The sequence below is a fragment of the Aethalodelphis obliquidens genome, unplaced genomic scaffold, assembly GCF_003676395.1.
Source record: "Aethalodelphis obliquidens isolate GAN/ISIS:26980383/991018 unplaced genomic scaffold, ASM367639v1 scaffold75, whole genome shotgun sequence".
Lineage (NCBI taxonomy): Eukaryota > Metazoa > Chordata > Mammalia > Artiodactyla > Delphinidae > Aethalodelphis > Aethalodelphis obliquidens.
Window position 1 is genome coordinate 2337035 of NW_020838019.1, and position 66584 is coordinate 2403618.

The following is a 66584-nucleotide window of genomic DNA, read 5'->3' on the forward strand; positions in this document are numbered from 1 at the left end:
ACAAACTGCGATTTGTATTTTGTGATTCTTGAAACAGCTTTCGTGTCCTTGGGACACTCTAGGAGTCACGGTCCCCACCCCACCCTGCCGCCAGCCTGCCTGTTGGGAGGCCAGCTAACCCTTGTACTGTGTCCTGCCAAGACGGTGCTCATGCAGACATGACTGAACTCTACAGACCAGCCTGGGAGGGAGGACGGCGGAGTGCTCTGAGAACGCTGCGGGCTCTGGGCACGAATGAAACTACATGGCAGGGGGTTGTTGGGGGCACTGCATCAGGGACTGACTGGGGGTTAGTCAAGGCAGCGCAGAACTCAGCCCCTCTTTCATCTGGGGCCCAGCGCCCTCCACCTAACTCTGCTTTTGTAGGACCCCTTTGTTCCTCCCTCCGCAAATGCTGGCGCTTGCTTGGCTCACAAGCCACTCTGTTCAGCTACTTGAGAGTCTCCCCGTCTCCTGGTCTCTGGCCCGCAGAAGTGCTGGTGAATTTGCTCTTCCTGGAGGCCCCTTGGTGCCCGTTGTTAGTGGTGACTCAGGGCCGCGCTGCCCATTTCCCTGGAGGAGCGTCTTCTTAGAAAGGGATGGGCTGGCACTTCCCAGGTAGCTTTCTGCACCAACCCCGCCCTGGCAACTTCTAACACCTGTCTTGGTGGAATGGCTTCCCAGCCTTCTCAGATGGGGCTTCCGGGCAGCTGCAGCTTGCCTGAGCTTGCAGCCCAGCAGCAGCGTGGGCGTGGGAGGCGCCAGAGGGCCACGGGATCCCTGGCCTGCGGTGTGTCCCTCTCCAGGGAACCTCAGAACGTGGGCACAGAAGGGACTTAGCACCTTGGTGGGCAGCAGAGGCGTCGAGGCACGGAGATGTGCCTTTCTGATGTGTCAGTCACGGCATCTGTATGATCCAGTGCCCCTCCTGTGGCCCCACTGGGAGGTGGCAGTGGCTGGCCGTGCTCAGGGGAGGAAACTGAACTAGGGTGGGCACTGAGCCAGGACTGTGCATCCATAGGTTGTTCAGCCAACGATGAAGGGGCCTGGGGCAAAGAACTCTGACCTGTTGGGGTGGCGTTAGCCAAACCAATCAGATTTGGACCAGATTAGAGAATACCGAAGGACTGGGCAGTTGAGAGCCAGAGGAGACCAGAGACGCCGCCAGGGAGATCCCAGGGTCGAAGCTGCTGCTGTTCCCATGCCACCTTGGGCAGCTCTGGACCTCGAGTCCAAATGGGTCACAACTGTGCTTCCCTCCAACACTGCCTCCGCCCTGCCCCATGGCTCCTACCTTGGCCACTGTCTGACCAAATACACCTGTGTTCAGTGTTTTTGTTTTTTTCTCTAAGTTTTGTGGTTTCACACTGAGACCTATGGTCCACTTTGGGTTAACTTCTTTTGTATATGATGTGAGATATAGGTAGAGGTTTTATTTTTTGGCGAATGGATTTTCTACGTTGCATCATAAATTATCACAACCTTAGCGGCTTAAAATGAAACACATTTATTATCTCACAGTTTCCGTGGGTCAGGAGTCTGAGCACAGCTTAGCTGGGTCATCTTAGGGTCTCACTGGGCTTCAATCAGCGTGTTGGCTGGGCTGTCTTCTCATCTGGAGGCTTGACTGGAAAGAATCTGCTTCCACGCTCATCCAAATTGTTGGTGGAATTCATTTCTTTGCAGCTGGAGGACTGAGGGCCTTGGCTTCTTGCTGGTGACTTTCAGCTCCTAGAGGCCACCCAGTTCCTAGAGGTCTCCTGCAGTTCCTTGTCATGTGGGCTTTCTAAACACAGCTACTTGCTCCAACAAGCCAGCAGGGAGAGGCTGTGGAGCAAGTTGCCACAGGATGGAGTCTCATGCAACATAATGTAATCAGGGGAATGACATCCCTTGTCACTTTGCCATATTCCGTCAGTTAGAAGCAAGTCACAAGTCCCACCCACACTCAAGAGGACAGGTTTACACCAAGGTGTGAACAGCAGGAGGCAAGGGTCATGCGGGACCACCTAAGAGTCCTTCTGTCACACAGACATACCAGTTAATGAAAAGAACATCATTTCTTCATCGACTTGTCTTTGCACTTTTGTGAAAAATCAATTGACTATATTTGTGTGGTTCTATTTTTGGACACTCTTATGTTCCATTGATCTATGTGTCTATCCTTTGCCAGAAACATAATGTCCTGATTCTGTAGCTTTCTACTAAATCTGGAAATCTGGTAGTACGATTCCTCCAACTTTGTTGCTCTTTTTCAAGATTGTTTTTGGATATTCTAGGTTCTTTAGCTTTTCAACATAGGTTTTAGAATCAGTTTGCAAATTTTTACCAAAAAATCCTGCTGGAATTTTGATTGGAACTGCTCTGAATCTATACAAGTGATTTAAAAATTTGAAGGTTTGAGGGCTTCCCTGGTGACGCAGTGGTTGAGAGTCCGCCTGCCGATGCAGGGGACACGGGTTCGTGCCCCGGTCTGGGAAGATCCCACATGCCGCGGAGCGGCTGGGCCCGTGAGCCACAGCTACTGAGCCTGCGCGTCTGGAGCCTGTGCTCCGCAACAAGAGAGGCCGCGTTAGTGAGAGGCCCGCGCACCGCGAAGAGTGGCCCCGCTTGCCACGACTAGAGAAAGCCCTCGCACAGAAACGAAGACCCAACACAGCAAAAATAAATAAATTAATTAACTCCTACCTCCAACATCTTTTAAAAAAAAAACAACAAAAAACAAGATATAAGACAAGTTCTATCGTCCCACATAGTTCCCTCTGGGCCTCCCCTTGCCACCACTTTCTGATTGCTGTTCCCATAGGGTAGTTTTGTCTGTGCTAGAACTTCCCATACACGATCCATGCAGCGTGCACTTTTCGTCTGGCTTTTCTCACTCCATGTAACGACTGTGGGATTCATCCATACTGTTGCGTGCATCACCTGTACAGCCAGAATAGTATTGTCTGAGTATCTGCTGAGTAATATTCCACCATATGGATGTTCCACAATTAGTTTGGACACTTGGGCTGCTTCCTGTTTTGGCGATTAGAATAAGGCTGCTATAGATGTTCTTGTACAAGTCTTTGTGTGGACATATGTTTTCATTTTCTTCAGTAAATACCTAGGAAGAGAACTGCTAGGCCATAGGGTAGATGCTCATCTAACTTTATAAGAAATTTCTGCTTGTTTTCTAAGGAAGCCTCAGTTTGTTCTTCCTGGTCTTGACCTCCTTTTCTCTGGATGAGAAAAAGAGATTCCAAGAATCAGCAAAGATTGGAGCTGTACAAGTCTTCAGAGGTCAGCCTCCGACCCCTCATCCTGAGGTGGGGATCCAGGCCTGGGGAGGGGTGAAGTTTGTTCAAGGAACTCCTGTGAGACCTGGAAGAGCCAGAACTGGGACTGGTGGCTCCCGATAAACTTGCTCCTGGCTTCAGCCAGGTTGAGAGGGTGTCTGTTCTTGCAACCAAGTTTCTTGACAGAAACATATAAGAGAAGTGCAATCTCAGCCCCTGTGTACTACCCACATAGACTCACCCCAGACGGAATGGGAGATGCCAGCTGGGTAAGGGACCCAGGCCACGGCTCCCTGAGGGCAGAGGCTACGCCACCTTGTTCACAGACGGTACAAGCTGCCAGAGGCTGACGCGCTGAGGGGCAGGGGGCCTTCCTGGGAGACTTCCTGGAGGAGTGGCCTTGGAGCTGCCTGGAGAACTATCCCTCCCAAATCTCTCAGTGCTCTTATGTCCATGGGTCTGTCTCACAGGGGGCCAGACCAGTAGCAGTGTGGGCATTCACTGGTTTTACATACTGGGACACTGACACCCCGACAGGGGAAGGAACGGGCCTGAGGGAGGTCACAGCAGAGCTGGGACCAGAACTGGCGGGGGGCAGTCCTTGACCTGAGAGGAGATGGGCTTGGAGGCGGGAGAGATGGGGACTTCTGCCCTTACAGCCACCCAGATAGCAGGCTGCATGGGCCTGGAAGCGTGAGTTTCCGCTCTGGACAGCTGGTTGCAATTACCAAGTGCAGGAGGACAGGCAGGCAAGGGGGGTGCTGCCTCCAGAGAGGGGCTAGGGAAGGCAGGGCACTGAAAAAAGGCCCTGGAATGCAGGCCAGCTGGACGGCTCTTCCTTGAATGTTCCAGCTTAAAAAAAATGAAACTTCGCTACTTTTCTCTGGTCCACCAATTGGGCATGTGATTCTGAAGACCTCATACAATTTTTAAAGATAAGAAAAAAGTGTTCTTTTTCTTGGAAAGTGATGGACAAGTGCTCCTCTGTAGATTTGCTCTCTGGAGGTGTCTCCTGGGTTCCCCTGGGCAGGGCTGGCTGGTAAAGCCCCGGGGCACACAGGGTCCCACCCAGCTCCAGGGCTCAGGTGTGCACAGGAGTCCTGGAAACCGGCCCTTCTGATCTCTCTTTCTCTCCCCCACCCCCTTTTTTTTTTTTTTTGCGGTGCGCGGGCCTCTCACTGCTGTAGCCTCTCCCGTTGCGGAGCACAGGCTCCGGACGCACAGGCTCAGCGGCCATGGCTCACGGGCCCAGCCGCTCCGCGGCATGTGGGATCTTCCTGGACCGGGGCACGAACCCGTGTCCCCTGAATCGGCAGGCGGACTGTCAACCACTGCGCCACCAGCGAAGCCAGCAGGCGGATTCTTAACCATTGCGCCACCAGGGAAGCCCATCCCCCACCCCCTTTTTTGAAGGGTCCTGGTCTGCTCTGTACAGAAGGAGGAGGGTGAAGCCTTCTTAAAGCCCATGGGAAGTCAAGCTCGTGGTTACCTTGGTGGTGTGTGGGGGGGCACAGGGGGCTCCCGGAAGCTCACGTGCTCCGTTCCTTTGTCTGGGTGCTGGTGACATGGTATGATGGGTTTGGGAACACTCAGTGAGCCGTCTATTTATGATGTGTGTGCTCTTCCCAAAAAGTTGAAAAAAGGACAAAGGAACTAAGCCCGCTTAATTAATAAGGGGCAGACAGCAGGCATTATCTTGCCAAACGGGGGTGACCGAGTGTATGATAGGGGAAACTGAGGCGCAGAGGAGTTAAGGAGTTCATACGCTGTCATGATTGGGAACGAATCTCTGCCCCTAGAAAAGCCACCTCGCCCCTTTCCCAAAGAGGAGCCAGTGGGTCTCCCTGATACCAGGGAAAGCCCTGGAACTCTGCGGTCACAGGCGGCAGGACGGAATCACTCCTTGGTCCTGGCTCTTCAGGGAGGAGACAAATGCAGGGCCAGAGGTGTTGCCGCAGAGGAGACCCAGCTCAGTCTTGGGGAAGATCTAGTTGTGACCATTTGGTGACAGACCACCACATGCTGCTGACTGGTGGGCCTCCCAGGAGACACCCTGGGGAGCCCAGCAGGGATTCCTCAGGCAGTGCCCTCCCTCCGCCACTCCCTTTACCCACTGCAGGAATGGAGCTGGGTTAGCCAGAAACTTAGGCCACGTTCCCGTTCCAAGAGCCAGGGAGGGCTGGAGCGAGGGTTGTCTGCAAGGTGCAGGAACAGGCTTGGAAAGGGCTTTTCCAAAGAGCAGAGCGTGCACCCCGGCTGGCCCCCCGCGGGCCCCCAGTTCAGGGAAAGAAGGCAGAACACATCCCTTAGGACGCAGCAAACCCTCTTCCCTGACCTCTCCAGCCTCCGCTGTGGCCTTCCTCTCCATGTGCTGTTCCTCTGCCAGGAACGCTCTTCCATTCACAGCCCCACCCTCTCTTCGTGGCTGATCCCATTTACCCCATTCGCACTTCTGTCTCTGGTCTCCTCGCCCAAATAGGCTGTCGGTCCCCCACCGTTGCCCATCCCAGCAGAAATGCAGTACTCAGAAGGGACTAGAGGTTGACATCAATGAATGCATGCATGGACACCCAGCTGTGGCTTCCTGAGTCATTCAGTGGAGGGACGGAGTGTGGACGCCTGGGTTCAAGTCTTGGCTCTGCAGGTCACAGGGCGGGCCTGCCTCAGCTTCCACATCTGTAGAGTGGGGGAATCATTCTTGCCTGTCCCACTGGGCAGCTGCAGACTCATCCAAGGAGGAAGATGGTGGGGCGCTGTGGCTGGGACTGTGACGGACGCCTGGAAAGACCAAACAGATGAGGTCTGGGTTCAGTCTGGAGGGGGCTGTGGAGAAGGGAGGGGGTCGAGGCTCGTGTTGTCAAGTCACTTCCTGTTGCGAGGGTTCTCAGGGCCAGCCCCAGGCCGCAGACTTTCCTGGGGCTCACCACGACCCTGACGGGGGCTGCAGAGCCCCAGGGGTGGTTTAGGCTGGGACGATCATTCCGCTAAGCCTCAGATGGCAGCAGCAGATGGCCCCAAGCTGGTGGCAGGGGGCGGGGGGGTTGGGACGTCTGAGGTAGGCAGCCCCTCTGCGGCCGCCAGCTCTGTGGCAGACGAGGGCCTCCTCCCACCAGCTGTGCCAGCAGTCACCCTCCAGTGTCCCCACTCAGCACGACCTCCATCTGCGCGCGATGCTCAGGCTGGTCCTCAATGCCCACGTTCCTGGTTGGGGGTGAGAAAGCTGGAGGTGTCAGGCGGCTGGAAACGCTCTGAGAGGAGACCCCGCGTCTCCCAGGGGGGCAGTGTATGAGATCTGGACGCAAGGCTTGCCTCACCTAACGGCTGAAGGTCCCCGGAGCCCAAGCCTGCCGGCCTCTGCCCTGTGAAACAGGAGGTCTCCGCGTGGCGGACTCTTCCAGTCCTGAACGGCGTGCGCCGATCCTGCTGGGCTCCCAGGGCCCACCAGTGCCATGCAGGGCAGTGACTGGGGTCTGCGGGGCAAGCGACGGGCTGCGGGAAGACCCTGGTTTGGTGGAAAGAGGCCCGTGTGCCTGGTGGGCGGCGGGCGCTCCCTTCCCTCTGTCCTTGTTCAGAAGTGTCCCAGGTAATTAGAGCCAGCTACTGCCCGGCAGTGGGGACGCACAGCTGGGCTGGGGGTGGGGAGACCAAGCCAGTCCCAGCCGCTTGTCCCAGGAGGGAGGGGCCCCCTGGCTGCCCAGCTCTGCACTCTTCCGCCTCTGTGGGGCTTGGGATTTGGAAAACACTGAAGGTCAGATGAAGCCTGGAGGACAAGCCCTTCCTGGAGCCACTGAAGGGGGGTGTCAGGAAAGGGAGGGACTCGCAGGTGCCAGGCCCTTGTCTTAGGATTTTATCCTGGTGGCAACAACTCTTCATAGGGTGTCGGTGTGTTGAGGGCACCCCGGGATCCCCGGGGGTTCCAGACGCTGATCTCCCTAGTCTGGGGTGCGGCCTGGGCACAAGCATGTTTACAGCCCTTCCTCCAGATGACTCTGATGTGCCTCAGGATTGAAAGCCGCCAGCTGTGAGGGCAACATCCTCACTTCATTCACAGATGAGGGGACCAGCCTCATCTGAGAGGTTGCGTAACTTCCTCAAGGTCACACAGCAGGAAGTGCCAGAGAAGGGCCCACGCCCTCATCGCCAGGGCGGGAGGAGCATGGGCGCTTTGCAAAGGCCCCTTAGGGCTGTTTCTCGCCTCCCCCAGCACTGTCCCAGGCCCACAGCGGCGGCTTAGGGACAGGGGAGAGGGAGGCATCACAGAGGGGCTGGCAAGAGAGCACGCAGAGGATGCGGGTACTGGGGCTCCAGCTCTACTCCCGCCACTCACCACTGGGCCTCAGGTTCCTCAGCCTTAAAATGGGAAGAAGCGCCAGTGCCCTGCCCACCTTGGTGGGAAGGGGGCACGTGTTGTACCCTCAGGAGGGGCTGGCAAGGGGAGAGGGACCCGCTGTCGTTGAGAGACCCTCTAGTCTGGGGAGGTCATGTGAGCAAAGCAGCTTCTGCAGCTCCTCGAGGCCAGCTGCGGGAGGCCCTCTCCTTCCTGCAGCCTTTTTTGGTGGCTGAAACCCTAGACTGATCCCGGAGCCAGACAGGCGGGCAGACAAGCGCATTCTTTTCAGGGGAGGCCCCCTCCTTCTCTCTCTGGAAGCCGGGAGCGGGGAGGGCAGGCCTGCCCAGGCCTGACCCTAGACTGGGTTTCAGACTGTGGGGCGAGTAGGGCTCCCTGGGGACTTGTGGGGCGAGCGGTGGGAGGGAAAGGCCCAAAGGCCCTAGTCTGCGGCTGGGAGTCGTGTGGGAAGAGGTGGCAGGGGGCTGATTCCAGGAGCCCTGGGGCTCCTGGGCTGCAGCTCCAGCACTGGCTGTGGGCACTGATGCCCAGTTTCTGGGCAAATCCCTGCGTGCCCAGCCTCAGTTTCCCCAATGACTGTCACCAGCCCTGGAACTACAGATGTCACAAGACTGGAAACTGAGCTGTAAAAAAGGCTGCTTTCAGTTTTCAAAATCCATCAAAGGTCACTTTACTGCTGTGCATCCCCCTAAATGAAGAGGAAGGCGGGTATGACGTGCACACAGGCATACTCTGGACGGCGCTTCTGCAGTGCTGGTCAACTTAAAAAAAATAACGTGTTCCTGGCGTCCTCCCACAGGAACAGGGCTGGACACGGGCCCCACTACTCAGGAAGGTGGGAGGTGGGAGGCAGCTTCCTTCCACAGCCTCCCTCTGCCCAGCAGGCTGACAACCTTGACCCGGGTCACGAGCCCTCCATTCTGCTCCCTGGGTGGGGAAGGGGGTCCATCTCGGGCGCCATTCTGGCTGCTAAGTCGCCCTGGCACAGCCTGCCTCTCGGGGAGGTGGAATGGCTGCGGGAATTCAAACCCTGCCTCCTGGACACACGGGCTTTGAGCAGTGCGAGTCTCAGCATCGCCGGGCCTTGTCTCGTCTCCTGCAATATGGAGACCTCAAAGCAGCGGCGTAAGGAGCAGATGAGGCAAGACCCGGCCTGGCGGGTGCTGTGTCAGCCAGGGATCAGCTTTCCCGCGCATCCTGTGGCCAAGCAGCGGCTCCGCTGGTGTCCCTCTGGTTCCCTCTCTGCTGCGACACCAACGGGCTCTCCAGGGAGCCGAGCCTGTTAAGGGGAGCGATGTCCTCTCCAGGTCACAGCAGGACCTCTCTGCAGCCCTGCCGAGGCTCTGAGGAGGGTCTGGACCACACTCTGGGTGAGCCAGCAGGGACAGAGAAGAACATTCAGAATCCAGAAGACGAGATCGCTGAGCTGTTGGAGACACAAGATCTCTACCTTTGGGATGATGTGTAAGGGTGTGAACAGTTCCGTAAGTGCCCACAGCGCTGCTGGGCAGAGCCAGTCACCACAGTCACTGAGCGGGCTCTGTGTCAGGCAGTTCCTGGCCCATTTCCTCCTCACGACAGCCCTGGGCTAGGAAAGAGGATCCCATCACCGATCTCTTACCGGTGAGCACGCGGAAGGGTACGGAAGGTCTAACTCTGACGAAGCAGGCCTGGTCTCTGCCCAGCTAGGCAACGGAGCAAGGAAATTCACATCGGGGCATTCGTTAAGGCACAACCTCAAGAGGACGGAGGATGGGCTTCCCTGGTGGCGCAGCGGTTGAGAGTCCGCCTGCCGATGCAGGGGACACGGGTTTGTGCCCCGGTCCGGGAGGGTCCCACATGCCGCGGAGCGTTTGGGCCGCTGAGCCTGCGCGTCCGCAACGGAAGAGGCCCCAATAGTGAGAGGCCCGTGTACTGCAAAAAAAAAAAAAAAAAAGAGGACGGAGGATTCCAGGGAGGAGCCACCCTGCGTGAGGGTGTGGGTGGAGCCTCCTGAGGTTACTTGGAAACTGACTGGGGGGACGCTCCTGCAGTGCTGATGCTCTGGTCTTTGGGATCTTCCTAACGATACAATGAGATTCCCTCATTTGATCTGCCAAGTGTAAGGACAGTGATATGTATGTCACTCAAGACTCTTGGTAAACCCAACTTAAGGAAAAAGTGAAGTGTGTCAGGATAACAGGCACCTCAACATCTGAGGAAAGGCATGAGAGCCCTCAGGTTTCCATGACAACAGGAACCTGGAACTCATGCCACCAGGAATCATGCTGTCATGCTTCTGCTTCTCTCCCACTATAGACCAGCTCCTCCCCTGACCCAGGGCAGGAAGCAGCCTCCAACAGACCTGGGTGTGACACTCTGTAGCCTCCCCCACCACTACCAGAGGAGACAATTCCAAGGAGTGGTCCTGACTGGCCTTAGCTTGGCCAGGTGTCTGTCCCGGCCACCTGTGGGCAGGACGACAGAGCACACTGCTTGGCTCAGCCTGGGGCAGGTGCCCATCCCTGGACCAGGTGGTGTTAGAGCCTTGACGTGAAGGGAAAATGGAGAGTAGTGGGTTCCAGGAGTGACTGCTGAGAGTCTGATTTCCGAAGGCCTTGCTGGCTGCTAGAGCCGCTGTCAAGAAGGCACCATCCTCCAGTTCAATTGAGCAGACTTTATTCAGCACCTATTAAGTGCAAGGCACTGTGCTAGGTACTGTGGGAAATACAGAGAGTGAACACAGACAGCCCTGCCCACGAGGAGCTCACAGTCTAGAAAAGGAGGTAAGACACGGTACACAATCAGCTGCGGTGACACCAGCCAGCGTGGCAAGCGCTGAAAGCAAGACATAAATGCTATGGGGTCACAGAACACCACGAGGCTGCTTCTGTCGGAAGCTTTAGGCGAGGGTACAGAGGACGCAGGGCTGGGCCTTTGAGCGGGGAAGCCATTTGGGAGAAAGGGCATTTCTAGCAGAGGAGAGATGCACTCAGAGGTGGGAGCTCACAGGTAACAGAGGAAATTGGGTGGCTGCAGTGAGTGGGCAGGTGGGCTATACAAAGTGGGCAGTCAGGTACAACTGGGAGGTGGACAGCCAAGGATACTAAGCTCAAGGAGGTCTGAACTTGACGCTCTGGTCAAGAGAGCCACTGATCACTGAACAAGAAGAGGGGTGTGCAGAAATGTGTTCTTAGAAGATAAATCTAGTGGTTGTGGAGTCTGGGAGGGAGAGGGGGAAAGCTGAGAGGCGGGCTGACTGGTCAGAGGCTGACGCCCACACGGAGGCCATGAGAGCGTGACTGGGGGGCAGTGGTCAAAAAGGGACAAGAGTGGGCAAGGAGATCTTGTGGCGGGGGGGCGGGAAAGGAGAGCAAGGAACAGACGCAGGCCCAGTGTCTGGGGGACAGTGGGTCTGAAGATGTCCCAGGGCTTCTAGGTAGAGCTAGAAATGAACTCGTGAAGGGCAGGGCTGGAGCTGGGACTGGAAGCCATTGCAAAGAGGGGCGGTGGGAGTCAGGGAAGTGTGCTGGCCCCTAAGGGTGAGGGCTTCTCAAAATGTGGTCCCTGGGCCACCCGCATGGGAACCATCCAGGGAGCTTGCTGAAGCTGCAGATTCCCAGGCTTTACTCCAGAGCTACTGCATAAACATCTCTGGGGGTAGTGCCCAGCAATCTGCATTTTTACTAATAGCTGCCCTCCCTGCTGTGAGTCCCATAGCTGGTCCAAGGTTTGAGAACCACCTGTTGAACTGGCCTTTAGGTAAAAGAAGGAAGAGGAATGAAGACGTTTAGGAGTGAGGGAAATCTCAGAAAATAGGGAAATAAGGTCAACGATGTCATGCTACGGTCACTGAATGTGGACACGGAGATTAAGGATTGGGAAAAGGCCTCTGAATTTGGCAACTGGGCGGTCTCCGATGACTTTCCTAGACTATTCCCACGTGGTGGGGTGCAGGCCAAGTTTGCAGACAGGGGAGTGAAGAGTGGCAAGCGTGTGGGGGGGAAGTAGCGACAAACAGAGTTCCTTTCAGGTTATTTTAATCTCAAGGATCTGGAGGACATGGGGAATGATGGAGAGGTAGATAATGCAGAAATGGAGTCTGAGTAACTAACCAAACAAACTACCGTTGGGAGATGAGAGGAGATGGGCCCAGGGATGGATGGACGGACGGACGGAAGGAAGGACAGGTGGGGACGTGGAAGGGCTGGTGGGGAGGCGGAACTGGGGAGGGACCTCCAAAGGACGCGGTGTCTCAGAGGTGTGTGGGAGGCAGGCTGGGCCTGAGAGGGGGTGGTGCCCGGGCCCAGGGCCTGGGGGGAGGGGCACGGACCTGGCGTTGGCGGGGTGCGCTCAGAGCCTCAGGGGCTTCTATGCGTGGATCATATTCCCCACGTGCCACAATAAGCCCGGGCAATAAAGCAAAACCACCCCTCCTCTCACGGACACCAAAAGCTGCAACAGGCCCCCAGAGTCCCTGGAGACACAGCCATGGCCCGCTACGCCTGCCAGAACAATGCTGACCCTTCATCCAGGATGGCTGAGAGGCCTTCTTACTGTTCTTCCAGCTGGCAGCCTACAGGGTCTCAAACACCGGCTACTTGACAGAAAGGTCAAACCAGTCTTTCTTCTCCCAGAGGCGGCAGCCTGGGGCCTGGGGAAGAATGCAGGCCCAGGAATCACTCCGCATCACCACCTACTTATTCTTTAACCCTGGACAACCTCTCTGAGCAGCAGACACCAGTCTGCTGAATGAGGGTGGCATCCTCTGCCCTGCCGCCTACTTCATTCATTCCATGGAATGCCATGGAATACGGGATGCAGAGCCACCGCACACGACAGCCCCCTACAGCCCCAAGGCGTTACAGGAAGCACTGCTGCTGACACTCCCAAGGTGGTTTAGAACTCTTCCATGGGAGGCAGACCATCAAGAAATAGTTTACAGCATCAACACTGAGCCTAGTATTAAGAGGAGCCTGGGAACAAGTACGGACTTCTTTTAATAATCGTTTGAAAATTGAATTGTAAAATATTAAATTTAACTAAATTTGATAGATTTAAGAACGAACCATGAATTGTTTCATTTACCAAGGTAAGTAAGTAATGCTTTTCTGACACTCCTCCCACTTGGTCTTCTATGTTCTTCCTTCCTGCAGCCGAGAAAGTGGAAAGGGGCAGGTAGAGCTCTCAGAAACAATACTAAGACCACAGAGGCTTACACAATTCATAGGTCAAAGGTCAAGTCACTTCTAGAGCCCAGAAAACTCCTGACCTCTAGGCCTAGCCAGCTCTACCTGGCATCAGCGGAGGCTCAGTCCCCTTCCAGGAAGACCTGTGGCTAAGTCCTGGCAATCAAGGTATGCCCTCTAGGTCCTTCTCTGAAACAGGAGAAGTGCTGGATTGGCAAGGCTGCTGGACAAAACCCTGACCCCAAAGGTCAGAGTCACTGCAAGACCCAACCCTCACACCTCTGCTGTTATTTTTAAAAACCACCAGTTGTGAAGCTGAGGCACAGGGGCTGGGACTAATGTCGCCTTCCGGCCTGCCTCGAGTCTTCCACCTCCACGTGCATAGCTGGGTGACTCGGGCAACCTGCCCCCTTGCTGACAAGCAGCTCCACAGTAGGATGCATCTTAAAGGCATCCAAGAGAAAACATGATTGAAGTACGACTTTGGCCACCTGGAGGACTCTGGACTCACCCCTCGAGGGATGCGGGGGTCAGACACGCCTGGAGGGAGCACTGGGGGGAGACACCTAGGTGTGCTCATGGCCAGCTAAGTCCCTTCACCGTGAAGAACGAACCAGCACCGAGTCCTCGGCAGCTGTTTCTGGGGACCGGGAGAGATGTGATCTACAAGGCAGACGTGAGACTGACCACGAGCAGCCTACGGAGAGAACAGGTATAAAATACGAAGCCCTTTGAAGGTCCAGAGAACAATAAAGATGTTAGGAATTAATTAGCCAGAAAAAGTATTTCACTGACACAGAATTTAGGCAACACTGAAAACACAATACTAAGATATCAGTTCTGAGAAAGACTCACAGACAGGAAGGGCAGCTTAGGAGGACACTAGAGAGACAAACACAAGAAAAATAAATATGGGGCTCTGGGTCCCCACAGAAGCTACTAATGCTGTTTACTGGCTTGGGTCATTCTTGAGAATAGAAAACCATTTTTTTGGCAAAGCTGCACAAACTTCACATGGCGGGTGGTCTCCGAAGGCTGTGGACACAAAATTACTCTAATGATGGGGCTCTTCACTAAACTTTCTCACATCCCACTAGTATCCTCAGAAGCTAATATGTGACTTCTAGAGTCAGTCAGGGACTGGCTGGTGAGTGTGTCTGAGCCCAGGACGAGGAATCCGGTCCACGGCTGCGGACTTGGGCGCGTCCAGACAGAGGGCACTCTGAGCCTCAGTTCCCTCTTCTGCAGGGTGGGAGGGGAGGAAGGGCTAGACTAAGTGAGCTCTCAAGTTTCTTCGGCTTGGATGTTCTGTGCGTCTAACTTTGCCCTGGTCATTAACAGCGGCTAGGCACAAGGTGCCATCTAGCGGCGCCACTTTTCACTCTCACAAATGGCTCCAATGAAAGACTCCAGAGGAGCAAAATTAACTCCTCGGGACTCTAATGCCAGGGCTGAGGGCAGAGGAGCTGGGAGGGGTGAGCACACTTCATGCTAGCGGATGTGACATAGTCATCTCAAGAAAATATAAGAGGTCTTGCCTTCCCTAAGAAAGCAACTCTTTTTTTATTTAGAAAGGCTAATCATATCCATTTGTCAATATTTTCAGCGTTAAGGAAAATAGTTTAAAAAACATAAAAATGTAAGTACACTCAAGAGTAACTGCTATTAAACAGTTCTGAACAGGCAGAAAATGTAGACTTTCCTTTTACAGAAAATGTTAAATCTGTAATAGCAGCATAATTTATATATAGAAAAAAGCTGGTTTTGAAAACCCAGATTTTTTTATACACAAAACATCTGTTTTTTTCCTATACACTACAACAGCATTTCCACTGGGAAATTGGTTTCTTCACATTTTGTCACTTCCTGCTGCCATGTGCAGATACTAGACTGAGTGCATCTTCAGCCCGGAGCCCCAGTTCCCGACGGCCTTCAGTCCAACACCATGGCGGAAAGCGCATTCAGGTCTTTCATGTACGGATGAGCTGCCAAGATCTGGTCGATTTTCAGTCTTTGCTCTGAGTCAGGGAAGATCTTCAGAAGGGCTTCCCTTAGCTCGTTGGTTTCCGCAGAAGATCTCTGTGCTGGCATGGGCAGATTCTGCTGGATGTTGGGAAGGTTTGGCAAAAGTGGGAAGCGGGGCTGCTGAGGAAGCCAGTGGCTGGGTGGGGTGCCCTGAATCCGGGCTGGAGGCTGGTGGCCAGTGCTGGCTGCCTGGGTGCCAGGGACTCTGAAGTTGGGGTCAAACATGCCCACAGTTGGCAGGGCATTGAGTAGGGGCTGCATATCTCTGTGAACGGAAGCAAGTCCTGGTGAGCTGGGTTATGAGATAAACAAGAAATCTGTCTAAACATCTGCTGCTGACACCAAGGCTCAAGGAGCTGCTTGCTCTCTGGCCTCTGAAGGCAAGATAGAAGACTGCAGCCAAGGCAGGGATGGCAGCTGTCCACAGTGGGGCCCATGAGGATGCCAATGACACCAATTCCCCATCAGTCATGACAGGGAATGCTAGCTCTTCATGAGCGACTCCACCTCCCTGGCCTGCTGCTGTGAGGACTAACCAGCTGCTTGGCTCTAAACCAGGGTGTACCAGAATCACCTGGAAGCTTTCAAAAGAACTGGAAACAGGGCCCTCCTCTCCTGCAGATTCTGATTCTCTGTGGAGCCTGGTTGACAGGGCTGAGAAAAAGGAAACCACTTTGGGCAGAGAGGCTGCCTCCCCAGCCCCCCAAGTCTGAGTGAGACATTGGTGCCCACAACTTGAATGCACGTGAGTGTGTATACAGCGTCCGTACTGTGAAAAAGCCTCCCTCTTGACTCTGCCTTGCAGCTGAGAAATGGGGCTGCCTGAACACTTCTCCCAACTTCAAAAGCTCAGTCCCTCTGTGGGGGGGGCTATTACTAACTTCTTATTCAATTAGTTAACACTTTTGTGAAGAGCCATTAGGTGAGCAGGCAGGACTGACCCTGCTGCCAGGCTGCTGAGGCTGTAGAAGGAGCCGGAACTCTCCTTCCACTGTTTGACCCATGGGCCTTGATGCTTGCACACAGGCCTCAGGTCTTAAAGCCTAGCAGAGGATTTCCAAGTTCAGACTTCTGAAAGAAAATGAGACATGTGGACATTCAACAGGTGTTAAAAACGGCTGCCGTTCTCTTGGTGTCGGTAGAGAAGCAGGACCTTTGGAAACTAAGTCCTCATCTGTGTAATGAAACCCAAAGGCTCAAAAGAGAAATGATTCACAAGACCTGGGAGCTGAAATCATGCTGGTCTTGTGTGCAGAAGACAGCTCTGTGTGAACCACCCGTCCCCCCAAAGGATCCTGTTATAAATGGAAAGGATCAGCTATAGTCTCACTGCCTTAAAAAGCTGGGGGAGCTGTGCGTCTGATTCCTTTCAGTTTAGACCTCCATAGCATCCCTGTGTAAACATCTGCTGAGAAATACACAGAAATGTAGCCTGTTTTACTTTAAAAAAGGGAAAAGGTCTATCACTGGGGAATATGATCTGCCTGCCACTCAGGCACACAGGACACTTTAGTTAACAGCGTCCATTACTTGAGAATTCTGAAAACAGAAACAACCACTAGCAACGTGTCTTTAAACACAAACAAACAAAAAACCCAAATCCACAACAAAGAAAACCTAAGCTATCAAATCAATTTCGGATAAATAGAGAATACTGGCTTCTCTATTAAGTGAGGTAGAAAGTAACACTTCCCCAGGCAGTGATTCCTGAAGAGTAAATAAATTAATATAAGCATAAAATATTCAAAGCAAATGATTTGGGAAAATGAACTTAAAAAAGATATTCAGACACACACCATGAACCCAAGCAGCATTCACTAATAAGTGACCACTAGCAAAATCTGCTTTGTCTTCTTAGACCTACAGAAAATCTGGCTCCCCATCCTCTCCTGGGATTAAAACCAAAAGGACCACAAATGAAGATTTGGTCTTTGGGAGACATTCCACATATATTTCACCAGCACTAAATCTAAGGCTATTTTAAAAAAGAAAACACCATTTTTAATCTTTAGAGAGAGAGTACTCACCCTGAAGCACAAAGAACTGAAACAAACTTGTAAATGCAAGACAATCTGGAAAAGGAAATACCTAAGGAAGACTTCCTTCCGAAGAAATTCTTCTAATCGAGGTCCACTTCTTCCCAGAGGATCATCAGGGACCATAAATATGTCCCCCACAAAGGTATACTGGAGCAATCTACAACATGGAGAACAATTACAGTGCTGGAGGAAAAAAATTAAAGGCTGCTTAACTGCCTAAAGCAAAAAACAAATACACCCCAGTTAAACCTTTTTAATTTCTCTTTTGGATACAAATATTGGTCAATACAATAGAGTAAGAAACTTTTACCCTATTGGCTCTCACATTTCTTAGCAAGACTTTCAGATTTTTATCTGGGCCTGGGAAGCAGTTCCTTCTCCTGACTTTCAATGTAACTTTGAAAAATAAGACTGAAAGACTGTCTTAGGATACAACAGGTGCTTAGGATACAACAGGTGCTCAACCAAGGTTTAATTTTTGAATAAATGAGTCCATAAGCAAACCCACTGATGTTCTTTTAAAAAAGGGAAACAGTGTATGAAGAAAGAATATCGAAGGTCAGTTGAGCATGATTTATCAAGTCTACAAAAATGTTTAAAAAAGAAAAAAGTCCAAATGGCTGGTTTGCTGCTTGGACTTTGGTTTCTGCCTTGTTTTATGAATTCTGAAGGCAATGGGTTGGTGTGTGACTGAGTCTTGACTCATTTAAACCTTCCATGCATACACAGATGAGTGTCCAATACTGACAATGAGCCCAGGGCACAGATCCAACAGAAGCACATACTGCACCCAGGTCAAAGGCCAATTCTGAGTTCAGCCATCAACAACAGTTTTTTCAGTCAAAATGCACATAGTAATTAACTTTCACCTGGGCATCATTTTCTAGAATGATGAACCAAAGAATCATTTTCTAAAATCCTCCAATGATTCAACAAAATATAAATATCAGACAAGTGGCAACTGTGAAACCCCTAAAGAGGTAAGTAGGTAGTTACACTAGTTATAGAATAGTAATACTAGATATACACAGCCTTGAGGTATGTTTTTTAGATTTGTGGCATTTATGACTCATCCCTGGCACTACCATAAGAATATTGCTTTTTGTTAAGTAACTTGTCAGACGATGCTTGCTAATGGAAAGTCCTGGAAGCTTGTGTTCACTGATCTTAATGCAGCTGAACACATTCAGAGTGTCATTACAAACAAAAAACTTACAGTAGTGACTGCAAACTCCTGACTTTGTTATTTTGGATGATATTCAACATGTTTTCAATACAGATGACTAAACTTGGTCAAATGATGGTAAAATGCTCAAGAAAAGCATCAGATAGTAAAAAGTAGAAACACTCTCTCCTCTCCCAAAAGTGAAAGCCCAATCAGTATATTGATTTTGGTCCTACCCTCTTGATGAACTCATAGTTGTCACTGAACCCCAACCTTCATATTTCATAACTGAGTAAAGTCAGGAGGCCCAATGACTTGCTCAAGTATCCCTCGGCATCAGGGCAAGGTGAAGTCAGGTGGCCATTTCTGCTCCATCACAGGTAACAGAGAGTTAACTGTGCCACAAAGATGTGCCTCTTGCCTCCTGCCAGGGAAAACTGATCTACAGAAGACACCTGTAGGCACAGAGCATGCTCACACATCACCTGCTGGAGCTACTGCTTTGTGTTGAGTCCTCCCACTTACGGAGAAGGGCCAGCCATCCTGTGGACTGGGAGCATAGTCTTATACTTTAGGCCCCCGACACTGCTTCCAAGGTGGACGCAAAACAAATAATAAACAACAAAAGACATCTCTGACCAAAGACAAAGAAGAAAATATTACCTTTTTGTAATTATTTCTCTCCAAGAGGCTGACTCAGTCACAAATTCTCTGAAGTTATCATTTGTTACAATTATGCCACCAGTTTTGTCCGCTAAGTGTAGTAGAAACCTATGGTAATATAAAAGTGGTTAAAACGGGCAAGGAGGCAGGCATCCCTGGCTCAGAGAAGCTGTGTTATAAGAAAACAAAAGGATTTCCTCTTCACAGGAAAATCACCAAAGAATTTAACCAAGGCTGGGAAGCAGAAAGTTAAGCCCTTGTCAACTGAAGATCAATCTGAAATACTGAACATCTGAAATTACTAGAATAATTATAAATGAAGATCTGGTTTTCATACAATCTAACTCTTTTTCAAAATAATCTCAACCATAATTTATACATCTTTCTAGAGAAGTTGTATTATCAATAAAGGGTGGTAATAAGATAATGCATGAGGACTAGAGCAGAGAATGAATAAGGGTTGACAAGCCTGTGAAATCACTGTTAGGGTTTTGGTTGATAAGCTACGGTACTTTGGTTCTAAGAGTAGCTGCTTGACACAGCTGGCCTCGCAATGTTTTTTTCAATGCCTAAATTCACATTTTCTGCTCTGACTTAAGAAGAGATGTCCAGAACTGCCATTCAGTTTAGTCCAAGTTATAGATCCACTCAAATGCAAATTATGAAAAGATACATGGTAATCAAAAAGTTTAAGAATTAAATATTAAGGAGAATTCTATTTCATTGTTGGAGATTATTCATGTTCAAGCCCTCTTAATGAGAGATTTGTGAGGATAATATGAGTTTTATCTCCTAATCAGGATAACCGCATTTGCCTGAGGCAATGTAGACAAAGATAATGAAACAATAAAGTAAGAGAATCACTACTAGAATTAAAGGTGCAAACAACTGCTTTTATTAATAGTAGTGAGTACTTAAAAGAAGATTAAAAAACAAGCCTCATTAGTTTCAGAAATCTTAGGAAACCTTGGTAAGTAAATATGATTTAGCATTTTGGATTTATTAATAAGTATCTTAAATTATTTCTAACTGGCATGAACTGTAAGTGGTAATATCTGCCCAGACGTATTAACAAAAATAGGTAGTAAGGGCTTCCGTGCATGTACTGTGAATCAGGACTCATATTCACATCTGCTAAAAACCCAGAGAGCCATATAAATTAAGCAAAGGCCTAGCCTACACACTTGCGTATGCATTCAATTTCTGCTGGTGTGAGAATGAAGCTGCAGCGTTAGAGCATCTGAAGGTTCTTCACGAGCCTGGCGGTCCGACCTGCCTTTTCACCTGAGCACTCCACGGTCCCTACCAAGTATCTTAGAGCTGGAGCAAAGGTGGGCCCTCCATCCCACTCTCCCAGTACCTTCTCACCTACGCCCCGGCCCAAAGGTGCCCCCTCCCACACTCTTCTTCATGCCACCCCTGACTCTCCCCATCAGATCTGGTCTCTCATACCAGCCTGGTGAAGGGTAAGGGGCTGTCAGTGAGAAGGCCCTTTGGACGTTCTGCTGAATGTCCGCTGTCACCCCAAGTCCCCTTCCCTTGCTACGCCCCTCTTTTCAGCTCTCACCCATCTGACCATCACTCACTACCTTGGGTTACAAGCTAAGCCCTGTCTTCAATGTGGGGAAGCACTGTGGTAGAACGCTGAGGCTAAACCACTAGGGTGCTTAAGTGCTAGAGGCCAGAGAGAAAGAAAGAGGGTGAGGGCAGGAGAGGAAAGAACAGGCAGCCACTGTTTAGGTTCCCAGACACTTGTCATCTCAGCACCTGTTCTCTGAGCAATGTAACAACCTAAGAAACGCAGCTTATTCCTATAACATGAGGGGCAGCTGAGACCATGTTCTATGATGTGGAAGAAATACTGAGGGCTCAGGCATCACAATGACAGAGTAAGTCACTGGCCAAGTATAACCAGCAGGAGACAGAGGAATGTTTGAAAACCACTCTTGAGGCTGCCACACTAGGACAAGACAAACATTACTTTTAGGAAGTATCAAAAAGACTACAAACTCAATATCTGCTTTTACTTATAGATTCTCAGTCATGTTTTATTAAAAATTCTAACTCAGCAGCTTCTTTGGTAATCTCCTAAACCGTACAGCAAAGACCACTGAATGTATAACCTTAATGACCATAAATGTTAAAATTCTCAAACCCGAGCCAAGCGTGTCCACCGTCCGGTGGAGGAGGTGGTTGGCCCCTCACCACCCCACACCCACTTTAGAAAGGAAACCAGCCTTTCATACCTGTCATCATGAGAAGCAATTCTTTCTCCAAAGACCATCCGTGCAGGAGTTAAAGATAATATTCCGAGCTCCTGGAGCTGGGTTAAGAAGTGCTGTTCTGTTCATGGAATAAGTTGAATACACATTCAGAAAAAGGCTATCTTCCCAGATATTTAAATAAATGAAAGCACTCCCAAATGTTTCACCTGAAGAGTTGTGGGAAACCCTTTTTCTATTGACTCAAGAAGACTCAATGTTACTAACTTACTGGGACGGAAGGGAAAAAAAAAATCAAGCAAGACATATACTAAGACAAATATAACATAAAAACTGACTTTAGCTATTTTTTAAACTTAAAACTGTTCAACTCATTTGCTTCTTAAATTAAGAAGAGTAAACCATAAACTTATATTTAATGGATCTTACCATTAAGAACTTTTTCACAGCCACATTACAAGCAGTAGAGGACAAAGAGAGTAAGGGCAAGAGTCCCTGGCAGGGAGGGCAGGGGTGGGAACAGGAAGAGTGATGGCAGGAGAAGCAGACAAACTGCTCTGTCCCGATCCCAGGAAAGGCAGGCTTGGTCTCTATTCCAAGAGTTTGTCAAATCTCCCTCTGGTTGGCATCCTATCTAATCTCTCTCTGTTATCTGTACAAATATTTACTGATTTTCATGGGAGTGGGTTGTGACAGAAGATAAAGGAGGGCCAAAGCCACAAACAAGTAATGGGCAAAAATGAAGCTAAAAGCTCAGAATCTAAGATCCCCACACCTACATTCCCTACAATGGTACTCACCACTGACTTAAGCTGAAGTGCCCAAACATGGTGTCTTTATGATTCTAGAAATGCACAGCACATAAGGCTTACAAGACTCTTACAGGGATCTTACTGCAAAAATAACTGAAATGAGTGGATCTGCCTCATTTCTCAAGTACCTTCTGTTAGGACCAATACATTCCCCTGAGTGAGGCAAACTGGGATACTTGGGAAATGTGGTTTTACCATTTCCACCTCAACAGTGACTAAGTTTTACTTCCTGCTATAAATGTGTTGGGTGAGTCCTGTTCTCACGCTTCCTCCTCCCAATCTACCTTTTATTTCCAGGTAATCTGATGTGTTAAGCTGCCTGGCATAGCCCTTTCACTGGTTTTCCTATTACGACCCAAGAAACAAAAAACTTCAAGCTTCTCTGGAATATTTAAGGATTTATAGTAAGTTCAAATCTTTTGTGTGTGGCCTGCAGGTCAGCCACGCAGTACCATACAATTAACATAAATGACTCATATTAAGCTATTAAACAGGCTGTTAAAAAGGCATTCTCTTTGAGGGTTCCAAATTTATCAAATGGGCATTTTCAAAAATACTGTTTAAAGAGTAAGAAACCCAGGCTACTAGAAAGACATATTTAATCAACTTTTTAGAAAGTCAAAGAAAATTTTTGTGATATATAATGAAGTCTAATATAACTTTCTATATAAACAGCTATTTAACTTTCCATCCTTCCCCCAAGTATTTCTTATGCTGTAATACTCTTCAACTGATTTTTTTTTACGGGGTGCAAAGAATTTACAGTTTTGTTTTCAAAGTTGCTGCACATGACTCTATTCTAAGTAGTGTGTGTTGCAATTACAAGCCAACTCATTAAATACCTAATTAGTAATCTGGAAAAATCAGTTTGCCTCACCTGTGACATTAGGATCACGCCTTGTTCTCCACTGCGGGACAAATACAGTGATGTTTCTGTTGCCAAGCTTCCAAAAATATTCAACCGCAATCGCAATTCCACGACAAGAAAAGAACTTTTTCAGACCATGGCTATATGAGAAAAAGTAAAATTTATTTCAGTTTAAAGCATGTTTAAAGTATGTTAAGTTTCACCATGATAACTTTAATAATTAATTATTTAATTTAATAATTTCCTTTAATAGTCTGCTGCTCTGCAAAGCCAAGAGAGGACCCATGATAGGGGGTAGGATTCTTAATAGCTCTGTGATTTCTGTTGTATTTTATTCAGCTGATTTAATTGAGTGCCCTTTTGTGGTAGAAGGCAATTTTAGCTTTAGGGCAATACTTGTTTATTACACCTTTTTTTTTTTTTTTTTTTCTGCAGTAAAAACACAGGCTCCTGACGCACAGGCTCAGTGGCCATGGCTCACGGGCCCAGCCACTCCGCGGCATGTGGGATCTTCCTGGACCGGGGCACGAACCCGTGTCCCCTGCATCGGCAGGCGGACTCTCAACCACTGCGCCACCAGGGAAGCCCTTATGACACCTTTTATTTTTGTTTTCAGATAAAGAGACCTAGTCCACGGGCCTCTAAGAATGTTCTATGAATTTTATGAAGGAATTTGTTGCTGAAGCAGAAGCAGCTGCGATCAGAACTATTCCATGACACGGTCCTCACCACCACAACTTCCAAAGGCTTCGCGAATGCCTGTGGCTCCAGGAGGGCTGCATCCCCTTTTCTGGAGAACTGTGAAAGTGACTCAGTTTACAGCTTCCAGGAAACAAGTTGAGGGCAAGGCTCAAATGAAACTACCTGGGGGCCATGGCTGTGATTTTGTTGAACGAAGCAGAAAGCAGGCAGAAAATAAACATGGGACAGTACTGAACATGATTGAGTACACTTTTTCTGCAAAAGGCCAGGCACTGTCTGCTGCGCCACGGTCGAACTGTCAACCGTAAGTAAAGGGGTGTAGCTAAATTCCATGTTTATAAAAACAGGTGGTGGCCAGATTTGGCCCCTAACTTGTAACCCCTGGTATAGAGGATTAAAAGCTGTTCCCCACCCCAAAACCTGGTAACAAATTTCAAAAGAAAAGAAGAAAAATATTTAAAATTTATTCTCCAGCAGTTAAGTAAAAGTAAAGGTTTTATTTAAAAAGTGTTTTTAAAAGTTTGAAATTTTGCAGGTAGTAATCCATTTGTCTACTCATGAGTATTAGAAAAAGGGAGAAATCCCTGTGATGTTACAGTTGAGATTAGCATAATCTGTCCTCACTGCTTCAATGATCGCCTATGAGGCAATGACAGTAAATTCTGCATCTTCAGTCCTGTCTTCTCACATCTCAAAACCACTTGGCAGGTACTTCCTTCATTTGGAGCTCTGCCTCCTCAGGCACAAAGTGTCCCAAGTCACCCCCAGGCTCTGCTAATTCTAACCCACCTGCACTGACTCCAGTCAGACTGACCCTGAAATGCAGCCATGCAGTCTCTGATTCTGCTCAGGGCCTTCTACAGCATCATTCTTCTACACAAATCCAGTGCCTGGCTTCCAGGGCGCCTCCACACCTGACTAGTCAGATGGGATCTGGCCAAAGCATACCTTCTGCTTCCACGACCATCCGTCATCACACTCTGGATTTTGGCCCAGGTGGTCTTGCCATTTGACTCTTCCTGGATTCTGAGCTTTTTCTTATCTCTTAAACCTCCTCCCCGAATGTCCTCAGGACCCAAGGCCAGTCACTCTTCTTCTATGAAGCTGTCTCTAGACACAGGCCCTCAACCATCCCTCTTCTTTTCTCTGACTTGCTATCTTGTACTGTGCACCAGAACCACAGAACTTAGGAATGCATTTAAAGTCACATTAGAGATAAAAAGAATGAAACACCTCTCGAGAGACAGAGCCACTTGCCCAGCTTGCACTGTCAGAGGGTGGATGAGCTGGGATTAGACTGACATTTCCTCACTCCTGGGCCAGTGCCCTTTCAACTACCCCCACAGCGGTACTGTCCCCAACTAAATCTACATTCTCATGGAGCAGGAATGGGCTGGACCTGTAAGAAACATCTAAAGTCCAGAAGAGTGGCTCAGAAATGCCTCCTTTTAGAGGCTAAAGCCCACTCTCTTCTCAGTGAACCATAAATAAGAGACTGCACAGGCATCAGCTATACCCCAGAAAACGTATGCAAGTAAACAAACCCATTCTTGATGAAATAACTTAGCAGTGGTTTATTTATAAAAAAGCATTTAAATATGGCAAGAATGTAGCAATATGACATTTATTACTGGGGCGGGGGGGTAGTTTTTGTACAGGGGGGTCTTACCCTTGAGATAAATGCACTAAAAAAGCTTATAAAGTGCCTTCTTAGTTTATTCATCAGACACAAATGTGTATGAACTCTTTTTTCCTCCTTTCCTTAAATGCTTCTGTTGATGGAAACAGTAGAAACTGGGTGGAAATAAAGTCCCCAGTCCATTACCTTGGGTCACTAAGGAAAAGGAGGGAAATGACAGTAGATAAAATTCTGCTGCCCTGGACCCCTCACAAGCTTAGAGGGGGAAAGTGGAGTTTCTAGAATCATTAGCACTAAAACAAATTTCCAAAGGGTTAGTTATCCTCAGTGATAAGATCAAATCATTTTTAATACCCTGAAAAATCTCTAGCGCTGTTTTAGGAATAAATAGCAGTTCAAAATTCTGGTAGAGAACAAATGGACTCATCCATAAAACAACAGAAACAAAATCAAGTGGAGCCAAATTACTGACCTTAAAATAATACGAAGTGTCCTTGACCTTGCCTACTTTTACTCTCACACCCTGACCAGGCAAAAAATGTGCTGTCTCCTAGCCTCCCTGCAATCAAACCAGAGCAACTTGCTGACAGGTAAACTCAGACCAGTGGTCTTTTCGGACTCAGAGACAAAGGGTATACATACAATAACACCTCTCTGCATCTGTGAAGGCCAAAGCTCTGGGGTTCGCAGATCCAAACATAGAATTAACAGATATTAAGCCTGAGAAGCCAGATGTGCAGGCTCTCAAGGGAGATTTAAACTCCTGTTTCCATAAACTTGGGAACAACTTATAATATCTGGTTGCTTTCCATATTGTAGCAGACAGTCAACTAGAAAGAGGGCCCAAAGCAGAGAGGAGGTGGGTGATAAATACCTGATAAACACTCATGGCCATCACAGAACCAAGACAGGGCAGTGTGGGAAAAAGAGTGAGAAACCTTTTGAGTTACCCAGGAAAGAATAATCCCTTTCTATAGCTTCCACTTAATAAAAATAGCCATGGAACCCTGATATAGAAAGACTAGCATGAAAAATGGTTAAAATGTAGAGGCAAGTGAAGGGACAAACCTCATCTACATGGAAAATTATCTACACAGATAAGTCAGGTGCTCTTATGCTGAAGTTTCAAACTGACAGAGGCCGAGTGTTATCTGGCCTCCATGGTGATGCCTAGCCACACACAAACAATTTCCATTTACTCATCGTTTGACTCACTCGTGGTGACAAATGGGAAAAACCAAGTAGAGATATGCATAATCAGCAGCATTAAGTAGGGTATTTTGGAATTTCTCACGGTGTGTTATAAACTGCAGACACCACACTGGACAAATAAACAAGGCTTTGCAGAAACCCAGGGATGGGTGGGCCTGAACGGCTCTAAGGGGGGTTCAAACCTATTGCTTAAGAACTCAAATTTCCTTTTTAACTACTTCCTCAACTAGCTGGGTCAAATTAGCGAGGTTTACTCAGCAGTGCCTGAGCAACTCAAGACTTAGGTATCCAATGTTGCCAAGGCCTAAAAGTTCAACCTCAGCTTCTGTGGGAAGAGGCAGGGTGTGTGATGGCTCTGGAGAGTAATATCATGGGCCCAAATCTCATATCTGCATAATCTTGGACAAGATTTTTAGGCCATATCATATTATATACATTACAGATTAATTTTTACTTCACAAAACTGGTGTGAAGATGATATTTTAAAAGATAAAGTTGAGCACCTGACACATAACAAGTGTTTGTTTTAAGATTCCAAATATTTGGGGGCTTCCCTGGTGGCGCAGTGGATAAGAATCCGCCTGCCAATGCAGGGGACACGGGTTCGAGCCCTGATTCAGGAAGATCCCACATGCCGCGGAGCAACTAAGCCCATGCGCCACAACTACTGAGCCTGCACTCTAGAGCCCGCAAGCCACAACTACTGAGCCCGCATGCTGCAACTACTGAAGCCTGTGTGCCTGGAACCCATGCTCCGTAAGAAGAGAAGCCACCGTGATGAGAAGCCAGCGCAATGCAACTAAGAGTAGCCCCGGCTCGCCGCAACTAGAGAAAGCCTGAGCGCAGCAACAAAGACCCAATGCAGCCAAAAATAAATAAAAATAAAATAAATAAATTTATTTAAAAAAACAGACTCCAAGTATTTGTTCAAATGTAATCCAAATTGATTAGTAGAATAGCAGTTGGAATAGCAATATAAATGGGTGGTGAAAAATCATTTAAACAATCCTAATCTTTCTTAGTCTTTAATTCATTGATTCATTCAAGCCATCGTCACCAATTGGCTACTATGTGCCAGGCACCATGGACCTTGGGGGTAGTTCAGGGAACAGAACAGACACGCATCGCTTCTTTTATGGAAGTTATAGTCTATAATTCACATATAATATTGAAGCAGTTGATTTAGAATAATAATTTTTTCTGACTTAAAAAAATTAAGGTGAAATTCACATAACATAAAATAATCATTTTAAAGTGAACAATTCAGTGGCATTTAGTACATTCACAATGTTGTGCAACCACCATTTATATCTTATTCCAGAACATTTCCATCACTCCAAAATAAAACCCTGTACCCATTGAAGAGTTTCTTCCCAGAATAAGTTAATTTTAATTACTGATGTTTTCAGATCAATCTACATCAAATTAAGTATAAGTCTGTCTTCTTAGGATAATACATCCTTTGTAAAAGAGTTGCTTTTGAGACACCTGTGAATTCAAAGAAAATCGAAATCCTCTCTCAAATAATCAGCTTATGGTTTCCCTTAGTGCACTAATTCAGCGGTTTTCAAAAGAAATGGTACTGTACTGAAGGGTGTTAGGAAATATGTGACATTGTTTTGGGGTGTCACAATGGCCGGAGGGCAGTACGGGCAAAGTAGGAGGGACTAGATATGCAAAACACCCTGTCCTGGATAGCCAGTGCACCTCTAAATTCCAATAGTGACCCCTTTGAGAAATATACTAGTTACCACAAAAAGGTTTTTTAAAAGTGTCATTATCACTGCTCATTCTACCTTAATTTGCATTTCTTAGTCTTTGAACACCAATTTGGGAAATCTCTCCATACACAGAAAAATGAGAAAGGATTAATATTACTCATAATCGTGACCTAAATTTTATATCATCATTTGGCTCAAGAAATTGTAACAAGGAGGAACTACTGTGGGGCTTGGACTGTGAGTGATTGAAATTGCACTTTACATTTTTACTTAGATAATGCTATGCAGCTGTGGGTCATTTGCTGGGTTTCCCCCAAAAGAACTGCCAAAAAACAAAGTGAAATAACAATAAACAGTATTATTTGGAAATGAAGACAAGTATATTACACATTTTTACCTTCTATATTCAAACTTTAACCTATGAAATGTTGGCATTTTCTTCTTTTTTTGACAGCAAAGTACAGCACCATTCAAAAAAATAAAAATCAAAAGAATCCCTGCATTTTAAAAAATAGATACTAAAATATTTATAGATGGAAATGAAATATCTGAGAATTCCTTCAAAATGGGTGAAAGGCAGCAGGTGGGGGTATAGGTGAAACAACGTTTGAAATGATGAAACAAGATGGGCCATGTATGTGATGGGCACATGCGAATCCCAAATGAAACCAACATGGAATTCATCCTATTATCTTCTTGTGAATTTCTTTGAAAATTCTAACAACAAAAAAAAACAACAAAACAAAAAATAACGAATACGTAATAAATGTGTATTTTAATAATAAAATTCACTTTATTTTTCAATTTTATCAAGTATTCCTGAAAAATCAGGGGATTAACTGATCTTTTAGAACTCCTAGGAAAGAGGTCACATAAACATTCAGCAATTCAGAAAAGTACAGCTGACCCTTGAACAACACAAGGTCTGAACTTCAAGGTCCACTTAAACGTGGATTATTTTTTCCAGTAGTAAATACTACAGTACTGTATGATCCGAGGACTCAGAACAGCTTTATGGAGGGCCGAATGGTAAAGTTATTTTGCCTGGGCAGAGGGTCAGTGCCCCCTAACCTCACATCGTTAAAGGGCCAGTTGTATTTCAACGACTTCATTCCATGTCCAATGTCCATCGTTAAAGGGCCAATTGTATTTCAACGACTTCATTCCATGTCAGAAGTTCCTGCCAACCTTCCATGCCCCATTTCTTAAACTGCAGCTACTTAAATGCTACACCTTGAAGACTTCTTCAAAATCAGTGGAGTAACTGGTTTTGAAAACCGGAGGGAGACTACCTAGCAGTTGTTGAAATGGCGTGATAAAGATGTCCTTTAGGACGGGGCAAAAGGCTGTAGCAAGTGAAACTCAGGAGGCCGAAACCTGCCTGATGTCAAACAGCTGGTCCACAGTGAGGTGGAGACTCTCTGACCCCCAAACTCTCCTTAGTCACTATATCAAACCGCCCCTTAGAGAACAAATCCAATCCCACACTGGAAGTATAAAATCAGAATCCTAAGAGGGTTCCAAGACAGGCTAAATGGAAATGATCATTTAACTCCTTTTACTAAAAACAAATACACAAACTTTTAGTAGGAGCAGAGGCCCATAAAGCAGCCCAAACTGAAGAATTTCCTTAGAAAGGAAATTGCTATCACTCTATCAACAAAAGTATAACAGAAGTACATCACACCTATTATCCCTGCACATACATGGCTAAAGACCTGGCATGCTGTACATAAAAAGAAAAAATCTCTTTTTTGTCTTAAGCTTCATCCTCGTATTCAAAACCTAATGGTGTTCATGGCATTAAGAACCTAAGGATTTAAAAGTCTCTTTACTGCTTATCACTGGGAAACGCAATGTGAAAAGGCAAGTTTTCTATCATTCCTTGCTCTCAGAAATACAGGTTCAGCAGAGTGAAGAAAGAGTTTATACGATGCCAGAGGGTGGAATAACAAAACTTTCCCAATCAGCTGTTTTCTTCTTTCTGTCAGGTAAGGCTATAGGTCAACTACACAGATACACAGGATAGTTCCTACAAACACATGCAATTCTGAGACATGGCTAAGAGGCCTACTGAAAACGATAATTTGAAGAGAGTGGACTTACGTAATTGCAACATTGCTCCCATCTATAACAATGTGCTTCAAATCCGTCCTCCCTGGTTCATTTTTTAATTCCAGCTTGTAGGGCACTTTCAGAGTATCTCGAAATCTTTGAACCCCAGTAACTGAGGAATCGATGTGCTCAGAAGGTCCTGCCAACCTTGCATCAGTAACTGAAGGCAACAGTTGGGGCAGCGGCATTGGTGGAGAAAGGGGTGGACAATTTGGCTTAGACTGAGGAGAGGCACAACACCTTGAGCGGTTTTCACAGGCAGACTTCATATTATTTGGAAGCAAGGGTTCTGCTTGCTGCTGCACACCATTTTCAGGAAAAACTGGAATTCTGGGCTGGTGACTTGAAGCTCCTCTTGAAACAAAATTGACAATTTCTTTGGGACTTGAAGGGGCTAGAGAGGGTAAAAGGCCATCAGTTTCAAGGTCCATATTACAAAGGTAGCTCTGATTTGAACTCCAGATTTCTTGTTTCTGTTCTATTGGCACTGTTCTGAAAGTATTAATTTTGCAATTTGAGGTACATGGTTTCGATTCTACTTTGAATGGTAACTGAGAAAAATTTTCTACCATATTTTGCTGTGTGTGAGTCTGTGTTTTCTTTGGAGTGGAATCTGCTGTAAGCTCATTTATGCTGCTACAAACACCTTTATTTTTGGTTCTCTTGGTCTCTGGATACACAGTACCAGGTGGAAATTCTCTGTCTTCTTGGAATCTTTTATTTTCCTTTTCAATTTCCTCCAAGAGTAATAATGGTTCAGTAGATGGCCCATACTCCCTAATGACCTTTTCTACAATTTCTTGGGAATAGCCCATGGTTTTAAAAAAGTTTACAAGGATGTTGTACTCCATTTCCTCAGTAGTGTCTTTTACATCTGGACTTAAATTTTCGGCATCAGTAGAAGAATCAGATAGGTCAATGATTACACTTCCAGCTAATGTCTTACCATCATGTAAAAGCTCTCCCTCTTGGACATTTTCCAAAGAAAACTGTTTCTTGGTATGCCTTTCTTCAGAATCAGAAAACCTCCTTTTGTGACACACTCTGTCTTTGGAAAGCGCCTCTTCATCTGGCGTTACACCATTTATTGGAACAAAAAGTACATCCTGTGAACTAGAAAAGACTGTGTCCATTTGTTTTGTAAGCTCAGAAACAGGAGTCCCAGCTTTATTTCTTGCCTCTTCCTGCAAAACAATTTCATCTCTGGAAATATTCAGCCCTGTGGCAGCATTCTGTGTAAACTCTGTTTGTTTAGAATCTCTAATTTCAATTACATCATCATCTCCTGTTTCAAATAGATTCTCCTCACCTTGGGTGAGTGCCAAAAGTTCTTTTTTCAAGGAAGTGGGTAAAATCAACAAGTCCATTGTGTAACTGTCTGCACGAGCTTCAACAAATTGTTTAAATTCCCTTTTTACCTCTGATTCTTTTTGGCTGTTGGGTAGGTTCTCATTATTCTCGAAGAGCTTTACAAACTGCTGAATGTGACTCCTAGCCATGACCACAGCTTCCGCACTTCCTCTGATGCCAAGAAGACCGATGTCGAGAATGCAGAGATCGGCACAGGTGTCCTGAATCAAGCTCTTCAGAAACAGGCTCTGTGCCCCAACAAAAATGCAGTGCATGGCCTTGGGGTAACATTCTCTTTCTTCTAGTTCGGGTTCACAGATTCCTTTAATATATTCCTGTAAAGAGAAAATAAGAAATTAGATCAATTTACAAAAGCTCCTTACAGCACATTACTATGTTACACATGAAATTACCAATATCAAGCTGCACAAAAGTCAAAAGCATGCTAACATCCTTGGAAAAAATACCACGTTTTAACTGAAATATTTAAAATAACAGATATAAGTCACTTAATTGTTTTCAGCGAACTGAAAACTTTGCATCTAAGTCTAAAAGGTAGGTATGTATAACATTTTCAATAGTGTATCTTGCAATGTGATCTTAGGAGTTTGCCCAGCTGCACAGTGGACAATGACAAGACTGGATTTATTTATGTCTATAAAGAATAAACATCTTTGCTTGTTACTAGTCATTTATTACTACTATGACATAATTAAGAGAGAAGATAATCAAATCAAATGATTTACTCCAGAACAAACCTTGACTTTTGTTTTGCTACTATTGTTTCCAGATGAAACAGACTGATTTTTTTGAAGGCATTTAATAACAAGATCAGTTTAACAAAAAAATTCTTCTAGCTGGCTGGAACAATGTATATACCCTATATACTTTTACATCTGTTTTCCAAGAAAGACCAGACTATTTAAATGTAGATCTAAATATAAAGAACCACAGAATGCTGAATAGTACTGCCTTTCTCAGATATAAAGCTACGGTTTCCAGTGAAATTTGATATTGAAAGAGGCCTGAACCAGGTAAAAAAGGGAACTGGGTTCTTAAGCAATTAGGTTGCCACTGGAGGCTGAAGTGTGAATCAAGTAAAGGTGCAAAAAGCACTCACACAAACAATGGAGCATACTTGTTAATAACCTGGGCACTGGAGCCAGTTCCTAGGCTCAAATTCCAGCCATGCAACTGGTGACCTTGCTCAAGTTACCTAACCCTTCTGAGCCCAGTTCCTGCAACAGTGAAAGAGAGAGAGGCTAGTGCAATCTCAGGTGTTTTGAGGAAATTCAAAGAAATAATAAATGTAAAGTTCTGACAATAGTGTCTCACACGTGCTTACTAAATAATAAACACTGTTACTTCAAATTATCAGTGAGAGCTTTCTGGACAGACATCTGTAAGAAATGAGCCTGGCGATATCTGATCTATACTTTACACTAAAATCAGAATGGTGTTATCCAAAATGGTGCTATTTTAAAAAGTTCAACCTGTGCAACCGGTTACAATGAGGCTTTACAAACTTGCACGTACTATGTACACTTGCTCTTATAATGGCCACATGTCCTCCACTAGAATTTATATACAAATGTGTACATATTCCTTGTTTACACACGAACTACAAGATTCCTACAAGGAGATGGAACACCAGAAATACAAGGAAAACATCAAGGGGAAAAGCTCAACCCACGCACTATAATAATGTTCAGTCATGAATTCTTTACTCTCTTATGTTCTTTTGGATAAACGTGGAATATCTATGGGCTTGGTGGTATGAATGAATCCTTTGTCAAGTAAGTGGCTTGCAAATATTTTCCCCTTATCTATAGTTTGTCTTTTCATCCTCTTTTGTGACAGAAAAAGTTTTTGATTTTAAGGAAGCCCATTTATTGGTTTTTTCTTCATCAAGACTTAGGTCCCAAAGATTTCTCGTGTGTTAGCATCTAAAAGTTTTACATTTAAATCTATAATCCATTTTGAGTTCATTTTTGTTATCAAATGTGAGGCTTTGTTCGAGGTTCATTTTTTGCTTATGGATATCTAGTTGCTCTAGCATCATTTCCTGAAAAGACTATCTTTTCTCTATTGAATTGCTTTTGCCTGTTTGTCAAAAATCAGTTGGCCAAACTTGTGTGGGTCTATATCTGGGTTTCCTATTCTGTCCCATCAACTTATGAATTTATCCCTTCACCAATACCAGTCTTGACTATTATAATTATCTAATGTCTTAAAATTGGACAATGACTGCTCCCACTTTATTCTTCTTTTAAAAATTATTTTTAGCTATTCTAGTTTCTTTGCCTTTCCAAATCAAGTTTTAGCATAATCTTATTTAGCAATTATGTTAAACTTGCACATTGATTTGAGGACAAGTGACATCTGCTGACTCTTCTGATGCATGAACATGGTATGTCTCTCCAGTTCTCCAGATCTTTGCTTTCTTTCATCACTGTTTTATAGTTTTGAGTCCTATACACGTTTTATGAGGTTTACGCCCAAGTATTTCATTTTTTTGAGCAACTGAACATGGCACTGCATTTTAATTTTGGTTCCTATGTGTTCATTGCTAATAAATAGAAATACAATTGATTTTTGTATATTGGTCATATATCCTGTGACCCTGCTGATCATATTTCTAATTCTAGGATTTTTTTCTTCTAGATACCCTGGGATTTTCTATGCAGACAATTATGTCATTTCCTTTTTTTTTTTTTTTTTCTGATCTATATGCCTTTTACTTTCTTGCCTTATTGTACTGGTAGAACTTCCAGCACTGTGCTGAAAAGCAGTGGTGAGAGCTGACATGCTTGCTTTCGTTCAGTCTTTGGAGAAAACATTCAATCTTTCACCATTAAGTTAAACTTTTTGTAGATATTCTTCATCAAATTAAGGAAGTTACCCTATATTCCTACTTTTCTAGGAGCATGAACATGAAACATGAGTGTTGAAACTTGTTAAATGCCTTACTAAATCAACTGATGTAATCATGTTACGATTTCACTTCTTCAGCCTGTTCGTATGATAGATTACATTAACTGATTTTTCAATATTTAACCAGCCTTCTATCCCTGGAATAATCACCGCTTGGTCATGATGTATAATTTTTTAATACATTGATGGATTCTATTTGCTATATTTTGTACTGCCTTGTCTGGTTTTAGCATCGGGAAAATACTGATTACGAATGAATATAGGAGTGTTCTCTGCCCTTGTATTTTCTAGAAGAGATTGTGCAGAATTGGTGTTAACTCTTTTAAACACTTTGTAGACTTCTCCAGTGAAACAGCTTGGCTCAGCAATTTCTTTCATGAGAATTTTTTTTTTAGTATTTATTTATTTGGCTGTGCCGAGTCTCAGTTGCAGCACATAGGGTCTTTATTGTCGCACGCAGGAGCTTCATTGCAGCATGCGGAATCTAGTTTCCCCGACCAGGGATCGAACCCGGGCCCCCTGCATTGGGAGCGCAAAGTCTTAACCACTGGATGACCAGGGAAGTCCCTTTTATGAGAATTTTATTTTATTTTTTTTTAACATCTTTATTGGAGTATAACTGCTTTACAATGTTGTGTTAGTTTCTGCTGTATAACAAAGTGAACCAGCTATATGTATACATATATCCCCATATCCCTCCCCTCTTGCGTCTCCCTCCCACCCTCCCTATCCCCCACCGCCATCTAGGTGGTCACAAAACATTGAGCTGATCTCCCTGTGCTATGAGGCTGCTTCCCACTAGCCATCTATTTTACATTTGGTAGTGTATATATCTCAAAGCTACTCTCTCACTTTGTCCCAGCTTACCCTTCCCCCTCCCCATGTCCTCAAGTCCATTCCCTGCATCTGCGTCTTTATTCCTGTCCTGCCCCTAGGTTCTTCAGAACCATTTATTAAAAAAGATTCCATATATATGTGTTAGCATACAGTATTTGTTGTTCTCTTTCTGACTTACTTCACTCTGTATGACAGTCGCTCGGTCCATCCACCTCACTACAAATAACTCAATTTCATTTCTTTTTATGGCTGAGTAATATTCCATTGTATATATGTGCCACATCTTCTTTATCTATTCATCTGTCAATGGACACTTAGGTTGCTTCCATGTCCTGGCTATTCTAAATAGTGCTGCAATGATTGTGGTACACGACTCTTTTTGAATTATGGTTTTCTTAGGGTATATGCCCAGTAGTGGCACTGCTGGGTCATATGGTAGTTCTATTTTTACTTTTTTAAGGAACCTCCATACTGTTCTCCAAAGTGGCTGTATCAATCTACATTACCCTCTCCAGCATTTATTGTTTGTAGATTTTTTGATGATGGCCATTCTGACCGGTGTGAGATGATACCTCATTGTAGTTTTGATTTGCCTTTCTCTACTGATTAGTGATGCTGAGCATCCTTTCATGTGTTTGTTGGCAGTCTGTATGTCTTCTTTGAAGAAATGTCTATTTAGGTCTTCCGCCCATTTTTGGATTGAGTTGTTTGTTTTTTTGATATTGAGGTGCATGAGCTGCTTGTATATTTTGGAGATTAATCCTTTGTCAGTTGCTTCGTTTGCAAACATTTTCTCCCACTCTGAGGGTTGCCTTTTTGTCTTGTTTATGGTTTCCTTTGCTGTGCAAAAGCTTTTAAGTTTCGTTAGGTCCCATTTGTTTATTTTTGTTTTTATTTCAATTTCTCTAGGAGGTGAGTCAAAAAGGATCTTGCTGTGATTTGAGAATTTTAAAATTATTAATTCAATTTCCCTAACAGCTGTAGGTCTTATTCAAATTATCTATTTCATATTGGGTAAGTTATGGTAGTCTCCACTTTTTGAGGAATTGGCTAATTTCATCAAAGTTGTCAAATTTACGTGTGTAAAGTTGTAGGATTTCCTTATCTTTTTGATGTCTGCAGGGTCTGTAGCTGATATCCTGATTATTAGTAATTTATGTCTTCTTCAGTGTTGCTGAAGTTTGTCAATTTCACTGACTTTTTTCCCTAGAGAACAAGCTTGTTGTTTCATCGAGTTTATTATTTCTGTATTTTCAACTTCACTGACCTCTGCTCTTTATTTCCTTCCCCTTGCTTACTTTGAGTTTATTTTACTCATCTTTTTCTAGTTCCTAGAGGTGAAAGCTTAGATTATTGATTTGAGACTTTTCTTCTTTTTTAATGTAATATGTGTTATAAATTTCTCTTTCAGGGGACTTCCCTGGTGGTGCAGTGGTTAGGAATCCACCTGCCAATGCAGGGGACAGGGGTTCAATCCCTGGTCCGGAAAGATCCCACATGCCACGGAGCAACTTAGCCCGTTCGCCACAACCACTGAGCCCGTGTGCCACAACTACTGAAGCCCATGTGCCTAGAGCCCGTGCTCCGCAACAAAGAGAAGCCACCGCAATAAGAAGCCCACACACCAAAACGAAAAGTAGCCCCTGCTCACTGCAACTAGAGAAAAGCCCATGCGCAGCAACGAAGACCCAATGCAGCCAAAAATAAATAAATAAATACATTTTTTAAATTTAAAAATATTTCTCTTTCATCACTGCTTTAGCTACATCTCACAAATTTTAATATATATTATTTTCATTTTCCTTCAGCTCAATGTATTTTAAAATTTCTCTTCAAATTATCTAATATTCAGAGGTCTGTTGTTGAGTTTCCAAGTATTTGGATATTTTCTTGTTATCTTTCTGTTACTGATTTCTAGTTTGATTCCTTTGTGGTCAGACAACATACTCTATATGATTTCAGTTCTTTTGAATTTGTTGAGATTCGTTTTATGCCCAGGTTATAATCTATCATGATATACATTCCATGGGCATTGAAAAGAATGTGTATTCTGCTGTTGCTGGGCAGAGTGTTCTATAAACATCAATTAGAACCTGGTTGGTTGGCGGTGTTGAGTTCTCTTATATCCTTGCGGATTTTCTGTCTCATGGTTCTATCAACTGTTGAGAGAAACATGTTGAAGCCTCCAACTATTACTGTAGGTATGTCAATTTCTCCTTTCAGTTCTACCAGTTTTTGTTTTAACTATTTTGTAGCTCTATTATTAGGAATATACACATTTAGCAATGTTATGTCTTTTCAGTAAACTGACCCTCTCTTTGCTCTGAAGGCTATTTTGTCTGACAGTAATATTGCCACTCCAAGCTTCCTTTTGGTTAATGTTTACACAGTATATTTTCCCCTCCTTTTAATTTTAACTTACCTGTATCATTATATTTGAAATAAGTCTCTTGAAGACAACACACAGTTTGGTTGTTTTTTAAATCCATTCTGATAATCTCTTTTAAATTGGTGTGTTTAGACTGTTTAATTTCAATGAAAGTATCAGTGAGTTTGGATTTAAGTCTACCATTTGTTTGTTTTCTGCCTGTTCCCTATTTTTAATTCCCTTTTTCCCTATCTGGCCTTCTTGTGCATTATGCAAACATTTTTTAGTATTACAATGTAATTTATTGCATTTTTTACTGTATCTCTTTATGTAGTTTTTAAAGTAGTCATGCGATCAATTACATATTTAATTTTCACAGTCCACTTAAAATCAGTAGTCTATCACTTCAATAGGAATGTATAAACCTTACCACCCATACTATTCGTGTTTTTTATTTTCTATATCTTATGATGCTTTGACATCTTGGGAGGCCTTTCAGACCTGGGGAGAGACTCACCCGCCCAGCTAGCTAATTCCTAGGAGTTGTGGCCAGCCTGCTTACAGCATGCCTTTCGAGTACAGTGCTGTGCCCCCACCCCTTCTCCTTATCTAATTCACAAATCAAGTCCTGTATCAAGCCAGGACCAGGTACCAAACAACTAAGGGCATCCCCTATGCCCCAAAGCTGACAGGGATTATCCAAACTAGCCAATCCTAAACTGTTTACCCTGCTATGCCTTTCCCCTTACTCCTACTTCTGCCTCCTGCCAAAAACCTGATGGCCCTGCAAGGTGAGGCATGCCCTCTTGTCTTGGGAAATGTTAAGTAATCAAACTCTTCTTTCAATGGCATTGACTTCTCCGTGCAATCACTCAGTCACCTCCATAATTTAAACTCCTGTGGGTATAAATTTTAGAACACCACCATCATATGGGTTCCTTTACCCTCAGTCTCTACCCTCCCTGCTCTCTCTTGTATGTTACAGCTATCTCATCAATTCCACGTACATACATTTGAAATCCTATCAGATGATGTCATAAATTTTACTTTCAACCATTAACTCACTTTAAAGAACTCAACAGGAGAAAGTAATCTATTGTATTTACCCAGATATAGTATATCATTTCTGTCTGAAGAACTTCCTTCAGCAATTCTTTTCCAGCAGGCTACTGGCAATGATTTTAGTGTTTTCTTCAACCGAGAATGCTTTATCATGCTTTATTTCACTTTCATTTCACTTGACAGAAAATTCTTGGTTAAAAGTCCTTTTCTTTCACCACTTAAATAATATTGTGTCACTTCTCTGGTCTCCATGGTTTCTGATGAGAAATCTGTACTCACTGTAGTTGCTGTTCCCTGAACTGTGTTTTTGGCTTGATACTTTCATGATTTTTAATGTGTCTTCAGTTTTCAGCAGTGTGGTTATGACATGCTTGGTGTGGAATTCTTTGAGTTTATTATGCTTGAGTTCACAGTTTCTTGAATCATTATGTTTACATCTTCTGCCAAACTTGGGAAGTCTTCAGCTATTATTTCTCCAAATATTTTGTTTAGCACCGCACTTTCTCCTTTACTCACCTTGTTCAGATTAGATAACTTCCATTGTTCTATCTTCAAGTTTACTGACTACTCCGTCATCTCCATTTAAAAACTGAGTTCAGGGACTTCCCTGGTGGTCCAGTGGTAAACAATCTGCCTTCCAGTGCAGCGGATTCGGGTTCAAGCCCTCATCAGGGAACTAAGATCCCACGTGCCACAGGGCAACTAAGCCCTTGCGCCACAACTACTAAGCTCGCACGCCTTAACTAGAGAGCCTGCATGTTGCAAACTACAGAGCCCACGCACCACAAATACAGAGCCCACACACTCTAGAGCCTGCACGCCACAACTAGAGAAGAGAAAACCTGCACTCCACAACTAGAGAGAAGCCCGTGTGCCACAAGGAAGAGCCCTCACGCTGCAATGAAAGATCCCGTGTGCTGCAACTAAGACCTCACGCAGCCAAAAATTAATTAATTAATCTTTAAAAAAATAAAAACTGAGTTCATCCAGAGAGGTGTTATTTAGGTTACTGTAGTTTTCAGTTCTAACCTTTCCATTTGGTTCTTCTTTATGTCTTCTATTTCTTTGCTGAAACTTTCTCTTTTACTATTAGCTTTAAGAGTACTTGTGATTGCTTGTTGGAGCATTTTTATAATACATGTCTTAAATTCTTTGTTAAATAATTCCAACACCTGTGTCATCCTGGCACTGGTATCCACTGTTTTTTCTCATGAGATTTGGTATTTTCCTCGTTCTTCATATGCCAAGTAATTTTGTATTGTATCCATTTTGAATATTATGAGTTCTGTGTCTTGTTTAAACCCATGATGAATGTCAACATTTCTGTTCTAGCAGGTAACTGACCTAGTTAGATTCAGGTTGCAAGCTGTACCCAGTCTTCTGTGAGCTGTGGTTCCAATATCAGTTCAGTTTTTAAAGCCTCTGCAGTGCTATTTGTATCTGTCCCACATGTGCGATACCCAGTGGCCAATCTGGGACCTGGATGGTGGTTTTTCTATTGTTCTCAAAAGTCTTTGTTTTGCTGATAAGGAGTAGATCCATGCATGTGTGTAGCTTGGGGATGAACCTAGGAGATCACACACAACTTTTATGGAGTCATTTTCCTGAGCTCCTCCCTCTCTGCCATCTTTCTAGTGTTTTCTGATTCCCTGTGCTCTTCTTTTCAGTCCTCCAGTCAGAAAGATGGGGCTTTGGTTACCCCACTTTGCCTTACATTTCTGCAACTGTGCCTGGTCCATCCAAAGGACAGAGAGGGAGAGAAAGCAATGAGACTGGCCCCATCCTCCTGGAATCACAACCCCACCAATCAGAGAGGAAGGTTCTCCTCCTTCAGAATTTTGAGTCCTGCAAGCTCCCACTGCCACCATCATAGGACTGTTTGGAAACTGGTGTGCAATGGAATGAAGAAAAACAAAAACGGATTTTTGCACAGTATTACATGCTCCATTTTCTGCCCCTTGAGTTAAACTAGAGGGCTTCTCCAGGTGCTCCTTTTGTGCCCTAGTGCCCATTTCCACTTCCAGATTAGGCTGTATTGAGTTCAGGCTGACAGATAACAATGGAAAAAATGGTAAACTCACCACTGGTTTGGTGGTACTGTGAATTCTGGTCTTCTTTCCCAATCTGCCTGCTACTGTTTACTTTTCAGAGTCCTTAAATACCTGTTCCATGCATTCTGTCCAGGTTTTATCACTATAGTCACAGGACTGGCAGGGTAGAGTCCATCTTACTCAGAACTGGAGCTGCTCCCTGCTGCCTGCTAATATGTAAATGAGGCTGCCTGTTTAGCTTAAGTAAGTGTATGGTTGAATTCACAGGAGTCAAATACTGCTGACTACTATGCAGCCACTGGATAAGAAAAAGTGGATTACATCCACTCAGTGGAATGCCAGCAACAGTGAGCCAGCCTGGGAAGAAGAGCTTTCTTCTCCAGATAACAGACTTCCAAAAAAAAATATCCTCTCAAACAACGGCTAATTCTCTAATTGATCCAAGGTAAAGGCCACTTATCAACAGCTCCTGCCCAGACACAAGGTTTCCAACTGGCTTTTCAGATTTAGTATGAAACATTAAAAAAAAAAACCATGTCAGAAGAAAGTCTGGCAAATATGAAGACAGAAACCAATAAAGCAGAACGCAAAATAGAGAAAAACTGGAGGAAAGTAGGTAATGCAGGGTAGAAAAGAAAACTTAAACAAAATTTTAATTACTGCTTTCAAACAGATATAAGATGATAATGAATTCATAAAACAGATATCAAAATGCTAAGAAAAAAATAATTAGAATAAGAGCACTAGCAAATTACGAACATGATGGCCAAAACAGAGTCAATAGAAGAACCAAAAGACAAAGTGGAAGAAATCCCTCCAAAAGTATCAGAAAAAGAAAGAAATGAAAGAAAAGAAACTTTAAACGTCCATCTAGGATATCCTAAGTCCAAATAACTGGCATTCCAAAAAGACAGAATGGCACTTAAGAAATAACACAAATCATTTCCTGGAACTAAAATGCATAAGACCCCATGCATTAGTGAAAAAAGTTACATTAAATCTTGTTTGGGAGCCAGTGCACCCAGATCCCACCTTGAAAGGGTCCACAGAATATCCAAGCATGATTACTTTTTAAAGGCCCACTAGAGAAAAATCCTGTGGGCGGGGTGGGAATAGGGCACACATAAAGGAATGATAATCAGAATGTCAAATTCTCAGTAGCAAGTCTGGATAGTCAGGGAAAACAGGGTAGCAATGCATTCAAAATGCTAAGGGAAAATGATCTTCAATCTATAATTCTATAACATCCACATTACATACCAAATATAAAGCAGAATAAAGACATTTCTAGCATGCCAAAGGCTGAGAAAATTACTCCCATGGATTCTTTTCTTGAGAAACTATTTTAAGATGAAGGCCACCAAAAACATGAGAGATAAAGTAATTACTAAATTCCATCCAAGAGTGGCAAATAGAAGTCCACAGATTTTAGCCATGCGGCAGATAAGCTGAGCAACCAGCTGACTGGAGGAGGGAAGAGGACTCCAGGGGTGTTCTCCCAGAAAAAGAGGCTTAAAGAATAGTTAAGATATAAAGGAATATTTATATCTTAAGATGAAAAGAATATTTGTAAAATATTAGGGATGTTTAAAGCAAATTTCATAAGTAGGTAAGAAAAGGGCAGATAAAAATCCCAGGAAAAATTAAAAGCTATACCAGAAAGAGAACATAATGTAATATAATAAAGTACTTGGCCTTGCAACAACTAGTATTTATATGTCATAATTATATAAACCTGTTTCTTGCTTTAACTAAAAAAACCAAAAACCAAACAAACAAAAAACTATGTTGGTGTCTTAGTCTGTTTGGGCTACTGTAACAAAATGCCATACTGAGTGGCTTATAAACAACAGATATTTCTTTCAGCTCTGGAGGCTCGAAGTCCAAAATCAGAGTGACAGCACGGTCGGGTGAGGGCCCTCTTCCAGACTGCGGACTTCTTGTTGTGTCCTCATGTGGTGGAAGGGGCAATGGAGCTCTCTCAAGCCTCTCTTCTAGGGTATTAATCTCATCCATGGGGGTTCTGTCCTCATGACCTAATCACCCCCCAAAGGCCCCATTCTCCTAATACCATCACATTGGGCATGAGGATTTCAACATTCATTAATTTTGAGGAGACACAAATATCCAGACCATAGCAATTGAGAAAATGGGCCTAGTTTTTGCCTCATCATTTATCGTAAAGAAAGTGCATAATGCCTAATATTGATAAGAAATAGCAGTATATTATTTATAATTATTTAGGTAAACATCAGAACAAACAGCTAAAAACAATGCGAAGTAGTTACCTTCAGGAAGCTAGGGTGTTTGGTAGAAGCAAAGGGACTGCTATTCTTAATAAAAACTCTAGTACTTGATTTGTTTTAACCATGTGCATATATTATTTTATTACATTCCCTACTTCCTAATTTTAATAAAAAAGTTTAAAAGTGGATGCATAACATGCTGTGATGCTGTATGACAAGATTACAGAGGGCCTCAGGAGAGCTCCTATTGTGTAAGCACTAGGAAGACTGGCAGAGAAGTGCCCAATACAAGCACAGCTGTCTGACATTACCCCCAAGTAACCAAAACTATTAATGCAAGATTAACTGCATAGATTTGAGGAAGAGCTGTGCTAGGAGCTTGTTATAGCTTCACATACCCAAAACTCCTTTTTGTGTGTCCCCTAGGAGGAATGAGTAATTATCCCTTGAGATTCAGATTCAGTTTTTTCATTAACAATTTACTCTTGGGAAATTACTAATAGCAACAATTGATTTCTATACTCCAGTTCAGGAGTGAGCAATAAAGTGTACAGGCATACAGTGTTACAAAAATGTCTGGCCATCAGTTGTATTGGTAAGAAAGATTCTGTGGATCTAAGTAGTCATCATTTGCATTTGGCTGGATATGGTACCTGAACATTTGAATGTTAGTCAAAATTGTTTCCCCTCCATCCTGCAGCATTCATATATTGTTTTACTTTACTCAGGATTTTAAGAAAAAAGGGGGGGAGCATATAATATACACAACAGTAACTTCCCTTTCGTATGGCAAAATGAATTTCTGTTATTCTACTTTCTACAAATTCAGTTCTTCTCAACTATATAACAATTCACGAATCAGAGAGAAGCTCCTGGCAACCCCTGCCATTCAGAACATAGCTAAAACCAGAAAGGATCAAAGTGGCTATTCAAGAGTCTGCAGGTTTGACCTGGGGAAAGGGTTCTTGGCACCACTCTTCACTATCTACCACCTCTTATTTATGGGCACACACTTCAGGGACTTTATCAGATTGTCTCCCAGATTGCACATGGTTTGAAGCAGCTGAATGAAAATATAAAAGGAACAGCATAGGGTGCTACCTGCAGAGCACGCAACAGCAAATGATAATTGACAGCACAGGTGCAAAAATAAGGAAGACATAATGGTTAAAAAACATAGCAACTTGAGATCATCTATCATGAGTGTAGAACTGACACGCTCTGGCAGCTGCCAGGAGCATAACTGCACCCTGGCACAAATATAACCGAAGATACTCAAGTCCACCACAAATCAAGGAGGAGGGAGAAACTACAAAGGCAAGGAGGCTCCTAATACATTACAGATAGATTTCTAAAACTGTTCGGACCGGTAGTTCTCTGCTTTGGCTGCACACTTCAGGATTCTAAAGATTTCTTATAACTTAAGATACTCTCGCATAAATGGTGATATATGTTATCTCTAAGAGAAAAGAAAGTAGGAGGATTAATATGATTTTTAGACTTTGACATATGAGTCCTACATAACGTACATAAATTAGAAGCACCATAGTGCCTTAGATAAAACAAACTTTTAATATCATTACCTACATATCTGTAACAGGTCCATTTTAACCTGTTAAGATAACATGTCTCTATCTGGTCACCTACATTAATAATATCACTATAAAATAAAAATAACCATTTTAGTCATTTTTCCAATGCATTTCCAACATTTGCTTTCTGTTCCATCTTCCTCCTCAATCTTATTTCCAAAATGCCGACCGAGTTCTTCCCCAGGAGGAGCACCTTAGCTGCCCCACAGGGACTTCCCTGCATGCTCACTCTGAGTCTACTTCTGGAGACACACCAGGGGCCACACTCTACCCTAGACCTCATCCCCATTACATCTGTAAATCTCTGAAATTCTACAGCTTCCAAAACTTTCAGCTCTCCTGAGCAACTTATCTTCACTCTTACCCAAATAATGTCTTCAGGTCCCCAACCTCATTTCTGTCAATTTTCTCATTTTTCATAAAAGATGTGATTTTACCAGAGCCTGGAGGCCAACAGATATGAATTCCTTTGACTGCCTCTCTGTTTTCATCTAAAAATTCTACCTTTCACAAATTCTTCTCCTTGCTTCTGCTTCAAAGCCATGCCATTTTCCCAGACCTTGATTCATCCCTCCCCCTTTAGCCACCTACCCCGCCCCTCTGTCTACAAACATGCGTGAGCCTTCCTGATCCCCCAGAACACTTCCCTCAGCCCTACTGCCTATGCATGCAACCACTCGGTCTTTTCATCTTCACACTTTTTGAAAAAGTAGCCTAAAGCCCTTTCCCTGTCAACCCCTTGAAATCTGGATTCTGCCCCCATTCAAGCTGAAACCACTTTCCTGAATGACAACTAATGCCAAACCCAAAGGCCCTTTTCTCTGTACTCTCCTACTTGGGCTCTCTACTTACTTGGTAGGTAGCACGATATCTACCGTTGACCAACTTCTTGACAAGTTCTTGCCCTTCCACACTTCTGAGATACCACTAGCTGTCCTTACTTCCTATCTTTCTGACTATCCTCCCAAATCCTTTGCTGCCTTTTCCTACCGTACATTAAATGTAGATATTCCGTGAGGTTCTGTCTTGGTCCTCTCCCTCAATTATACTCTAATAGGCTTTTCAAGTTCCAACCGTAACTTTTATTTCTCTGATGGTAACTCCAAATGTCCACCTCTAGCCTTTAATACTGTTAGGCTGCAGACTATCCCCTGGGTATTTCTACCTATCCCACAAGTGCCTCAAACTTTACAGGTCTGAATCAGAGCTCTCAGCTCTCCTCCACTCCATCTTTGGTCCAAGTTCCTTTCTATGAAACGTAGATGCCTAGATTCAAAGCTTTCTTTCCTCTTCCTTCACTTGCAATCCTTCACAAACCTAGTTGCATGTGAACACTACAACCAACACTAACCTCTTCTTTCTGTTGCCAGTCTTGTCCCACTCCACTGCCTTGTAACAGTATAAAAGCTATGCCTGAAAACACACCCTTCACCTCCTTACTCAAATACTTTCTAAAGCTCCTCACTGCGAAGGATTAATGTTCAAGATCCTCAGAATTATACTCAAAGTCTTTGTTGGTTTGGACTTCAGCATGGTTTCTTATTTTTGGAGCCTAATTTAACCCTTCCTTCAAGAATTGGCAAAAATGGGGTGGGAGGATGTTAATCTGTTTTCTACACACAACAGTAACTTATTATTTAAACAACAGCATTTATCATAACTCTACCAGACAGTGCGGGTACTGGCCTTGGTTTTAACCAGAGGTGTTTCTGCTCTTCCTGGGGGAACTAGCAATGTCAGGACACAATTCTGGTTGTCACAACTGAAGAGGTGCTCCTGGCACCTTGGGGGTAGAGGCCAGAGATGCTGCTAAACATCCTGCAGCGTACATTACAACCCCCTACAACCAAAGTATTAGCTGACCAAAATGTCAATAGTGCCACTGCTGAGAAAACCTGAAATCAATCAATAAATGTCTAACAAATACATATCAAAACAGGAATTAGGAAGTTTGGGAACACAGGCTGACATCCAGCCTAGTAGTATCAATGATGTGTGTAACATTGTTGAAGAGAGAGTGTGGCCAAATGACGAAAAAGTGGGGGAGGGTGTTCATTTTAATAGATTGCATAACATTAAGAAAAATTATCAAACACTTCTAAATATGGCAAAAGGATGGCCTCTCAATCACAACGGAGCACTCTCTTTCGCCCACCCAAAGATGATTTACTTCTCTGGGAAATGTACCTTTGTCTTACACACCATTTATTATTGATTAGGGCCCGGACTGTGATGCTACATGTCAAAATGTAGATTTCTGTCCAGCCGAGATGCCAATTATCTCCATCTGGTAGAAATAGTTATAACTTCACTGCTTTGTAAGATATTAGCCAGTTTATATCTACATGCAATTTTATTCCATCATTTCTTTTTTTTTGGTGCAGATACTCAGAGCCTCAAATAATCAGATCCTCAAAAGCTCTTTGAAACACCTTTCCGTTCCTGTTGGTTCCCTCATTTATGAGATACCTGACTGTCTGAAAGTCATGTTTATAACTTTTAAAATAAATTTTCACTTTGGCAGTCTTGTAGGACCAATGGAGATGTCCAAGTGAGCTCACCTGCTTGGAGCTATTAAACTGAGTGGCCCAAGAAGGGTACCTCATTGGCTCTGGGAGCCCAGGTTTACCTAATTTTGGCTCCTAGAGTGAATCCCAAGCAGGAAGTGAATTTTACTAATGCTGTTACCCTGTTCTTTTCCCTTCTGATTTTGTGTTTTCACTTTATGGTTCTTCGCCACATGTCCGTTTCCACACTGCCTCAGGGACCAAGTGGCTACAGACTACCAGGTCAGTCTCACACATGAATCTAGTCTGCAGGAATCTGAGTTTTAGGTGTCTGACCATGTGGCGATCTGTCACCAGATAACAGGGATCCACTTTCTGTGGCATGAGAGACTACAGGAAAATCTGGTTTTAGTCTTTTCTGTTCTTCTGTCTGTGCAAGAACATGTCTCAGGACTACTAACAGAAGAACAGCCCTTATGAAATCTGGGCCAGTTTTGTGTTTTTGGATTACTTTCGACCTGTGGCTACAATTACGGAACCAAAGCTGAAAGCTCTCTGTGTGTCTGTCTCTATAAATGAGAAAAAGCCTTTACTTCTTCATGGTGTGAATGTGAAATATATTCCTATCTCCAGGGGTTATTAATGAAGTAGATAATAAAGTTTCTTAAAGAATTTCTCTTCGGGGCTTCCCTGGTGGCGCAGTGGTTGAGAGTCCGCCTGCAGATGCAGGGGACGCGGGTTCGTGCCCCGGTCCGGGAAGATCCCACATGCCACGGAGCGGCTGGGCCCATGAGCCATGGCCGCTGAGCCTGCGCATCTGGAGCCTGTGCTCCGCAACGGGAGAGGCCACAACAGTGAGAGGCCCACGTACCGCAAAAAAAAAAAAAAAAAAAAAGAATTTCTGTTCGAATTGGTTTATAGAGAACAAGCTTTTACATAAATCTATATATCTAGAACTCTTAGAAAATAAAGAAACTAAACATCCAAACTTATAATGTGTTAGCTTTTTAAGGACAAAAGAGAAACAATGCAAAATGCACAGAAGCTGAAAATTCAAAGGCATCTGTATTTAGAATCCAAATTCATGTAATAAAAATAATCCTTAGGGAATTCCCTGGCAGTCCAGTGGTTAGGAAGCAGTGCCTTCACTGCTGTGGCCCAGGTTCAATCCCTGGTCCCCTGGTTGGGGAACTAAGATCCTGCAGGCCGCAAGACATGGCCACAAAAAAAAAAAAAAAAAAAAAAAAATCCTTGGACAAATCAATCTGACTTGATAATTTTAATACTAACTTAAAAATAGATGGCCTTTCTCTGATTTTATCAGTGCAGAGTACAATGCATCATAAGATTTTTTTAACTTAAAAGTTTTCTTTCATGAAGAGACTGATTATGAAAAATAAAAATTTATACATTAAACTAAATTGAATTATAACACTGCTACATTTTTTGATATCAGAAGTTATGTTGCTCAGTAGTTGTCAGCTTAAGCATAATTTCCAACATCCTTAGTTAACTTTAAGACCTTGGTTGGACCAACAGTAAATGGTTAACTAATGGACACTCTTTGGATACATGGCTAATTTCCAAGTGAGAGTCGCCAAGCATAAACACACACATTACACGTTTTCTTTTTAGTATAACCACAATGTCATTACTGCACCCAAGAAAGTGAACAGTAATTCCTTAGTATCATCTAATACCCAGTCTGTATTTAATGTGTTTTTCCAGTTGCTCTGTTCTAATTATTCTGATTTTCTTCCCCACCATAATTACACAATTCTTGTCTTGCTTAGTATGTCACATATAGAATTAGTATGCACTCTTTTTGTGTATGGCTTTTTTCACTTGGCATACTATTTTTGAGATTCATCCACATTACTGCATGTCTCAGTAATTTGCTCTTTTCTATTGCTATGTAGTATACCACTCTGAATGTCTTTTACACCTAAACTATCTGCGATGTTTCGCAAAGGTCCCCAGGCAATCAATCACAAAGATTTGTCTTTCACCTTATAAGGATGCTAAAACTATTAATTTCATTGGGTTACTCTGAATTTCTTAAATCACACTTACTAACTGTGTCAAATCAAAAGGGAAGCTTGGTCTACTTCTACTGAGTCTCTTTACTTTTCATGGCAATGTAGTTACTTGCACAGGATCATTAAGAATCTGTCCTCCCTTTTACTAGGACAAAATCAGACAAATTCATTGTGCAACACAGACCATAATTAGAATGTCATATTTAAGAATAAACCTCACTTAATCAGGTATGGCAAGGTTACTATTAAAAAACAAGGATTGTAGTTCATCTATGGAACCAACTCAGGATACTGCTCTGGTACCTACTCTGTGGCATGCAGTATAAAGAAAGTCCCTTCCTGGCAGGCAAGAAATTTTAGCATATTTTGGGAATCTTGAGGAGAGAAGCATTCATCCAAATGTATAAATGCTACAGGTGAAATATGTAGAGATGATTTTCTTGATTTTCTTTGGAGATTTGCTTCCTAGCTTTAAAATAGAAGAGAAAAAAGAGACAACTAAAACCAAAAACAAATGAAAACCACCCAGCTACTGCAAAGGTAACCTAAGGTTCCTTATGAAATTTCCAGAGAGGATAATTCTCTAGTGTCAGTAATTGCTAATACCTCCTGCCATACTCTATATACAATCAGGCTAGTCTACATGCGTGTGTGTGTGTGTGTGTGTGTGTGTGTGTGTGTGTGTGTGTGTGATCAAGAGTAATCTTTGAAGCCATTTATAACTACAAGGGCACAATTAACACAAATTACAGAAACTCTGGAAGTAAGGTAAAAGAATAGCTGCATGCTCTCTCAGTGTCATACTAGAGAACTGTCTAGCAGGCCCGACCAAGGATTATTTCATAGCTAGGGCAGCACTGTCCAATAGAACTTTCTGTAACGACATATGTTCTGTATCTGCACTGTACAAATTGGTATCCAATAGCTACATTATGGCCACTGAGCACGTGAAATACAACTGAGGAAATGAATATTTAATTTCACTGAATTTTAATTAAACAGCCACATGTGGTAGTGGCAATACACTGGACAGTGTAAATCCAGCCTTCAAACTATTTTTGTACGGGCCCTAAGAATTGTTTTTACCTTTTAAAGTGTAAAAAGCAAAAACAAAGAAGAATATGAGACAGAGACCCTGTATGGTTCATAAAGTCTGAAACTATTTATCGCCTGGCCCTTTACAGAAAAAGCTCGCCCATGTTTGTATGCTCTAGTGGAATGTGTTTTTTGTTTGACATACTATTTATACTGAAAAAGGCCCAGAATCTGTGAAATAACACATTTAACTTGCATATTTTTGTCCAGTAAAGACACAGATGATTTCTGTGACAACCCCCAAATTACTGTTTCATTATCCTGTAGGACATGAACAAGTTTTGTATCCAATCTAGCAGTCTTATTTCAACATTCTTTTTCAGTACCTATATTCATTTCCTGTACTGTTCCTTGAACCAGTTTTCCTATCCAGCTAGTTCCCTCAAAAATGAGTTATAAATAAATGCTTGGCATGTGCTCACCTTGTATCTTTAGGAATTACATTTTAATTAAAAACAAAAAACAACCAAAAATAAAGTGCTCATTTAAAAAATTCCTATTTACAAAAACAAAACTAAAAAAATGGTGAGGATTCAAGGTATATTTTGAGAAGTATATAATATGATGTGGCAGTCGTTCCTATTGTCTACCAATATCCACGTTCTGCTTCTTTAACAAACAGAACCCAGATTTTGTTCAGGGCAGCAATGTGTCTAGTTAAAACTGAACATTTCCTAGCTCTCTTTCCTGCAAGTATTGGCCATATGACATAGTTCTGTCCAGAAAGAGATAAGGAAAAGTCTGCTGGGGTGTTGTAGAAAGGTGTTGTGGCTTCTTCCTTCCTTCTTGAAATAGAGACTTGATGGCTGGAGCTGCAGTAGGTATTCTGTGACCATGAGGGAAAGGCCAAAAGAACTGCAGAGACCTTCACCCTGACAGCTCCTAACCACTGCTCAGCCTTGGACTGTTGTTTATCTTAAGATTTTTTATTGAGTGAAAGAAAACTAAACCATTTTGTAAAATTTCTATCACTGCAGCCAAATCCTGATCTATCAGTCTAACTGTTAGAGATATATCATCTGCATTAACCTATTATAACAAAGTAATGACTTTATTATCTTAATTTAAAAAATACCAGGGTTAATAATGAAACATACAGTGAACTAAACACGTAGGTTCAAGAATGGATAAAGATCCCAGATGACTGGTAGATAGGGATTTTCGATGAAAAGGTGTCATAATCACAACTGACTTTTACATAGAAAATTCAGATGTGAATCCACACAGTTCTTATTCATCAATTAAAGTAAGTAATTCTGTAAGCACTAAGACTGAACAAAACTTTCTCTAAGTTCAAAGGAACCTCTTAAATTAACAATTAAAAGAAATAATTCAGTTTCTTTAAACAAAAGGATTTTCCTATGTTGTTTCCATATGACATAACTTATTTTTATAAAAAACAGTTCTTTAATTAATTACTGTAAGGATTTCCCCCCTATAATTCTGTTTCTGAAATGCAAGCCTTCTAACTTCATACAATTATATTAATTTAGTAAAAAGTCAACATAGAACAAGATGTTGTCCCTGATTTAATTAAAACCCTGTAATACTAGCTGGTAAACAAATAGGGAAGAGGAAGCTACAGTCATGAGCAATCACTTTGACCCTAGTACAATCAGCGTGAGTATCCCTTATTTCAACATTCTGGTATAACCCCAAAATATTAACCATAAAAGAGACTGAACAAACCTCTGTTTCTTGAGAAGATGATTTACAACCATGGTGAGTTAAAAACTATCATTCTAGAAAAAGCAAAAAGGCCTCCAACCTCCTTTCTGGTAAAATCAAAACAAAAAACTCTGTCACTACCCAGTATTACATCTATAAATTATTTCCTCCATGAACAAATCTACTGTTCAAGAATTCATTCATGAAACCAGGTACCAAGTTCTCCTAACAGAAAAGGAAATAAAACAATATAGGGTCCATCTTAACCCTCTGAAGTCAATGAAGTAATAGGCCACTTCTACTGGAATTGCATTTTCTTTACCCTTATCTTTCTCCTCTCTTACTCCACAAATATGCAAGCAAAAACTCAGGTAAAGGACAATCATCAACTCTTCATAAGACCCTCTCTTCTTTTCCTCTCAAATAAAAAGCAGACTGGATGTTAGCCTACCTTACCACAGTTTCTCAGGTGCATTGTAATTTCAATGTTTAAGACTGATGAGTCCTCCAAATTACTCTCCTTATAAGTCCTCCAGATTGGTGTTCTTGGTAGGTCACTGGCTATGCTTCACAGTGGCTATTCACTGCCATGAAGTAATGCCTGAAATAACACCACCTGATGGGCAGCTGAAGGTAGCAAATTCAGTACCCTAAAGGTTCAGGGAGAAACCATACAACAAGTAGCCATACTGTTTACTTCCAATTACTCCTCTTTTGTTTGTTAACCTCCAGGACAGGCTCCTAGCTTACCAACTAACTTTAGCACCCAATTCCCTGCTATGGACCTCCATGATCTCAGCACTGCATTATCTCCAGATGGCTCACACGTCCATCCTTTAGCCTCTCACTTCTCTAAGTTAAAAGGAACGCTTCCACTTCACCCATGACCACTGAGGTACCACCCCTTGGTTCTCAGAATTCCTCCAGATCCAAGATTCTGATCTATGAAATGCTTCTTTAACTACCACCTCTAGAATTCTCCAACACTTACTGAAACTGTCCTCTGCCTGCATGATTCCCTGAGTCTAGGAGGGGACACGGTCTAAGGTCCTGTCCCTCCCTTTATTCTTACAGTTCATTATGCCCTTCTGCCTTCACCTGCCTCCTCTCCAGTCTGAACCTCTCAAGCTATTAGTTCACTAACAGTAGAAGGTAAGTCTTGCATATTTTTGGACTGTCCTAGCTCAAATAAGGCTGACCATTCAGAAACAGTTCCTGGGCCCCGTTTTGCCTTGCTCAATCGCACTTCAGATTCCTTTAGTCTTTATGTGCTGGCTTCACCAACATCCTGAGTGGGGGAAATCATCACCTACTTGAGAATTTCTGGATCAAGTGATACTATAAATTCAAACCACCTAACCTTCCCTGGCCCTCACTTCAAGTCCACAGTCCTTTTTTGTTTTTTTCTAATGCACTTCCAACAGTTCCACTGTATCTGTGTTGACATACTGCACTGTCTTCAAGGTCTCACCCTCCCTCTCTGGGCATAAACTGGCATCCCACTTTACTAAGACAGTACTATAGGCCATTAAGGCCTTCAATTACCCACTTCACCAAATAGGAAAAAAAAATGTGTATCCTCACTTATCTTGTCTCCTACTACCTAAAGCAGAGGTCCTAAAAAGGCAGTCCAAAAGCTGAATCTGGTCTACTGCCATGTTTTGTTTAGCATATGTGGTTGCTTCCTATATTTCTTTTTTTAGAATATGTACTTTAAAAAGAATGTATTAGTGCAAAACTTTTACTGAGATGTAATTCATAGCATACATGCCTTTTAAAACATAAATTAGCTGCCTCTTAAAACAAAACAGATTTCCCATTACAAAATGCAGACTACTGGCTTCCCTTGGGTGAGAAGATCAGACATCACTAGGCCCATATGTGTAACCAGCGGATACTGAGCATGAGCGTCTGCCCTCTCCCACAGGGCATGAGCATCTCGGTTCACCCGTTCCTTCCGACCAGCCAGCCACTTCCCTATGCAGTCCCCCACCTAGTCCCAGGGGCTCTTTGATCTAAGGGAAGGATCTAACTCTTTGCACTCCCCAGGACAGAGATCTCTTCAGCCTCATCTCTCCTCACCCAGGCCAGACTCCAAGATCCCACCCCTGCTTTGAATCTTCGATTTCTTTGTGAATGAGGCAGCTCGGTCAGTGCCTCCACTTCTTCTCTGACGTTCAATCCTCAACTTCCTTTGTTTCCATGACGTCTGCCACCTTGGACTTCAGTCCCCTCCCACTGGGCCCCTATGGACAATGCCCGCTTTTGGTTTCCCTCTCACTTTCAGACATTGCTTCTCTAGCCCTTGTAGTAATGTCACATTGTTATAAAAGTTCTAAACACTTATCCCCAATTTCTATACTTATATCATCAGTAGCCAACAATGGACCTGATGATGGAGGCATTGAAATGTAAATCTGACAGCATCACTGCTGTTCTTACAACCTTCCATTACTCTCCGCTGCCTCCCTGCTTGGTAAAATCCATGTTCTTTAGCAGGTCGCACGTGCTTTGTGAGCTGGCACCTTCCCCCATTCCTGTCCTTCACTTGAGGAATCCATGAAAAAACGGGACTACTTCATATCCCTGTGATTTTGCACATGCTCTTCCTTCTGGAAAACTCTCATTCATCCTCCAGCATCCCACTGGGCAGAACAACCCTTCCTCTCCTATATTACTTGCACATACTTCAACTCTTAAATGTTGTTTCCAACTTTCTCCCCTACTAGGCTGTGGGTTCCTTGAGGTCCAGAGGCAACAGCTAGTGTATTTCCTGGCACAGAAGTTGTCTTTAAGTATCGGCTACCCGGTCCCACCAACCTACAGGTCAAACAACGTATCCACCATCCTTCCTGACACCAGGGCTTCAAACCTCTCCCTCAATCCCTGCATCCACTCAGTTGCCAAGTCCCAGTGAAAACCGTGTCACCCCACCCATGTCCAGTTCTAAACTGGAACAAAGTTCCTTCCACAGTTGGGTCTGCCTGTCTTCAAATACAGAGTTTCAAGCAAATCCTTCCTCTCCCAAATCCTCACTGACTCCCTACTGATAAGGCCCAGTGGCCTTAGCACAGCATTTGGGTCCCTGGAGGCTTCATCTCTCACAGGGCAGCATGACTCTTCCTACCCAGACACTCCATGTTGTTCTGGCTTCGAGGCCCTTGCTTGCAACCACCTCTACCTGGGAATCTTCCCAGATCTTCAAAGCCCAGCTCAAGTACTGCTTCCTCCAACAAATTTCCCCTTTGACAAAAGTGGTCACTCAAGAGCATGTGCCTTTTTTAAAAAAAAAACTTCCCAGGACATTATCACTTTCTACCAGTAGCCCCATCTCACCTCTCTCCAGTGAATGGAGCCCTAACTAACTAAAGCTCCACATTCTCCTCTACTCAAGCATTTTCTAAAGGGTAGTGAATTAACATTTTTAAAGGAGGAAAACGACACGAACCACTTGATGGGACCCACAAAGCTGCTTGGAGACTCTACCAGCTAGTTTAAAAAAGTCCTTACTCTAAATCCTCCTTCCCCCAAACCTTCTTCTCCTCCACAGCTTAACTTAAAATATTGTATACGCTGAAGATTGTTCTCCTGTTCTTAATTTTTTTAGCCACACTACGGGACATGCGGGATCTTAGTTCCCCGACCAGGGATCGAAGCCGTGCCCCCTGCAGTGGAAGCACAGAGTCCTAACCGCTGGACGGCCAGGGAATTCCCTTCTGTTTTTTTTTTTCAATTAATTTATTTAATTAATTTATTTTTTTTGTCTCTGTTGGGTCTTCGTTGCTGCGTGTGGGCTTTCTCTAGTTGCGGCGAGCGGGGGCTACTCTTTGGTGCGGTGTGCGGGCTTCTCATTGCGGTGGCTTCTCTTGTTGCAGAGAATGGGCTCTAGGCGCACGGGCTTCGGTAGTTGTGGCTTGTGGGCTCTAGAGCGCAGGTTCAGTAGTTGTGGTGCACGGGCTTAGTTGCTGCGAGGCATGTGGGATCTTCCCGGACCAGGGCTCGAACCCGTGTCCCCTGCATTGGCAGGCGGATTCTTAACCACTGCGCCACCTGGGAAGCCCTTTCCCTCTGTTCTTAATTTTTAAAAATCAAGTTAATGGTTTTCTCTTCCTTAAAGGAATTAAAACACACTCCAAAATGAATTAACAAGAACAAAAACCCCTTGAGTATGGCATTCAACTTTTCCCCATAAATCTCAAAGGGAAAAAAAGGATTTCTTATAAGTGGGAGAGTTAGATTATGAGTAGCACACATCAAAAAGATAAATGGGCAGGTGACACATACTACCAATATACTGTAAGACACACCTTTTCCAATTAGCTTATGCTGAACTGCATGGCAGGGACAAGCGAGGCAACTGGAGTTGGGAGGGTCCAGCAGGGTTTTTCTGTAGAGCAAAAGAAGCACTTGCCATGCTTGCAGTGAGCCTTGAGTAAAGCTGAACTGGGATCAGGCAGAGTACACAATAAAAGCAGTGAGACTAGTCAGGCTACAGTGGAGATTTAAGCTGAGACCTGCTAAGGCAGAGAATTAGAAAAACAAAGTGGGGTTGAATAAATAAGTGTTTTGTAAATCAGAAAAGTTTAGAGTGAATGAGATAGGCAACAGGAGGCTCTACTAGATCCCAGGGCAGGAGAATGACTTTTTGTAGGAGGATTAGTCTAAGGCAAGTTGTACTGGGGAGGGAGGGAAGGCAATGAAATAAGGGAGAGGGCACATACCAAGAAAGAAGGTCTTAACTGCTGCAAAAATAATGGAAAAGGAAGGAATGAATGCATGTAAGAGACTTTCAGAAGCCATAATAGGACTTAGTCATGTCAAACTTTTTAGCCCTGGGGAGTGGGAAGAAATTGGGTAGCTGGGGAGAAAACAAGGAGGGGACTGGGAAGGAGTTAGACCAGACAACTGGTTCAAAAAAATCAAGAACAGGAAAGCAAACTTGATTCAACATCTGCAGTGCTTTAAGTTAAGCTGTGGAGAAGAATCATACAGTTAAGTGTCCTACCTCCTCTAAGCACGTTAAAAGCAAGCATACAGGCTTCTTTTTTAATCTAATAAAGTCAAGAGTCACAGCTAATCAGATTCTTCAAGGGCACTGTGAAATTTCTGAAGTACGACGCCAAAAATGGATCCCTACCCCCAGTGCTCAGCATCTGGGAGGTAGGTATCAAGAGCAAGGTCTCTGGAAACAAACTCCCTCGGTCTGAATCCTGGCTCTCCCACTTACTCGATGGGAAAACCTGGAGAAACTTAGCTCCCCGGGAGGGGGAGGATGTACTCTTGCAGTATTTGGGCTTGGGGAGGGAAGGGAGTAGCTGAAGGTGCCCGAAGTAAGTCTAAGTGTGAAGTGCTGATTTAGAGAGAAGGTGAGTCACCTCTTCGAAAGTTTCAGTTTCCCCAGCTGTTAAAAACAGGAAGATAATAAAATCTACCTCACTGGATTTTTTAAGGACTGAATTCGATAATCCTTCCGAAGTATTGAACATAACGTCTGATGTGCTACAACCGTTCGATAAATGCTAGTGGTACACAAAATCAATACATGGAATAATGCTATTTTTAATACTATTATTAATCATCCTTATCTCTTCTTGATATTCTCTGAGTACTGTACTACTGTGATGATTTTGTCAGATTCTCAGAGGGGTCTGACATCCCCAAGAGGTTCAGAATCCCTGTAGCGGAGACCTGGGAAGAGATAAGTGGCTGAGGTGGTAGGCCAGGAGGCTGCGGGCCCAGCCATCAGGCCCTGCGCACCAGCCCGCGGGCTGGGGGGAAAGATAACAACAGGCAACACTCTCAACGCGTTCACTCCGTGCCTCCCAGCCACTGCACTCTGCGCTCTACGCACATCACCTACTCCAATCCTCGCGACGGCCTTCCGAGTCAGCTGCTTTCGTCAGCGCCACTTTACAAATGGGGAAACTGAGGCGCCCGGGATGAAACCGCTAGCCCAAGGTCACATGGCTCTAGAGCGGAGGCTCGGGAGACCGCGCTCTCACCACCGCGCCTGGCTCGGTCAGCGCATGAAGGGCAGGGAAGAAGGGGGTGGGGACGCCCAGGGACCCCGATCGACAGAAGGCCGCGGGGGCCGGGCTGGGGAAGGCGATCGCGCGGGGTCGGCGGCCGGACTCACCTTAGCGCTGTGCACCGCCTCTTGCGCCCCGCGGAGCTGCAGCCAGATGCGCGCAGGGAGCGGTTCCTCAGCCCCGAGCGCGCCAAGCACGGCCAGGCTCACGCCGAACAGGCCCTCGATGCGGCCGCGTCTCCGTTCCAGCAGCGCCGCCTTCTCGGCGGGCGCCGTGAACTCGTCCAGTACCGCCCGGGCCGCCATGGCGGGCGCGGCCTCCCGCGGCGGCGCCGGGGGCCGGCGGCGGCGACGCCCCCTCAGCGTGCTGCCCCTGTACCCGAGCTCGTCAGGCGGCGTCGGCCCTCCAGGCCGCCTTGGCCCGGCCCGCGCCCTGCCGCCTGGCCGGACGCCCAGCTACACCATCCCGCAGCGGCAGCCGCAGCTGGGCAACTGCGGGTAAAAAGCCCCTTCGCCGCCGCCGCCGCCACCCCCGCCGCCGCCGCGGGCCGGGCCCCGCCGCCGCGCATGCGCCCCGCCCGCCGCCGTCATTGAGTGTCGCCACCCCCTGGGGGGGGGGGCGCGGAGGCGACGAAAGTGTACGTCACGCACAGTCGCCATGTTTGTTGAGGGCCCAACGATGGCTGTGGAGGGGGGCCTGGGTGGCCGTTGGTTAGGCCACGACGCTTTTGCGTGGCCTGGTGGATGATGAATTTATGGTTTTACAGATGGGGAAATTGAGGCTCCGAGCCAGTAGGCGGGACTGACCCAGTGTCACACAAGGGATTTGGCTTGCTTTCAGACAGCTTGAAGCCCAATATAGCACTCTAGCAAACTGAGTTATCCAGCTTCTCATTTATTGATAGATGTTTTTTTCTCTTCCTCCCTCGATCCCTCCCCCACCTCTCTCTATCTCTCTCTCTGTCTCTGTCTCTCTTTCTCTCCCTTTCCTTTGCTTTCCGTTGTTTTTTCAGTAAAAATGGTAACAGGAAGAGAAGAAAATGGGAATAATGTGTATGGAGAATTGAAAAGCAAAGAAATGATTAAGGAAAGGTCAAGAGAGTGTTTTCTTCTGGGAAGGGAGGAGGAGAATGTGTTATAGAAGAGGTACAAGAAGTGTGGGACTAGGGGCTTCTCCGTGATTTTAGTGGGGTACTTGGGCAAGTACACCCTAAGCCCTCTCCAGGTCTGTTTTCCCATCTGTAAATTCAAGGGTTGCTCTAGTTATCTCCAGTTCTTTTCCAGATATTATGTTCTCTGTGTCCATGAAAACAGATTGTGGAAGATAGTGGTTTCCTTTCTCTGGGCTAAATATTGTGGGTATAGTAGATAGTTAGGGACCATGGGCGTATTACTTAACTTGTCTAAGTTGTAATTTCTCATCTGGAAATGTGGGTAACAATAGTACTTCCTACTGTGAAAATTAAGATAGTACCTGGACACAGTAAATGATCATTAAATACTAGCTATTATTATCGTTAAATTAGCAATATAGTTAAGGCTCCATTTTCACAGAAAAGCTTTGTGTGGATTATGCAACCATACTGAACTTAATGGGCCTGGGAGCCCCCTCCCGCTGTATAGATTCCCCCTTGAGGAGAAAGAAGGGGAACTAAAGATGTTGCTGTTGGAATGGCCAAGTGAGAATGGTCTTGGTAAGAGGGATTACCCAAGGTAAAACCTCTCAAGGATCCGGGCTCCTGGGGTTTTCCATATGCCTCAGAAATTCAGACAGGTGTGGTCCCCTGGTGCCCACCAAAGGATGACTCAGCACAGGGAAGAGAGCCACTAGGCTCACAGACTGACAACTTCCTGCTCCCCTGGGCTTTTCCCTGGGTGTCCACACAGCCAGCAGCCTTCCTCCATGAGGTAGATGACCTGAGATTGGCTGAGGCAGGTCAGGTGGAGAGTGTGGCCTTGCAGATAGACTGCACCCAGAGCAGGAGTCAGCACAACATGTTATTTCCTGTCTTCCTGGTGCACTCACCTTAAATGGAATTGCTGTTGTTCAGTGATTGGACAGGGCTTTCCCCAGGGCGGTTCCTGTTTTGCTCCCAGCAACTTCCCTGCTGGTGAGTCTTAATTGCTTAATTATTAGGGCTGAGAAGAGGCTGCTTTGAAAAACACACTACAGCTCCTTCCCCTTCCCCCCAAGAAACCTGCCCTAAAACAACACTAGTAGTTCATACACACAACCACAGAAGAAAATTGGGCCTTTAGACTGTGTTCAGAAGTCACTGGGTTGGTGTATCGCCAGAGACACAGCTTTGGGATTTTTTTCCCTCTGTATAGAACACTTGCCAGTTCATATCTGGTCAGCATTTCCCTTTAGGGAACTCTCAAGGTTTCCTGAGTGTAGGGAACAAGGAGAGAGAGGGAGAGAGAGAAATCCCCTTTTAGGAAACTCCCTTGCTTCCTGTAGTTTCTGAACCACAACTTCCGTCACATGGCCAGTCTTGCCTACCTGGCTGGCCTCACCACCCAGGACAGTTAGCACCAGGGATAAGACCTTCACGGAGTCTATATTCCAGATACTGTAGCTGTTTGTTTTCTCTAATCTCCATAACAACCCCATGAGAGGGTGTTGAGGGAATCACTTATTTCCCCTAATCATATTTTCATTGTGAGGGCAGGCGGTGGATTCCTACCCTTTTCTCCAGCAGGGCTGACTGTGGAAGAACACATGCAGTGCCCCTCGCCCAGTCTCCCCCAGGGCAGGAGAAGAACTTCTCTGACCCCACTGACGGCTGACTTTCTGAGAAGTATCAGTGCTGGGTTGGGCCGCCCTGCCCCCAGAGAGGGTGTGTTATTATGTGCTGTCTGCGGTTGCCCACCGTGTCAGTGACTGTGTGAAGTATTTTCACTCAACCACATCCTCCAGTCCAGCTTTGTCAGTAATAAAGATGACACTTTGATCTCTGTCTGACACCTGCTTTTATTTCTCAGTCCTGAATGCAGGAGGGTCAGGAAGAGTGTTTACTGGCTTCCTAAAACTCCAGCAGTGGTTGATATTTTTATCATTCCTATTTTAAAGATGAGGAAAGAGAAGCATAGAGAGGTTCTGGAACGTTCCACAGAGCTGGTAAGTGAAGTGCTAGGAATAGGCATTTGAATCCTGGCAGTTTGACTCTGTACTGGGTGTTATATACGCAACTGGCTCTCTTTTCTGCCCTTGTACAAAAGCAAGAGGAAATAATATGTTCTCATGACTAACCCCTTAATGTTTGGACCCTCCTTGCCTTGGGATGCTCTCAAAACCAGACAGACTTGAACCTGTCATATTGCTTGGCTCACCAACCAGTCTAATAAACAGACTCAAGATGGAGTGTTTTCCTGGGTTCTTTGTTTTTGGTGTAATAACACCTAGGGCTTAGAGTAAGGAACAGGAATACAACTGTGCTTCGGCCTCACAGAAATTTTAATACATTGGCAAACTGTTCAATGTCTCTTATCTCCCTTGTCACTAGTCCAAGTTACCGTCATCTCTCCCTTTGACAGCTGTGGGGTCTCTCCCACATTCTTCCTGGCCTCTCTCTAAATTTCAGGAGCTACAACTGCTGGAAGGTTGGGAGAAATTACTCTGTGGCCAGAGTAATCTTCTCAAGTTACAAATTTCATCAGTTAATCTCTTGCTTAAGACTTTACAAGAGCTTCGCATTATGCTCAGAATAAAATTCAAACTCTAACTTGGCTCGCAGCACTTGCAAGACCCACCCCCTGCTTTCTTCTCCTCCCTCCACCTGGCCCAGGTTATACTGCCCAAGGGTATTTGCACAAGCTGTTGCTTCCTCTAGCTTTCTTTTCACTGACTTAACTCCTGCTCAGCCATCAGATCTCAGTTCTGGGAGTGACTTGTTCAAGAATTCATTCACTGGTCTCTCTGATGAGTCAAGTCCCCTGGTCCCAGGCTCATGGGGCACTGTGGCCCTCTCACTCACAGCACTAGGGCCAGTTTTACAGGCATTTGTGTGATATGACTGGTGCATGTCCATCTCCAGATGTCATCAGAACTTCAGCTCCAGGGGGCCAGTGATCTGAGCCTGGATCGAGCTAGAAGTATTCCAGGAATGGAGAGCAGCCCTTCATAGCTGGAATGTGCTGAGGCAGGGGGGCACCCACAGGTAAAATAGGGTTGGATCCTCCAGAACCTGGTGGGCCAACTACTTTTGGCTGCGTTGGGTCTTTGTTGCTGCTTGTGGGCTTTCTCTAGTTGCGGCGAGCGAGGGCTACTCTTCCTTGCGGTGTGCAGGCTTCTCATTGCGGTGGCTTCTCTTGTTGCGGAGCACGGGCTCTAGGCACGTGGGCTTCAGACGTTGCAGTATGCGGGCTCAGTAGTTGTGGCTCACGGGCTCTAGAGCACAGGCTCAGTAGTTGTGGCGTATGGGCTTAGTTGCTCCACAGCATGTGGGATCTTCCTGGACCAGGGCTCGAACCTGTGTCCCCTGCATTGGCAGGCAGATTCTTAACCACTGCGCCACCAGGGAAGTCCTTTCCCATGTTTTTAAACAGCAAGTGCACCATTTATTTTATGTTCCAAGATCTTTCTCCTTTCCCTGGGGGAGGAAGCCTGGGGGAGGGGGAGGGGGGCGGGGTGAACCTGGGAAGAGCACTTAGGGGATATTGGTCTGGGAGGGAGATGATGGTGGCTTGGACTAGGGACTTTGGAGTGGAGACAGAGAGGGGGAATTTGAGAGGGATTTTGGTGGTAGAATCTTGACATTAAAGTGCAAGGGACTTGTTTTTCCTTCGCTGCAGAAAAACCTTGCTGCTTCTGCTGCTTCTCATCATGTATTTTTCTCCCCTTATAATTCCTTTGCATTTTTATTATCCATGCTGTAGAAACTCCCCTAACAGTAATTCAACCTGCTACTACTACTACAGCATTGAGGGGAGTTATTTATAAAATTCAGTCATCTTAAGTGGGACGCAATTTCTGGACCAAATTCTACTACAAAGATTGCCTGCCTGCCAGCTCCCTGATGCTCCTAATTCTCAGTATTTTCCCATCACCCTTTACAGCAGGGGTTCTCAACAATGGCGCAGTCAACATTTGGGGCAGATAATTCTTTTTTGTGGGGGCCTGTCCTGTGAATTATACGATGTTTGGCAGCATCCCTGGCCTCACTCACTGGATGCCATTAGTGCCCTCCCACCCCAATTGTGCCCACAACAAAAATGTCTCCAGGTATTGTCTAATATCCCCTAGGGAAGTGGGGAGAGACTAACCCCCACCATTACCCCCAGTGAGAACCACTGGTCTCTACAAGTTCAGGGAAAGCCCTGTCCCTGGGGCTGAGCTAATGGGAATTCAGATTCCATCTCCTCCTCCCTTCTGCATACTCCCTGTGGGACACACACACACACACACACACACACACACACACACACAGACACAGACACATACACGTCTAGTATAATGAAAGCTCTCTGAGTTCCCTTTGACTTGTTGTCCTGTCTGTGTTGAATGTGGAACAACATGGCTTAAGAGAGTCCTGGTCAGTCGTGTGTCCACCAGGCAAGTGACTGAACAACTCAACTCCCATCACTACTTACCCATCACTGCTTCTCCTCAGCCTATCTGCAGAACATGTTCTTGCCAGGACTAGCTGTCTTTAAAGCCAAGCTTAAGTCTCACTTCTTCCATGAATCCTTGTTGGCCTGTTCAACTTCCTGTGGCTGGTAGGGGCAGTTGAATGACTATTTAATTCATTCATTCAACAAATATTTACTGAGCCCCTACTATGTGTCGGGCATTGTTCTGAGTCCTGGAAATACAGCAATCAACAAATCAGAGTGTCTACTCTCATGAACTTACTAGAAGGGAAGAGACAATGAATGAATGAATGAATGATGTAGTGTGGGGGCATAACTGTAGGGGTTTGGACGGATCAATAGTCTATCCCCCATGTGTGGTAGGTAGTTTCCAAAGAAGGCCCTTCCCTCCCTGTATGTGCAGACTGCTCTTTACATCAAGATGCTGGGATGGCTCTGTGACTGCATCGACCAATAGGATTCAGTAGGAATGATATTCCAGGGCTTCTATGACCAAGAAGAAGACTTAAGAAGACTGTTGGCTCCTACTTCCTTCCTCTTGGAACACTTGCTTTTGGAACAGTCCCACTTGGAACCTAGTTGCCATGCCAGGAGGAAGCCCAAGCCCAAGCAGCTATGTGGAGGAGAGCCAAGCCCCGCCCACCCCCCCCACCCCCCACCCCCCACCCCCCCAGCAGACAGCCCCAGATGAGCTCCCAGCTAGTGGCCAGCACCAAACACCAGCCATGTGAGTGAGGCCATTTGGGACCTTCCAGCTGGTCCAGCATTCCAGCTGACAACCTGGGAAGCAAAAGAACTATCTGGTCAACCCACAGACTCTTGAGAAATAGTAAATTGTTAACTTAAGCTACCGAGTTTGGGACGAATTGTTATGCAGTGATAGATAAAAGAGACACATCTAAATCCATAACCACTGACAGGCCAGCATAAGAGCCCAACAGATATTTAAACTTATAATTGGTAACGCTGACTGGAGGATATAGCTAGTTAATGCTTTACTCATGAACTAGACAAAGTCCAGTGACTGGCACAGCTGGATACCCTCAGGCCTTCTCTTCTTCCCCCTCCCTCCTGGGCAGGTGGGGAGGCCCCTTCTGTGAGACAGAGAGCAGACGAGAACTTGCTCTCTGCAGAAAGGCTGGCTCCCCAGAGAAGGCGGCCAAGCTGAGCATGCTCAGTGTCTTCCCCCAGACTCATCCGTCAGACAACTCAGTCCTCCCACAGAGAACAGGGAGTGATGGGTAGGGAGACAGGCCAACAGAGATGGTCTGACTGGTCTTCCTCCATGTGGAAATATGACGAATATGAGAAAAAGAGTGTCCCAGCAGTGACAAGGGCTCTGCCAAGGAGAAGCTGTGTTTGTGCTACTCAACACAGGCTGGACAGGGAAGACCTCTTTGAGGGGTTGACATTTGAGCAGTGATCTGGATGGGGGGCCGTGGGGACATCTGGAGAAGAGCTTCTAGGCAGAGACAGTGGTTAGGGTGTTTGCAGAGCAGCAGGGAGGCCCGTGTGCCTGAAGCTGGGGGCGGGGCATGAGACGAGGAGAAGGGATTGAGGTTTAGAGGTGGGCAGAGGCCAGAGCATGGGGGCCAAGTGCACCTGGGAAGGATGTCAGACTTTATTTTACATGTGATGGGAAGTCACCAGAAGGTGATCAATGTTCCTTGATAAGTGGGGTCTCCAGGTCACAAAGGCAAGGGCTTCAGTGTCCTGGTAGTTAGGTTTCCTGTTTGTTGGAGGTGTGGCTGAGCCAGGAAGAAGGGGCTGCAGGGCTCCTGTGTGTTGGTGAGGCCACCAAGCTGGAGGGGTGGAGACTCCAGGTGCTCAGTCACGTGCACTGCGATCGGGTCCAACACCTGGCTGGTTACAGACACTTTCAGAACAAAATGGCCAAACAAAAGGTGTTTGCTTAGCAAGACTTCTGGTCTGAGCCACGTGGGCAGTGGAATTTCAGACAACAAACTTCACGTGAGTGCCTATGTAATGTTCAGGGCATTCTACAGACACTGGGTGGGACGGAGGGGCAGCGATGACTACAGTGGGCTCTGCTTGTCTTCCTGGAGAAGGAGAAGGAAGGTGATGTCTCCATAATGAAAGGGAGAATGCTGTCACCACCACAGGGAGTGCTGAGGGCCCTCAGAAGATGCAGAGACCACATACGAGAAGGGGATTGGCTGAAGTTGCTGTGGCATGGAAGATATGCTATACAAACTTACGAGTATATTATATACACTGCTTTTCCAAATACTCCTTGCAGGCTTAACCCTACGTGAGGAACTGGGCTATGCACCCAGCACTTACAACAGTAGGTGTTCTGCAAATTATTGATTGGCTGACTCTACACAGATCATCCTATTTAGCGCCTACAAACAACTCTATGAAGTAGGCATCATGCCCATTTTACAGATGAAGAAACTGAGACTTACGGGGGTTAAGGAACTTGTCTGAAGTCCCCGCCACCAGGAAGTGATAGAGGCAGGACTGGCACAGCAGTTCTTCAGTATTGAAGACTTCTCCGCAGAAGCAGAAAGGGTAGAGGCCTACCTCGGTTCCCCTCCAACTCTCTGGCTGGTCAACATCTAAGGGCCTCCTCACCCTGAGATGCTGTCTTTCTTTCCATAGAAAGGGTGGGGCAGGCTCACAGGAAGCTGGGTCACCACCCTTTGCCTCCGGCTTCCCAGAGTAAAAAATAACTTGCTGTTCCCGGAAGTACGTGCATACTGCAGGAAGGACATGGAATATTAGTCAAGGCTCCCTTTGTTCTGCAACTGCGGTAAAAAATGTAGCTGCCTCTCTCTCCAGCTCCGCTCCCTTCTCTCCCATCACCACCTCTTGTCTCCTCTCATTCAGAATAACTGGGAGAGCTTGTACTGGAATTCCAGTTTTTCCTAAAGTGTGGAAAACTCGTCCCTGCTGGTATGGCAAACGATCTTCACTGGGAAACAGCCAGACTTCTAAGGAATCGTAATTGTTATGTATGTCTTTCTACAGTCCTGTTTTTGGCAGGACATACCGGGCTTCCAGTTATTACAACAATCAAATATTTCCCTCATAATTATATTTAAATTTAAAACGTGAGTTGATTTTAAGAAAAATGTTAACCGGTTAACAACTCCGGTGGTGTGGAGATACGGCCAGAATCACGAACAAGGATGTAAAGGGCTCGAGCGTGGGAAATACTCATCTTAGTTCAGAGCCCAGTACACCATCTCTTAAGAAGGGCTGTGCGAATACCGGCAAATTTTTTGGAAGAGCC

General features: G+C 44.9%; 1 protein-coding gene across 6 annotated transcripts; it reads right to left on the minus strand.

Moving 5' to 3' along the window:
- Positions 1 to 10246: 10246 nt before the first annotated feature.
- Positions 10247 to 58288, minus strand: N4BP1 (NEDD4 binding protein 1). 6 transcript variants are annotated; one of them, XR_003429839.1, is made up of 8 exons: positions 57842 to 58283; positions 29948 to 31641; positions 22577 to 22707; positions 20912 to 21008; positions 18666 to 18773; positions 16887 to 16994; positions 15740 to 15869; positions 14952 to 15063 (listed from the first exon to the last, which is right to left on the minus strand). XR_003429839.1 is itself a non-coding variant. In XM_027092233.1 (7 exons), the coding sequence occupies exons 1-7, from the start codon at positions 58037 to 58039 to the stop codon at positions 14706 to 14708; spliced, it is 2721 nt and encodes a 906-aa protein (XP_026948034.1). In that variant the 5' UTR covers positions 58040 to 58283; the 3' UTR covers positions 10247 to 14705. The 6 variants fall into 6 exon arrangements, 5 of the variants coding, with proteins under 5 accessions (XP_026948034.1, XP_026948036.1, XP_026948035.1 ...); XM_027092233.1 differs by lacking the exon at positions 15740 to 15869 and having other exon boundaries at positions 10247 to 15090; XM_027092235.1 differs by lacking the exon at positions 15740 to 15869 and having other exon boundaries at positions 10247 to 15063; positions 16887 to 17020; positions 57842 to 58264.
- Positions 58289 to 66584: the final 8296 nt, after the last annotated feature.

What these genes read in the sequence shown, in the direction of transcription:
- N4BP1 (XM_027092233.1), bottom strand. Translation starts at nt 58,039, where the DNA reads ATGGCGGCCCGGGCGGTACTGGACGAGTTCACGGCGCCCGCCGAGAAG. An exon ending in ATTGCTTCTCATGATGACAG is followed by an intron (nt 18,774 to 20,911) that starts GTATGAAAGGCT and finishes ATATTACCATAG; the next exon opens with GTTTCTACTACACTTAGCGG. An exon ending in AGAGAAATAATTACAAAAAG is followed by an intron (nt 16,995 to 18,665) that starts GTAATATTTTCT and finishes TCCATGTTGTAG; the next exon opens with ATTGCTCCAGTATACCTTTG.